Genomic DNA, 63,573 nt, shown 5'->3' with positions numbered 1-63,573 from the left:
GTTCGGTCCATGAAGTCGATCCAGAAAAGGATACCTTATCTATACCTTCAATCATTTCATCGGTATTCCATGCAGAGGCCATGGAAGGGCAAGCGATGCCAATGATGTGAACTTGAAGAACTTAAGACTCGTTTGTACAGGAAAAAAAACATTTTCATCAAAAAGAAAAGAAGAACTTGAAGGGCCAGGAGCAAAAAAAAAAAACAAAGCTTTTGTACGAAACAGTCCAGTATGAACAAGGTTGGTAGCATCATACTCCCTCCATCCTAAAAATTAGTTATTTTAGAATTCAAAATTTATCCTAAAAAACCAGTGTCTTAATCTATTTAGAAAATACATATGAATGCAAAAAATAATTAATGATAAATATGGGTAATAAAATAGAGAAATATGGTCATTTTACTTTTTATTAATTTATTCTAAAATTTTTAGAATGATTTTTTTAAGGACGGAGGGAGTATTTGAGATACGCGTCCGATCGGTTCTAGGCTGCCGTTGATGGCTCCACATTTTACTGCCAGCTATCGAGCTGTCAACTTGCGCGGTTTTTTATTTTTTTATTTTTTATTTTCGTTTTTTACAAAATATATTTTTGATTTGGAAATTTACAGAAATATATCCGGCCGCCCCGCTACCGGGCGGCCAGGTCCCGGCCGCCCGGCAGTGGGGCGGCAGGAGTATTTCTGAAAAAAATTTCGCGAAAAAAATTGTGCTAGATCCTAAGGGGCCGGTTGCCCGGCAGCGGGGCGGGCCGCCCGTCCCGTAGGGCGACCGGCCGGCCCAACGGCCTTTCCTTTCCCCGCACCACTGCCGCTCGGGCCCGCTCGTCAGCGCCCGCGACGCCGTCTTCTTCCTCCCCGCGCCGCGCGTCCACTGCCCCCGCGCCGCCCGCTGCTTCACCGCGCCGCTCGCGTACGGCCGCCAGCACGACGCTGCTCCTCCGAGCCGCGTCAATCAGCAGCACAGCGCGGCCCGACCTCCCCCGTCACTGTGCGCCACCTCGAATCTTCCCCATCCCCTGTGCAGTGGTGGAATCCGCCAGTGCCGCGTCGTCTTCCTCCCGCGCCGCCCGGGCCAAGGACGTGCGCTGGACGAGCGCATCAAGGCCGGGAGAGCTCCAGCGCGTGCACGCGGTGCACGCCGTCCGTCCTCGCGCCACTGCTTCCTCGCTCTTTCTCTCTCTGTCGGTGTGAGCCGCGTTAACACTCGTTTCACGCTCTCACCTCTGCCTCTTCCATGGCGCCTCCACTGCTCCTCTCTCTTCTCCACAGCAAGCCAGCGGCGGCAGGCAGCCATCTCCCCTCCTCCTCTGTGCTCTCTCCCGTGGCAAGCAGCAGCCCAACGCCACCCTCTCCCTCTGTTCCTTTCCCACGCCAAACAGCTGCAATCTCACCTCCCTCTCTGTTTCTTCTTCCCCACTGAGCCACCCACGGCAAGTAGCAGCAGCAGCCCCTCATCCCCTCTGCTCCTCCACCACACCACCGAGCAAGCACGAGCTGCAATCCCAGCACCAGTAGCTCTCTCCAATCAATTCCCCTCCTCTGATTTCTCTAATCTGAGCAAACAAGGAGCTAGCCCCAGCGCCTTCTTTTTCCACAACAAGCAAACACCACCCAGCAGCGCCTTCTGCCTCCTCTTTGTTTTTCTTCTCCACGCAAGAAGCAAGTAGAGCAACCGGCCGCCGCTGCTCCCTTGAACGAGTTCCGCCCACTCTAGCACTGCTCCCTTGTCTAATCAGCAAGCAAGCAAGCTGCAGCCAATGGGAGGAGGGCAGCACTACACCGCCGACCGCGAGCCGAAGGAGCTGCCGTGCCGGAAGCAGCGACACCGCTGCATCGACGACCACGCCAAGCCGGAGCAGCGTGAGGAGGACAGGACGTGGAGGAGCCACTGGGGGAGCCGCGCCGCACCAAGCTGCCACAGCCATGTCGACACCGACGCCGAGTCACCGACGGCCACGACGAGCTGAGGCACGAGCCTTGGTCACGCCGGCCACGTTCTACTCCTTCGCCCCTAGGCCGCCTCTCTGCCGGGCGGCCTGGAGGGCTGGCCCCCCGCTGCCGGGCACCTGGTCCTCTAAGGACCTCGGCATAATTTTTTGTCGATTTTTTTTGCAAATAAGCACCTGCTGCCCGGCTGCCGGGCGGCCAGGTCCCGGTCGCCCGACAGCTGGGCGGCCGGGTATATTCATGTAAATTTCGAACACGAACATATATTTTTGTAAAAAACGAAAATAAAAAAATAAAAAAAATAAAAGCAGACCGTCAACTTGCTTTCGGCCTGTTCTGGTTTCAATGCCCTGGCGGGCTTTGATAGTGAGCCCACTCATCATCTTCCGCCCACAAAAAATTCCAGATATCATATGGCTCATGATTTCTTTCCATGGCCCAGCAGCCTGCAACAAGCTCCTCTGCTCGCAAGAATTCCTATCCATCTTCCGGAAAATAGAAGCTTATACTTTTTTTTTTGAACTTAAGAGCTTATAGATCTTTTATTGTTGGAGATTCATGCATAGGAAAATGAATGGCTAGGATCTAAACGGCGAAAGCGCTGAGCGTGTGCGAAGTGGGCTGAGGAGTCGTGGGCCAAGGCAGGGGCCGGAGCATGTGCGTGTGTGAGCTAGGAGTAGACGTGGCAGCCATCAGTTGGTTGACGTGAGGGTTTGTCCCTTTCGAATCTCAAATTTTAAATGAAAATCTCTGTTAAACCATTTATCTTTTTTTTAAAAATCCATTTGAAGTATATTATTCACTGCATTTAATGCTAAAATGAAATCCAATATGTTATTATATTCTTTTATTTAACAATTCAATATTTTAATGTACTTGTTCCATATTTTCACTATATCATTTCAACATTTGTAGTATACTATTTCAATATTGGTTCCAAATAGTTGAATTAGTTTTCCCAAAGTGTTGTGTTAGCTGTTTCAAAATGTTGAATCGGTTTCAAAAAATGTTGAATACGGTATCACCAGAATTAGTGTAGAAAAAAAAAGAAATAATGAAAATAGAGGACCATGCTCATAACTCATGTGTTCATGCATAGGCCTTTGTCTGTTAGCGCAGCGAGAAAGGATAAAGGGATAGTTGGCTAGCCTGCTATTCTCTACTTCTAAGCATTCGCGCATTGCTGCTACCCGATTCGGCCACGAGCTGCCGAGCACTTTTATTGGGCTTTGTTGGGCCGCTAATTGTGTTTGAAGATACATCTCTTATCCACCTTCTGGCTTGGATCCCTCATCCGGACCGCTTTTCTGAAGGAGGATTATTTCTAGTGGAATGTATACATTCATTTTCGTCTAGGTTCTGCATAAAGGAGAAATTGTTGAGAGAATGAAAGGGCACAATTCACAAGTCACTGGACTAGCTGTAGTTACTAACGGTGACATCATCTCTTCTTCCATGGATTGGTAAACTCTCTTAGACAAGCATAGTCTTGACGCTTCTTATCCTTATGGTTACTATGTGTTCCATGCCAGATTCTGTGTCCACACTAGATTATATGTGTTCTTTAAACTAAGGTTTTTCACTATGCTTTCTATGTGTTTTAGGTTTAAAGAAGAAGGCTGTAAGCATCTAGGCCCTCAAGGTATGTTTCGGTGATTAATGACAACCTTTATTGTGACTAATGAGTTTGTGCAGCTTAATAGATCATTATCGCTCATTTGGTCATATGTCAAAAGAGGCCCCTCAATTTCGGTCATTCTAAAAGGCGATCTCGGTTTTCAACTTATATATGTCAAAGCTAAGGATCTTTCTAGTCCTAAGTGTCACAAGGTTGAGAAGGACACTTAGGTTAGTATAGGTTTTATAGTTTTGTAGTGATCAGCACTATTAAGAGGGGTTAAGGCTTAGTAACTTGAGCATGAACATGGTCATTTGAAAATGGATGCACACTATGGTCACTCAGGTTTCTAGAAGTTCAAATAAGTGGTTCTCAAACTATATCTCAAGAATATTTGGATTTCATTCAAGACTCAAATCAGAAAAGACAAAATCAGAAAAAGTCTATACACCGGTTTAACCGACGCTCTCAATTTTCTATACGTCGGTTAAACGAAGTCAGCAGAATCTGGACAAATTCAATACACCGGTTAAACCGACGTGTTTGAATTTAACGTCGGTGCATTAGTCCAGAGTTGGTTTTTCCAGGGCAATTCAAGTTCTATTCACCGGATTAACCGACGCTGTTTGAATCAAGACGTCGGTGCAATTGACCAGTGAGATGGTTTTTCAGTGGATTTCAAAAGTTGTACTCACCGGTTAAACCGACGATAGGTTTGAGTTAACGTCGGTGCAGTTGTCCAGAGACTTGGTTTTTCAGTTGATCAGTGGACAACTACACTCACCGGTTAAACCGATGATACGTCGGTCAATCTGCCCAAGTTGTAACGGCTAGTTTTCAGAAGAGGCAGTTTACATTCACCGGTTAAACCGACGATGACAAATGGAGGGACGTCGGATTAACCGGCGCTACGCAGTTTTCTGGCAGCTTTTCTCCAACGGCTCTATTTGTGTGAGCTGCCTATATATACCCCTCCAATGGGTCATTTCGCCCACTCTTGACACCAGGCAACATCCATACACTCATACTATAGTCAAGAGCCACCTTGAGCTTCATCATTCACATACTTGTGCATTCAATCAATCAAGAAGCAAGATTAAGGACTTGAGTAGAGAGAAGCTAGTGTGCATCCGTTCTTGGTGATCGGTTCTTGCTCAAGTGAAGGCCTTAGCTTGTTACTCTTGGTGATTGGCATCACCTAGGCGATCTTGGTGATCGAGGTGTTTTCTCGCGGAGCTTGCCAAGGATTGTGGGAGCCCGGAGAAGAAGATTGTACGTGGCTTGATCTCTACCACGCCGGGATGGTGAACGGAGACTCTTAGTGAGCGCCCTCGTCTCGGTGACTTGGGAGGTGACAAGACTCTTGGAGAGTGTCACAACGTGGATTAGGGGTGTGTGCCAACACATCGATACCACGGGAAAAAAATCCGGTCGTCTCTTGTTCACTCTCTTTATTCAAGCATTTTCTTTCTTGCAATTTACTCATGTGCTTGACTTAGAGATCATAACTTAGCTCTACCTTGCTAGGCTTTACTTTGTTTTTATCTCTCTTAGCTTGTGTAGGTAGTTTAGTTATCCGGTTGGTGAATTGGTGCCCTACTAGCTTTGCATAGGTTAATGTTGCTTTACTTTGTTTTAGAAATTGAAAAAGGCCCAATTCACCCCCCCTCTTGGTCCATCGATCCTTACAAAGGCACAAATGAACCTTTTTTAAGGGATAGGTGAAGGGTTTGGATTACCGCAGGTCCTTGAGGTTGAGAATTGATTTTAAAGACTCGGAAAAGTATGATGCAGAGACTGCGGGATATATTTGCAATAACATGCCTTGGTATTAGCCATTTCAATGTTTTTTTATTTTTCTTCATAATCCTATTTTGATGGAACTACCATTTGAACCTTTTCTTTGTCAGGATTTATAGCTATTTCAATGTTCTTTAGAATTTTCTTATATTATCCTTTGTGGATTGAGCTACCTTCTAAACCCTTTTTTGTTAGGATATATGATAGACCAAGATTTTATGTTTGCGAATTTCTTTTGGAACATGATGAGTTTAAAACGAAGCCTGAAGATGTTTACAAGGAGACAAGAATTGAAATTAGCAATCAATAACTCAATCATACATGATCCAATAATCATAAAATTTCTACTACATCTCAATCATATAACAATTAGCCCACCATAGAAATTTCACCATAATTGGACGATGAAAACTTTAGCTATAAATTAATTACAAAAAAATATATATCTAAAGTTACAACAAAATATTTGTATTAAAGTATAATATATAATATATTCACTGTGTAGATCTATGTTGGCTACTTATGTGGAGTTCAATAAAATTGAATTTATATTTTATGATTTTTTTGGAATTTACTATGATTTTTTTGAAGATTTAGTCAAAATAAAAATAAAAGAAAAAAAAATAAAAATTACTGCCACCTCATTCTCGATCCGCTCCGGGAGGATATGTGAACGATTTCAGGAGTTTGAGGAGGTTAGATAGACGGTGTCAATGGAGGAAAAACACGACCCCAAAATTGAGGGAAGCAAAAATGACCTTTTTCCCCCGGTTTCAACATCTTTTGTACGCGGTCGATTGAATCCATCAAGGTTGGCTATATGGGGTTTCATCTCATTCAACTGCTCCAGTGTGAACAATTGAACAAAGTTGCTGGAATTAGTGACACGTGCCGAGCTGGCTGTTTTCTCGCCGTTCTTGACTTCCTTTTTCTCCGGCAAGTTATCGAGCTCGCTTTCGACCCGTTCCGGTTTCAACGCTCTGGGCCTTGACAGCGAGCCCACTAACCGCCCCCACACAAAAGTCTAGATAAAATACGGCCCGCGCTTGCTTTCCACGGCCCAGCAGCCTTTATAAAAAGAAGAAGGCCACGGCAAAAAATAAAAATAAAAAAATAAAACGTGAACGAAAAAGAAGCTGCTCGCCTGCTCTGCCCCGCATCGTGTCAAGCCCCGAGTCCCACCTCGTCGTCTCCCACCTCGTCCTCGCCCGCTCCGCCGCGCCCGTACGACGGCGCCATGGCCGAGTACCGCCTCGGCGCCCAGCTCCACGGGCACGCCGACGACGTAAGCTGCTGCGACCCCTCTCCCCTGCCCCCCCTCCTCTCCCACCACCTGCCCCGTCTCAGTTTGCTTCCTCTCCAAGCTTGCGGCGATACCCTCGGTTTCGATCCGCCCGCTCCGGAGCCCGAACCCTCGGCCTGTGGTGGGTTCGATTCTCACTCTCGGAGGAAGCCGTGGGCTATTTGTTTTGTTGGCTCGCCGCGGGTTTGGCCAGCGATTCGATCTAGCTTCGTTGCGTCCGTGGGTTTTGGCTTGCCCTCTCTCGGTCCGTTTGGTGCGTTTCTGGGAGAGATGGATTTCGAGTGCGAGTGCATTGGCGGGATGTAATTTACTTCTGGATTCTTCGTTTAGGTTCAGTCTGTGGCAGTGGATTTAGGGAGGTTTAGCGTAGGAGTAACCTAGTGGGTTAGTTACTTGGTGGGCGATCAGTGATTAGATCGCTGTAGTTTGAGCTGCTTTTTGCTTGGCAATTGCAAGTAGGTTGGTGATTGTATGAATGCAAGTTAATTAATTTCAATGCAATTGCGCTTAGTATATATAATCGAAACAGAGAACATAAGACTTCCTTTCGTCTGCTCTAAGTTCAATTCCACCATGTTCCTGTAGTTCTGCTGATTTAAGGTCCATCCTTAAATAATCATATCTGATTATTGAACACTGTATGGTTCAATCATCTCATTGTGACCATCCTTATATTGTCAAAACATCCATTAGATATTAAATTTTTTATCGACACTTGGTTCATGGTTGTCTTGTCATGTTCATTCTTACAGGTTCGTGGCATTTGTGTATGTGGTGATGCTGGGATTGCAACATCATCAAGAGATGGGACTGTGAAATTCTGGAGACAGAACCCAGAAAAGAAGAGTGAATATGTTCTCTCTAAGACGCTTGCAGGACATTCAAGTTTTGTGGGCCCATTGGCTTGGATCCCTCCTTCGGACCGCTTTTCTGAAGGAGGAATTGTTTCTGGTGGAATGGATACATTCGTTTTCCTCTGGGATCTGCATAAAGGAGAAGTTGTTGAGAGAATGAAAGGGCACAATTCACAAGTCACTGGACTTGCTGTAGACACTAACAGTGACATCATCTCTTCTTCCATGGATTGGTAAACTCTCATAGACATGCATAGTCTTAACCTTCTTGTCCTTATGGTATCTTTTCTTCAAGTGCTTTTTGTTCTGATTTCAGTGTCTGGTTGTGTGCTATTAATTTTTTTAAGAGGTGCTGATTTTTTCATGATGTGACTGTAAACAATACTTCTCATCATGCTTGAACCTGTTATTGTATGAAATATATGAAAGTCGTATTATCAGAGCACCTTTGGTGTACTTTGTGCTTGAAATGTTTGTTCTATTGGAAGGATGCCCTAATCGATGATAGTTTTTTGTTCCTTTCATAGTGCCAATGTCCTATTTCACTGACATACACATTGTACGTGCAGTACTGTAAGACGGTGGAGAAACGGCAATGCTGTAGAGGTTTGGGAAGCGCACAAGGTTGCAGTGCAAACAGTTCTAAAGCTGCCCACAGGAGAACTCTTTACTGGTAAAGCTTCTGCTATATTTTTTTACTTCACATTTTCATTTTATTGTGTCCTATGCATAGGCCGCTTCTATCTTTTATCCTTTCGGTATGGTGTCATTTTTTTTTTGTTTATCTGGCATTTTGACAAATGATACTCTGTGAAGCACTGTAACTTCAAGACCAAAATTCTATTGGAAGTGAATTTTGCTTAGTTTGTAATCACTGTGTCTTTTGGAAAGCACTTCATTTTAAAAATCCTGGCTGCACTAACTATTTAAAACCTCTGTTTTATAGAGTAAGTAGAGATGCCATAATTTTTTCTTTGGAGTTACTGGCTCATCTAGATTTTAAACAGTGCTTGAGGCACTCTAAAAGCTAACTTGTTCTCAATGCTTACCAGAGTTTCCTTGGATGAATCCCTCATAATTTTATGGACAAAAATTTCACGTGATTGATTAATATTTTACTTATTTGTCCTTTTTTATAGGCTCAAGTGATTCCACCATTAAGCTGTGGAAAGGAAGGACCTGTATACAGACATTCTCCGGACATGCAGGTTTAATTATGTTCATTTTGCTTTATTCCTACTGCAGAAAGCACTTATTTAGTTTGTGTATGAAACAGTATCTGCCATCTTGGTGAATTGAGCTTACATTGTCCTTTATTTAAGTCTATCATGTGACTTTCAGTAAGGCACCTGTAAATTCTGGTTGCACAGTTGCACTGATGTTCTATGTTGTTCTTAGCATAAAAGATTAACATCATTTGTCAATCTAATAAATCCTACTTTTCATTATATAGCATGCAGTATTTTATTTTGTATAATCTTCTTTTTTTGTTGTTTCTTTGGCGTAATCACACAAACCTGACCTAATGTTATGTCACTTGCAGATACTGTTAGATGTTTAGCAGCAATGCCAGGTCTAGGAATTCTTTCTGCCTCGCATGACAGGTGAGTGAAGGAGAATGCCCGTAAAAGTTCCTTCTTCACCTACACGTAGATGCACCTTTTGATAAGAGAGAAGGGAAAAGTTTCTCATCAGAATGTTTCCTTGGGCTTGCTGAAAATGTTTCTGACCCAACCTTTTGTGCTTTGCCCTCTCATCTTTTTAATTTTATGCATCATTTGACTCATTTTGTTTCTTCTACTTTACTGTCTTTGGTTGCCATTTGTTGACACATGATATTTTTGTTTGTTGCAGCACTATCAAGTTATGGGCGTTGACAGGTCAGCCCCTGCTGGAGATGATTGGGCATTCTTCTCTTGTATATTCTGTGGATGCACATTCTTCAGGTCTGATTGCTAGTGGCAGTGAGGATCGCTCTTTGAAGATATGGAAAGGTGATGTAATTTTGTATTCTAAATGCATTGCCATTTCTTATGTTGAACTTGATTCTCTGAGCAACTTTATAAACCTGACTAAATCAGGGTAGAACCCATAGTACGTACTATCTTGGCTAAAGAAATGTGAAGTTATGTCTAACTCGATGTTTAAATACTTCCCCTCTTAATGTGTCCAGTATTCTGAAAACTGAAACTATACTTACCTGCTTAACTTGTGCAGTAGAAAAGGAAAATCTTATTGGTACAAATCAATAGTCCAGAAAGTGCTTCATGTACTTGGTGTCCTCTGATTTTTCAAGTGAAATATTGCAGATGGAGTTTGTGTTCAAAGCATTGAACACCCGGGCTGCATATGGGATGCTAAATTCTTGGAAAATGGAGATGTTGTAACTGCTTGTTCTGATGGTACTGTGAGGATATGGACGACCGATACTAACAGGTTCTGCAGTGATGAGGAACTTGCAGCTTATACAGATCTTATTTCTCAATACACGCTTAGCAGGTTAGCATCTCCTGTTTCATATCTTTGTTTTCTGCAAAATTTGTAATTTTTTGTAGATTAGAGTATATGTTATGTTGATACCAACCTACTTTATTCTGTGTATTGTTAGTGATACAATATTGTTTTGCTATTTTCTGAAAATTGTAACTCTAGGATTATTCACTCGTTTATTTTGACTGTGGCCTGTCTGCTCTTGCTGTTTCCTGAAATCCTGAAATTGGATTCCTGGAATGACTTCTACATAATTCCTTTTCCTTCCTTTAACAGAAAGACCGTTGGTGGACTCAAGTTGACAGATCTACCAGGGGTTGAGGCACTGCAAGTTCCAGGTTACATATCACTTTCTTATCCTGATACTGTTAACACATTTAGATAATGACCCAATGCTAAATATAGACTGCTTGGCTTCAAATGGGCCATTCCACAATCTGTGTGTATTTCAAAATACAATGCGAATGTTCTTTATTGTATTTTGGAATCTCTATCTTCTGATCTTCTGTAAATGTTTAGAACATTCTTATAGACTGTTGCCTTGATCATTGTTTAGCATGTAAAAAATACGTAGTAGTGTCAAAGGCAATATTGTGGTGTTTAAGTGAAGTAGCTCAAATTCCGTATTAATTTATTGTGTGTTTCAATATTATATCTGTGCTATACTTCAATTTTTATAATGTTTTGCTCAAGCAGGGAATTCTAATGGCCAGACATTGATTGTTAGAGAAGGGGACAATGGTGTTGCTTATTCATGGAATTCAGCAGAGTTCAAATGGGACAAAGTAAGCCCCTTTGTGCTTTAGACTTCTTACGTCTTTCCATTATATTTACCTTAGTTTTCGTTCTGATCATTTAGACATTTAATAGAATCCCCAAAGTTGAGGAATAGTGCAATATTACTGGTTTGCTACTTGATTTTGATAGAGTTGCTTAACTAGCAGGCTGCTAGATGTTTGATCCATCTCCAAGGCATAATTCAGTCTCTAGCCTATGGGCTATGGCTTAATTATAACCTAAAATATGATACAATTGATCGCTGACACTTTTGACATCATAATGCTATGCCAGAATAATGGACTTTGAGTTTCTAAATTATTTGGGGCTTGATTTATCACAAAAAGATATAGTGATAGCTGTCTTTCCTTGACCTGGCACTGCATGCTTTATTGTATAACCATTTTTTTCAGTTTACCTAAATACTTTTCCCAACCAAATTGCTAGATTGGTGAAGTAGTGGACGGACCTGGGGACGCTGCACAAGGCCAGGTTCATGATGGTGTTCGGTATGATTTTGGTAAGTTGGGTTCCATTGGATGTTTTGCACTAACCTTTGATTTTCTTATGATATTCTGAAATTTTGTTTTTTTACGATTTGGTTTTCTTATGATATTCTGTAATTTGGTTTTCTTATGATATTCTGTAATTTGGTTTTCTTACGATATTCTGAATTTTTTGCAGTTTTTAGTGTTGATATTGGAGATGGAGAACCTATACGAAAACTACCCTATAATCGTTCAGGTATCACACAAGTATTTCTATTTCTGTGATTTTCTCTGCTATTTGTTCTAGAGTAAACCAACTTGTAGATTCATATACTTGATCCTGATACAACTTGCAAGTTGCCTTTTGTAACTTCTATATCTTCATGTGTAATCTTTGAAGCTATTGGTTCTAGATACATTATGGAATCTTTCTACGTCTTACATTATGAGAGTATTTAACTTCTTATTATACTTGTGTTATGTATTTACTACACTCATGTTCATTTTTTTTTGCAGACGATCCATACGCAGTCGCAGACAAGTGGCTCCTGAAAGAAAATCTTCCCTTGACGTATCGTCAGCAGGTGGTAGAATTTATACTGCAGAATTCTGGCCAGAATAACTTTGTTCCAGATCCATCTTTTCGGGATCCCTATACTGGAGGTAAGCATGTCTTTTAGCTACTGTCATATTTGCTGTTGGTTGCTGCTGCTTGCTCCTGACAACCGAGTTTGATTATGTATCAGGTAACGCATATGTACCTGGTGGGCAACCGTCTTCATCAAATGGTATGTATTCAATCTTGATGCCTGGAAATCGATCTGGTTCTGTTCCCCCTTATGCTGTATTGTGCACATACTGAATCATACGTTATACATACTTGTTTTGCAGGTAATGCTCCAAAACAAATTTTCAAGCACATACCCAAGGTACTATTGACCTTAACAATTGCTACATTTGTTATAAACAACACTGATACTTGGACTCGAGACTCTGTTGAATGCACCTGATCGTAAAACTAAGTCGTATTGGTGAAGCTTACTTGCAAGGGCACATCAATTTATGGTACCGTTGTGCGCTTGTGCTATATTAATTGTCCCCTCTGCATCCCTTGGTTGTGGTGGATACTTATTCTCGGTTTTATATAAGGTTCCCACATACGTCAAGCGTAAAACATTATAAGTTTTCAGTACAGATGTTACAACCATGCATGTGTTACAGGAACTGAAAGATTCATAGAACTTTCAATTATGTTGATGATGTTAGTATAAAAAATTTAGAATAACTGTTGATAAAATTTTCTTGCCAAGTCAAACGAAGCCTTTTACAAAACAGTAAAAGTATAGGTCAACACTCTGTTTGAATCATCTATAAGATCTTTGTATAGTTGATGCCCTTTATTTAATTTTATTTTTACCAGAAACAAAGCAGCCATTAAACAAATATGAGTTGTATTACAGCCTTTTTACAACTTACTCAGAATTGGTTTATTCAATTTGCAGAGTGGAATGCTGTCATTTGAGACGGCTCAGTTTGACGGAATCCTAAAGAAAGTTACAGAATTCAACGCCGCACTTTCATCTGATTTGGTATCTAAAAGCTTATTTCCTGGTGTTTTTTGTTGCTTCTAAAATTTAACATCTGAATATTTCTTTTCAGATCCTAGAATATGTTGTTTTGTTATTAGATCCATGCTTTAGGTCTTGTGTTATTGAGTTTTCGCACTAATTGGCTTGTTTCTCTCTCAAGCTGCACAACTAACTTGCACTGAGAAGTAATGTATAGAAGTATGTTGAAAGGGAGAGGGCATGGGTTGCATTTTTTTAGATAATGCGAACAACACATGAGTAAATAATCTGATTGAAGGGAGCTGATTAAAGTTTGTTCCAAATCCCAAACATGCATTTGTTGTGGCAAGCTGATTAGGAAAGAAAGCTAATGTGGCTAGCGTGTGATGAAGCATGAATGTCATATCTATTCACTTTAAGTAACCAGCTAAATAGACTTAGTTACTTGCTCTTGAGTATGTTGCAGGCTAAACTAATTTTGTGAGTTTAAAACACCTTTAGGAACACATTATCTATAGTAGGTTTTTTCCCACTTGACTATGGTTCATCTAGCTCAAATCTTTTAAATTTGGCCGTGTTCTCCACGTGTTGTTTAGAATCACAATCCTTGGGGGGAAAAGTTCATCAGAGATTTAATTTATAATCATTTTCATGATTTCAAGGGGATTTCACCTGTCCATGCATATTGTTAGCATCCCATTTTGGCTTAATTTTCAACATATGTATGTTCAGGAACAGAAACAATTATCTCTATCTGAGGCTGAGATGTCAAGATTACCAGCCATAGTGAAAGTATTGAAAGAAACATCATTTTATCATACAAGCAAGCTTGCAGATGCTGACATGGCATTGTTGGTAAAAATATTGATGTCTTGGCCAGCAAAAATGATTTTTCCAGGTATATACCCTCTTTGCCCCATAAAATAAGTTAGCATAGTGATTACTTCGGTTACCCAATTGAATTTTCACTGTAATCAGAGGAAAACAAGATCTATCTATTAGAAACTCTTGCTCGACGTTTGTAGCGACATGAATGATTGTTAGAACCTGTTAGCTACATTCTGCATGGAGCTGAAAACTAGTATGTTATGTTCTTAGGTTAAATTGTTTTAAGTTTTTTTTCGATGGCAAAGGCTTCCAGTCCAACTAATAGGTGTCTGTCTATCTTGCAGTTATTGATTTTCTGAGAATGTTCGTGTTGCACCCAGATGGAGCTGCTTTAGTTCGCAAGACCATTGAAACTGGAAACGGTGGGGTTTCGGATAACACTCTTTCTGCTATCCCCCATTCTGTTACATCTGAATGATCATGCAAGCTTAAATTGTTTAATTGTCTATACATCATCTCTTTATCACTGGAAGTGACTGTTACAGACATGGAAATCAAACATTATTGTTTTGGTACTGAATGAAGCTTCGCTCCTTATGTTGTGTCAGATATACTTATGGAGACCTTCCGGAAAGCCGTAGCACCACCTGTGCAGCCAGCGAATTTGCTTACCATCCTTAAAGCTGTGACAAACTTATTTGACAGCTCATGCTTGCACCAGTGGTTGAGGATCCACTGTGCTGAGGTCAGTCCTCAAGTTAAATAATTACTTTTCGCTGGAATTCTCTTTATCCATTGTGCATGCTAGTAGCCTCTGGTTTAAATTACTTAACTCTTAAAAATGTTTTTGGTACTAAACATTGATGACCTGGTTGATTAGAGCATAACACACATTAGCCTGTTATTTAAGTTTGCTTTTGGGGACTGACAATTTTTTAATTTCAGATCATTGATTCTGTGACCAACTGCAAGTCTTCGTTTAGCAAGAATGCACACTTGGCGTATGCCACACTTTTGCTGAAGTAAGTCTCAAGTTGAACTGTACCTGGTTTATGCATTGCAAATTTGCTTTCATAGCATTAGAAAGGAACAATGGCATTTGAGAATGCTGATCTTCCCAACATTTTCTGCAGCTATGCTGTTCTTTCGATTGAATCAAAGGATGAACAGAGTCAGGCGCAAATTCTTTCTGCTGCCCTTGAAGTGAGTTTTCCACCCTACTACATCCAGCCATTGCTATTTTCAGAGAATTCCCATCTCTTACTTTCCTTACTTGAATTTACAGATCGCAGAAGATGAGGCTCAAGATTTTGACTCCAAATACCGGGCACTCGTTGCAATTGGTTCCCTTGTATCCTTTTTCAACATCACATTACTGCAGCATTTCATGCTCTGTATTTAATTCGGTAGATTTGCATTATATATTTTTTTTCTCGCTAAATTTTCCATGCTTTAGCATGTGTTGCCCTTAACCTAATTTAACCCTAGATGCAAAAGGGCCTTGTGAAGTCCCTTGCTCTCGACCTTGATGTTAAGAGCGTTGCAAGCAGCGCAAAGGCTTCAATGGACTCGAAGATTGCTGAAGTCGGAGCTGACATCGAACTGTTAACACGATGAGATGAGAAGAGGGCTGAATGCAGTTTGGGGGAAATTCCTCCTCTCACTGGAGGCGCCGTTGTGCGTGATTTAGCCATGGAACTGGGGCTCGCGTGGCAAGCCAATTCAGATGCACTCCTGGAGCTACATTTTCCTCCCGAAGACCATGGGGTTGTGATTATTGTTTCACCTTGTAACCATAACGGGACTATATGAGTGGATTTTGGGTGGTTACGTTTAGCTTTTGTAAATTGTAATGACCTTATAGTTGCCTCGATCAAAAGCTTTATGCAGGAATGTTTACGTGGACGGTGATAGCCCAATCGGCATACTTCAACAGTTTAATTAACTGTTGATTTTTTTTATCAAAACAAGTACATAGTCCAGTTCTTTCGTGAGCCTGATTATTCTGAGTGATTGCTAGTGCCCACGTACGTTTAAGATTGTTTGCTTGGTACTCGCTACTTACTGTAGTGCAGTTGGTATAATAATGACCTCGAATATTCATCGCCAGTTCGCTATCGTTTGGGAATTCAAGTAGGCAGCGTCCCATAGCTTATTTTCACCTGCTTCATGAACGAAAGTACACTTGTTGCACAAGTTGCTCTCGCAGATAGATTGGATACAGTCCTGATGTTGAAATTTACACAAAATTTCTGTTTCGTCTGTTAATCAGACGTTACGAAGAGCTGAACGGATCAGCTAAGGCATAGAAACGACGGTTCAACTTAAAAAAGGTCAAAAAAAATTCCATTGCCGGGATTTGAACCCGGGTCGCCTGGGTGAAAGCCAGGTATCCTAACCGGACTAGACGACAATGGATATGATGGCTACAATTGACAGATAATTTAATCAAAGTTTTCCTCTCTTCCGGAAGACGAATCAGACATCTGGCAAGGCCCACCATGGCCCATCTGCCTAATGCCCAAATAGTGTACGGCCCAATCACGAATAGTAAAAAAGGAGCACAACACCTAGGAGTCACATATGTGACTAGCAGACAAGCTATCATTTTTTTTTTGCGAGGAAGACAAACTATCATATAACGTGGAGCTTTTTCTTTTGTTGCAGAACAAGTTTTTGTTTGTTCTTGGAACAATTGAAAAATTATTCCAACCATAAATTTAGCTGGATCACATATGTTGCCCAGTTTGTTGGGTTGATTTTAAACCCAAAACATAAAATTCTGGACAAAGCTGCTGCTGCTGCGACACCTCTGCTCGAGGCCCAAGCAGCTCCCGGAAGATCAGCCCGGGAGCATGCAGCGGACGGAACAACAAAAGCAGCATGCAAGCTCGTCGCAACCCGTTGTCAGAGAGGGAGCGTCAGCCTGTAAGCATGTTCTAGGCTTCTTTATATATTTTCATTTGTTTTTCTTCCTAATCCTCGTAATACAATATTCAATACTTTGAAAACACTGATTCAACAGTTTAGAGAACCTAGTTCAACATTTTCTAAAAAATGTTGAAAAAGTATACGCTAATATTGAAACGGTACATCTGAAATGTTGAACTAGCCCATTGAAATGTTGAAATCATAAAATAAAAATATATAACAACATATTCGATACCATTTTATTGCATCAATTCAAACGAATACCATGGTTCAAGCGTATCTAAAATTGGATGGCTCGTTTAGAAGAAAAGATCGATTGAAGTGTTAATCTGATTTAGTTTTCCTTCACTCTTCTTGCACTCATGTTCTAACACATGGATACAAGTAACTGCGTAGGCTAAAGCCCAAGGTCGTGAACGGATCTTAGACCCTAGGTTCGACTCTCCATGAGAGTGGATTTCAGTTTGGGGTTAAAAAAATCACTCTCAAGGGTTCGAGAGTTTTCTTAACCAGTAAGCCGGTTGTTTCCTCTTAACGAAATATGGTGGCACCGTTAAACCTCAAGTTTTTGCTAAAGCCTAAGGTCTACTACTATGAGTCTACTTCTACGTACCAAGTCCAAGTGGTATAACGTGGCTCCGAGTTAGGATAATGTTATAAAAAATATTTAAAATAATCCATTAAAAATTATCCTAATTTATGATTTTATTGGTATACCATTGTTTTCACCGATGAACATCACATGTATATGTAAGTATCTAGCGCTAACATATTTTATAATGCACTGAAATTATCTTTGCAATTGGTATGTGAAGTTTGATGCCATAGTTCACTCGCCAGTGGCCACCGTACCAGTCTTTGTCCAGCTAGCCGTTGACGCCTTTCGGGATTAACACACGAACGCACTTGAACGTGCGACGCGAGGAGGAGCTCGCTGCAGCGCCTCCTGCGTAAACCGGTCGGATCGGTTATAGCGAGCGGTCAGACTGGTCACCGCCGACAAGAATGGTGACGAACCTACGAACGTTAGCCTGGGAAGACCCGTCAGGGCAGGCGCACATAGAGTTATTCTAGAATTGGCAGGCCACCTAGAACACCGTCAATTGACGTAGAGACGAAAGAGAAACATAAAGTATAGTAGATTGGAAAAGCTAGGGCAAAAGAAAATAAAAAGATAAAAGTTGTATTGATTGATCGACTGGATACCCTCAATCGGCCGTGACTTTTTATATTTATAGGATGGGGTGGACTTATCCCGTAAAGAATCTTTTTACAAATCTAAATCTACAAGAGTACTAATTCTATCCGGATTCCAGATAGACCGGTCAGACCGGTCGGTATTGTCAGACCGACTACATGGCCCAGACTGATCAGACCGCTCGCAGACACCGGTCAGACCGGTCTATTCGATCTGTGCCAATTTTAATCGTCAACACTAGCCCGTGCCTTTCGGTATGTGTTCCAACACCTCTCACCAACCCGACAGCATTCGTCACCTACTCACCTCGATGTGAGCCAGGGCCGGTCAAAAAAATTCGAAGCAGCATCGCCAGTGTCCCAAGCAAAGAAAAGCTAGTCCCATTTGGGTACACCATTTCAACCACCAACTTTTCTTGAGAGAAAGGCGACTACATGGGGGAATAAAACCCATCAACTTTATTTCGTGTCCTTCAGTCCGGCCGAGACTGGAAAAGTGTTAAACACAGCTCACAAGTCGACAGGAAAAGGAAGGGAACTCTTCTGCTGGTCAAAGAGCCTACGTGTATGAGTACCCACTCTAGTACGCTAACCCTTGGTCGTGTGCTGACGCACACTCTCCTGTAATGTGATGAAGATGGCCACAAGGCTTGAAGGCAAAATAAGTAACCTCATCACTGCATTATGCCTGGACCTGTTCAAAATTTTATTGACAACTTTAACTGAGAGAACTAAGATCATCCTACTTGTCCAAGGGGTTTTTTTTAAAAAAATTGTATTTGTACATTATCTGAGGGGGAAAAATATTTCCTCTTGTGGCTTGTGGTGGTCTGTCTAAGCACCAGTGTCAACCTTAAGGAGGATTAATGGTGATAAACTAGACCGACAAATGCTGATTTTGAACTGAGGTAGCATACATAAACTACGCATAACTATACCCAATAACTATACCTAGTGACTTGCTTAGGGACAAGCATGTTGATTTGCTCAAGGCAAAACACGATAATACGCAAGTTGTGTTTTGTTACCGTCGACAGCCATAAGGGGATAAACCATGCACGCCCAACCTTAATATCTTGCCTAGAATTCCTCAATTTTAGTGATAGGCTCCAAGTTTGAATTTTTTTTTGATGAAACAGGAGGGGTTCTCCCCTACTGATTATATATTAAAATAAAATAAAAGTGTAGCAGCATACAAGTTGCTCAAGAAACAAAGAAAGAAACCAAAAAGATCATGACAATTATACAAGTGCTTCTAGCCATGATGACATTGGCTCTTTGATACTAGATTTTGCCCTAAGTATAACTAGGGAAAATTCCTTCTGAAAATGTCTGAAACATTGGTCCTGAGTGGGCTGAATGTTACGAAAAATAAAATCATTACGCTGAATCCAGATGCACCAGCTCATAGTGATGATAATTTCCATGAAGAATGGCACCCTAAGCTGTAGCTTTAAGTTCTCCAATGTGGTGAAGGCATCATCATATCCCACCATTAACCCAATGGAAGCCCAGCAGAGTTGTGCAAAATTGCAGTAAATGAATAAGTGCTCCAATGATTCTTCCATAGACTGACTACAGCAAACACAGGAGTATGAAGGTAGGGCCATATTCTTCCTTCTCAACAGTTCTCTGGTAGAAAGCCGATCATTCAACAGTAGCCAAAAGAATACTTTGTGCTTGTTCTGACAAGCCGATTTCCAAAGCCATTTAAAAGCAGCATGTGTCACTCTATGCCCAGTAAGATGCTTGTAGGCTTTGGTGGATGAGAAATATGGGGATCCCCAAATGTAAGACTAAATATCTGGGTTAGAAGATTCCTGAATGGATGCAAGTTGTAGACCAAGTTTGAAATTGAGCAGCTCTTTTTTTTAGGGAGAGAAGACTCTTTCAATCACGAGTACACGTTGGCCAAAGAGCCAAGAATGAAAAAGAAAGCATTGGCTTGATCCTTTTTTTTTGAAGGGTGATCCTTTCTTTTTCTAAAAAGAAAGCATTGGCTTGAATTTGAAACCGAGCGGCAATAGCCCTTTCTTTTTCTTCCATGATCAAGTGTCCGAAGCCAGAAGATGGCAAACGAGCACCTACAAAAGCATGCTTTTCTCTTCTCCGAGTCTGAAGAAGTTTGGAGCATTGGGTATCCGTTTCAGTGTCCGGTTGCTAGTGTTTGGTAGTGTAGTGGACACTGTGATGGGCATTGCTGCTTCTCACAGTCACGGCTTTTCCAAGCACAAATTTTATTTCTGAAGACCCAAACACAAGTTCGAAATTCTACTCTTTTTAAATGTATCTTAATCCAATGAGTCATTTGGGACGTACAAGAAATTTCTACCTTTCCGGCAGCAGTCAAAGGCACCTCCAGATTCGAGAAACCGACCCCTGCCACGCTGCACGCGCACCACCGTGCTATCAATGGCAGGTAGCAGCCGCACGCTGACACGCGGGACCCGCGCATCAGCACGGTAAACTAGAATCTGATGATAGAGAGAAAGCTAAAAGTTGCAGTAAAAAACTTTTGCAAGCACCGGCAGCGGCGTGGCCGGTGACAGGCGAATCCTAGTTAGCTCAGGACGGACAGGGAGGCAGACGCCGTGGTTGAGATCGAGACTGAGAGGCTGAGGCATCCCGAGTACTCTGAACCCAATCAAGGGAGCAAAACGCCGGAAGCGACACGCCCCAGGCCCCCAGTACTCGTTGCTGCTGCTTCTACAGTCGCGTTTGTTTGAGCTCTTCTCCCCTGCTGCTACGATGGCGACGCAGCAGCAGGCGGACCAGTAGCTGCTGGCTGCTGGAGCGCACAACGGGGTGTGAAAACTGAAAACCAGTCACTGTGAATGTGAGGAGGAAGGAAGGGGCCAAGCAGAGAGGAGCGAAAGAAAGCTTAAAAAAGAGATCTTGAAGGGGGAGGGAAGGCCGGAGGAGGGGAGGGGCGAGGGAGGCATGATGGCAGGCGCGGTGTGCTAGCGGGCTAAAGGGAGGACACCACTGATTGCTGATGGGGAAAAGGAGATGCAGATGGAGATGGAGATGAATTGACGGGTAGCCTTTATGCTCCTCGCCTTCTCTTCTTTCTTCCGCCCGTTGCCAACTCAGGGAGTCAGGGGGTGAGGTCAGGAATGGTGTGGCTGTGACTGTGAGCGAGACATTTCCCTTCTTCCTGATTGTGGCTGACTTGTGCGGCGATGATTGAGCTGCGCTGAGCTTGGATGCGAGTGAGGTAATTCTGCTCGATTTTACTGCTTCTCGTCTTTGCTTTCTGTAGTGTTGAGGGTTCAGGTTCGAGTCAATTTCATGGGAGATTGGACATTTGTGCGTGCGTGCGTGCGTGATGTGGGAGCTGAAGAGGGATAGCATGCGCTATGTTCTTCCTTGATCCTGCTCTTGTGGATTTAGATTTTTTTTTATGTTTTCCCCGCCCCGGTGCCCCTGCTTAAGTTTGGTGGCTTTGCAACAGTGTGAATGGCGAAATGATTCTTGAGTTTGCTTGCTCAGACTCTCGGAGGTTGGAGACTCTAAGGTAAATGAGCGCCACGCTAGCTAAAGACTCATTCTTACGGAATGTGCATTTTTCTTTTTCTGTCCTCTGTTTTAGGCATGAGCTTAGGTTTGATGTTCATTGGCAAAGCTCTATTCAGTAAGTAGGAGATGAGAGTTAACTGTAATTAGCCATATCCTATTAAATAATCTTGTCGCGCGCGGGGGGGGGGGGGGGGGGGGGGGGGGTTGGATTGATAACAACTAAAGGACATGAATACTGCATGTTTTCTTGTTGCTAGGATTCTTGACCACATATCCCGATTCAGTGGTTCGCGTGGAATCTGAACTAAGTTGTTCAGTTCTTGTAACCACCATTCATAAACGACTACTAAATAGTGCCATGCTTCTTGTTTCTTAGCTGTGATTTTTGGCTAAATACTCTGATTCAGTTGTTTGTGTGAAATGTGAACTAAACAGTTCAATTATTGTGTTTCAGGTGTGAAGACAAGCACCATTCGCAAATCACAAATAAACCTCACCAAAGCTAAAAGTGTTTTAAGTTTGCCACCTCTGAAGATACAGGCTTGTTCATACATGGCAGAATTCAAGATTGGAAGACTTGATGGCCAGCCACCAAGAATCAGAAATGTCCCCATTGCCGTCACACCGGAAGGATTCTGGTGTTGCCCATCACAGGCCGCACTTCAGAAGACAGCAAGGAGCCCAAACCATCAGGACAGACCCAGAGGGGGAGCATCCCCTTCTCCATCAAAGGCGTCCTCGGTTCAGAGGGCACCGACCATTTCTTCAGAGAAGAGAGCACAGTCCACACCTACTAGGTCTAGAACCAATTCAGATGAGCAAATATGCCCTCCAGCAGATGCTATTGCTGCCCCTGATCCACCAAAGGTAGCACCTGCACCGGCACATGAGAAGCGACCAAAGCAACATAAGATTTCGGTTGGCTTTGGGCAGCTCGGTTCGAGTGATCTGAAGGTTGTGCTGTATGGCAAGGAAGGGGTTGCTGTGAAGATGATTGTTCACAAGAACATCCTTGCTGAAAACAGTACCTTTTTTGCCGATAGAATCTCGAGGCAGTCTCCGGTGTCGTGCATTGAGGTGCCGGATTGCGAGGATGTGGAGATTTATGTCGAGACTGTTGGGTTGATGTACTGTAAGGATGTCAAGCAGAGGCTGATCAGGCAAAATGTTCCACGAGTTCTGCGAATCTTGAAGGTTTTTCCTGTGATGGTTACTTGATTTGCCAATTTGTTTGTATGCTATATATAACATAATATGTCTCTTTGCATATTATTCACAAATATTGAAGCATATATGAACCATACTAGATGAAAACAACTGCTAGTTTGGACTGATATGTCACCAACTCCTCATCTAACTAGGAGTTTTTAAATTGCATCCTAATTTGGATCTGGAATTTTAAAACAATTTGTTTGTTTTGGATGGAAAAGAAAAAAGTGGCATGTTTTTCTATTTCGACAATTTAGTTTGCCACATGGCCATATGGTCATACAGTATATTATTTTGCAATATTTGGGTATTTTTCTGTATTACCTAGGTGCTTCTGCTAAAAGTTATATTTTCTTTTACAAAATTGTATTTGTATTAAAAATGTTGAACTTCAGGTGTGTTTGGAATGACCCCAAACCAGCAGAAAATATGCCCCTGTGCCAACTGAAATTCACTAATTCAAACATAGTTGAGTGAAACTCTATTCTTGCAAAATGTGAATTCTGATTAGATGCTGTTGATTATATCTTGATGTCCATTTCATCCTATTGCATTTTGGACCGCCTTTTTGTATAAATCTGACAGACATTGCATATTGATAGAAATTCTGTCGATTGACTCAATTTAGGTAGGTTGGCTGGTCTCAATTTAGGCAGGCTGCAATGCATTTTCCTTATGGAATTAATGGCAGTGAAACTAGTTCTCGGAACATAATCTGTAGCTTGACTGTCTGAAAATGGCTACTTAGAAACAATTAACCAGATTTGAAAAAGCAAATTTGACTTCTTAACTTGGAAGCAGTTCCTTTCATGATTAGTGTCTTATTTTTCATAATTTGTTTTGTTTACAGGTCGCAGAATCACTAGGCTTCAGTGCATGCATCATGTCTTGCTTAGATTATCTGGAAGCAGTTCCTTGGGTCGGCGACGAGGAAGAAAATGTCGTGACATCCATAAGACAACTGCACGATGAGGATCACAGAGCTGACCCCTTGCTGAAGAGGGTGACATCTGACATCCTAACAAATCCGCCGAACGACACTCTTGCGCATATCATTGACTTGGTGCTGAAGAGCAGCGAGGACAGAGGGCGTCGCGAGATGAAATCTCTGGTCCTGAAGCTTTTCAAGGAGAACAACAACATATGCACCACCAATGGTTCTTCAGCAGACTCCTCCTGTGTCACCACATTGTACAGTTGTTTCCAGAACTGCCTGGATTCCTTGCTGGCATTGTTTCGCCAAGCTTCCGATCCGCAGGTGCTTGCTGAACAATCTTCAGATGACAAAGAGCAGATGTTCAGAAAGATCACTCTGGAGGCTGATAACCTCCTGTGGCTAGCCGAGATCCTATCAGACAGGCACGCAGCTGAAGAGTTGACAGTCATCTGGGCCAGCCAGGCGGAGCTGGCCGAGCTGCACCCCAAGATCCCGGTGATGCACCGGCACCTGGTGAGCTGCGTCAGCGCGAGGCTGCTGGTGGCCGTCGGGAAAGGCGAGGCGCTGCCGTCGAAGGAGACCCGGCGGCGGCTGCTGGACGTGTGGCTGCAGCCTCTGATGGACGACTACAGGTGGCTGCTGCACGGGTGCCGGTGGTTCGACCGCACGGTGGTGGAGGACGGCGTCGGGCAGACCATCCTGACGCTGCCGCTGGAGGATCAGCAGGCCGTGCTGCTCGCGTGGCTGGGCAGGTTCCTGAAGGCCGGCGACGGGTGCCCAAACCTGCAGAGGGCGTTCGAGGTCTGGTGGAGGAGGACCTTCGTCAGGCCCTACGCCGAGCAGCCGGGGAGCTCATCGGGGCAGCACTGATCGGCCGATATTGCTGGGAATAACAGTGTGTAATGCTGGCTGCAACTTATAAGGTTGCAAGAAGTTAGTAAGAATGGTTTTCTTACAAGGTAGTAGGAGAGACTTGGTTTCAGTTAGGAGGAAGATGCTGGAGAAGAGAGGAGTATAGTGTAGGATCACTAGTGGTGATCTTTTTAACTGAGGTTAATCTTGTGTTGGTTGTCCTTGTGCTGTAATGCTTTGGGGGTGAGAAAACTGTCTGATTTCTTGGTACAGAAATCAATCTCCTGTGATTTTACTGCTAGTGCTTCTGAGTTGAATACTTGTGTGGTCTTCCTTGTGAACTCAGGTGAAGAAAATGTAACCTGTGACTGAGCCATGACTGCTAGTTCAAGTTGAGAGATTTCAGAATTTGACCGCCTTATCACAATGACATGTCGGGTCAATCTGAGTCATTGACATGTGGGTTAGGGGGTTAAATTCTGAAAGGCTCATGAATTCAGATGCAAATTCTGAAATTTCTCGTTCAAGTTTTCACCGAGGTGTTCTTCAAATGATGCAGATGAACCGGAGCTACGATGCAGTAGGTGTGCAGAGCTTTGATACAATGCAGTCAATCGCCTGGCGATGGTGAAGCACGCAGGGATCTCCCTATATGCATCTGAAATTTAACAAATTTCTACCAAACCGAACAGCGTGTACGTCGACTTGAATCTGGATAAGAGGAATCTTTTTCTTTGTTGAACAAATTAAAAATAAATTTGAACTGAAAAGGATTGAACACCAGCTTTATGGACTTTTCTGATCACTTCGTATACACACTCATGATGACCAAGTGATTGTATGAGGAGTTGATAATTTCAACGGTTGAGATTACCTTTGGGCGCTGCTCTGGATTTTGACCTCTCTGATTTTCTGAATCTCCTGCGAAAGTGATTCCCCATCCTCTCCCACCCACACCCCCCGCCCCCGCGTCATCTCCAGTCAGTCGCCTACTCGCCTGCTCCCGCGCGGCCGTGCTGCTCGCCGCGCGTGCTGGATCTCCGTTCCCGCGACGCCTTCCCGTTCCCCTCGCCGCCCTCGCTCTCCTGGCCTGGATCCCATGTCGGCAGAGAAGCCGGCGACCGGCCCGGAGGAAGGGAGCAGAACGCCTCTGGAGCGGGCGGCGGATGCGGCGGAGGAGCTGTACCGCCTCCGGGACACCTTCTTCCCCCAGGACCCTGCCGAGAAGGCCGCCGCACTCCGCGCCCGCGCCGACGACGCCCTCGCCCTCCTCGACGCGCTTCCGCCCGGTACGCGCCTTCCCACCTGCCGGCATCCATAATCCACTGTTTACTGCAGTTGATTCTGTTAGTAGTAGCGCACCGGGTAGTAGTGGCGCAGAGTCCGGCGCCCGCTGCCCGCCACTGATTCGAATTCGATCACCAGCGCTGGCCCCTCGATGGTAGCTGCTTAGCATTCTGCAATCTGTGTTGGTTCCCTGCCCTCAACTCGAGGGTGCTAGTACAATGGCATGGAATTTGGAAATGCCTAATTCGTTACTTGTACAGAAGCGAAGTGTGCTGTTGATCACCATGCTAGAATTCTGGATTTTTCATGTCCAGCAAACCTCACTGTTGTTGTGCTTGCCTGCTTGGAACTAGTTCAAACTATAGGATGGGCTGTGCAATGTCAGAATGGCCAGCAAACCTTACTGGATTCAATTGCTATACCTGGGAGCTAGCGTGCTACAGAAAACCGGGTGTCCCAACTCCCAACATATAGAGAAAGTAGCAAAACTAATGTTCCTCCTTTTGTTTTCCGAACATATGCATTGTATTGTATTGTGCTGATGTCCTTGGATTTTTCAGTAAATAGTAGCATCATCACCGATCCGTGTATGTAGTGTAATTGCGCCTTAACATTTCTATTTCCAAGCTCATTTGACATAACGCAAGCAGCATCAGGGTTTCTATCCCTTGCTGTATCCATGTGCTTTACCAATTTTGTTCTTGATGCGTCCTGACCTATGATGCCCTGTGCCTTAGGGAATTATTTCATGACACACTCCTAAATCATTCCCTTTTTTTGTTTCTTTTACTTTCAGAACAAAAGAAATCTCCACAACAGCGTGGTGTTTTTGAATTTTTGAGGGGAAAAATACTGGATGTCTTTCCTGACTACCATAAGGAGGCTGAAGATCATTTATCCAAAGCAGTATGTAGCAGAGACTAAACAACTCTTTGCATACACTTCCTCACATAAGAAATTAATTTTTTTTGCTTTTGGTACTTTATATATTAGGTAAAGCTGAATCCATCTCTTGTAGATGCATGGTTATGTTTGGGTAACTGCATTTGGAAGAAGGGAGATCTGCCAGCAGCAAAGAATTGCTTTTCATTAGCACTAAGCAAGGTAAATATCAACCTGGAAATAGTTCAAAGTATCCTTTTTTCTATATTTCTGAATTCTCCAGCATGTTTTTATTGTTCAGGGTTCAGATAAGAAACTACTGTGCCAGCTCTCCATGCTCGAAAGAAGTATGGCTCAAGGTGAGCATTTACCTTTGTAATATTAGTAGTTCCTCTATATCTTATTACCGATTATGTCAAATCATAAACATACTGTTGAATTAATCATGCTTTCACTTATCTTTTCTATCTAAGTGCATGGAACTTTTTGTTTTTGCTGCATCTCTGTTGCCTAATATGCTTGTGAGAGTAGTGAAGAAAACTGCTGCAGAAACAAGTTCTCATGTATACTTTAGTGCTGAGCTACTGCTATCAATAATACATCTCCAGTATTAATTTTGCACCTACCATTGTACTATAAAAGAGATCGTTTGTCTCAACTGAAGATTTCTCAGTTACTTGTCTCATTTTTCGTGCTATCATTTTCAGGTAGTGAAGACCAGGCGCTTTTAGTGGAAGAGAGCATTAAGCATGCAAAAGAAGCTGTTATGCTTGACATTAAAGATGGCAATTCATGGTGTAAGAGTTCTTTACCTTGTGTAGTTGTCAGAAGTTTTTTTTTTACATAGTTCACATTTGTCGATTAGAACATATCCATATTTGCGGTCTGTAGTATTTAACATCACTACATTCTTTCTTTTTACAACATTGCACTGTAAACTAGATGCATTGATTGTATGATTTAATTAGAGTTTCAGTTACTATGGAGTATGGATCTTGCACAATGGGATCAGTACCTGATTTGGTTCATTTTCTTGCATGATGAGGTCACTACCTGTTATGCCCCAGTTTCGAGTTGTATGGATGCATAACCAAGATCCATGATTTATTGGGTTCCATATACATGCTACCATTTGAGAGTTAAAGATACAATATGTTATCATACCCCTGAAATTTGCCAAAGTTCATTTGGCAAAGCAGTGGCACACACCGAAAGTGCAATTCAATCAGCAGCAAAAGCAAATGTTCCTCAGAAAAAGGCTCTTCTTATGTCCTTTTAACTGCAGACAATATGGGTAATGCTTATCTCACTAGCTTCTTTGTGGGAGGAGCCTGGGACCACACTAAGCTTCATCATTCAGTGAAAGCATATCAAAATGCTGTAAGTTGACATTTTGTACTTTTTGCTATTGTTCTCCGGTTAAATTATTGAGAATATGACATGTAACCTTTCTTATATTGATTTCTAGTTATTTTCTGTGTGACTCATTTCTATATATTGATATTGTTGAGTTTATTTTATGTGCAGGAGAAGGATAAAACTATGAGTTTGAATCCAGACCTCTACTATAATTGCGCCACAGTGAGTGTCCCAGATAATTCAACATCTTTTAGAGTAAATTAAATTATCTTTTTCATATTACCTTGATCACTTTCATTTTTAAGTAAGCTCAATTATATGTGGTAAGTTATTGCTTGCGTGCACTTTTCATGGTGTGGTAAGGTACCCATGCCTAGCGTGGCCTAAGGCTAATCATCGCCACACCACAATTTCATCTTGGTGTGGCAATATTGTCCTGCAGCGCCAGTCACATTGTTGTGGTGAAAAGGGTTTAGATTTGGAAACAATATACTTGTAGGTTTATTTTTAACCTTTTGTAATATTTTTAACAATTTCTAAACAGCAACTAAGTGCAATAATTATTTGCATGTGATTTTTTTTAAACCCTGGTCCTCTTAGGCCGACAAATATTTGGAGAATTATGAAAGGGCCCTTCGTGGATTCGAAGCTGCAGCTTTAAAAGATCCTGGCCTCGGTGCTGATAGAGAAGTTCAGAAGATCATCAGTCTCCTTGATAAGCTAGAGAATGCAATGAAGGTATGTAAACTATGGAAATTGCCCCAGTATATAATTATGTTATTTAGATTGCAGAGTTGACATAGCTTATCCTGCATTGCATTCACAGAATGGCTGCTACTTAATGATTATGCATATCTGTCAATACTGGAAGCTTAAATGAGATTACTCTTTTTCTGCATCTCTAGTGATGCAAACTTAACTTTTTCTGTTTCTTTAAAAGTTGAATTTCATATTTGTTTGATAACAGTGTCATATTTATATATCGTATGGCCACTTCTTGTGGTCTAGTTGGTTATCTTCTTAAGAACTTAATTTGTTCTGGTGATGAATTAATGTTGAACACTACTACATCAATGAAGTTGTTCATGGAATAAGTAATCTGTAGAGTTTTTTTTTTCTGTTAGACATGTGTCGAGATATCTTACCCATGTATTTATGACAGCTGTGCTGAATCAATTTACTATTCAGTTTGCATTTGGTTGAGTAGGTGTTTTGATGAGGATGCATTGACTAAAACAACACATCATTGTGCTACCGAAAATTATAGTTTTTTTCTATTTTATGGGAAAATTGCTAACTTATAATAATGTTCTTCCACAGGGACAATTACGATCCAAAAGATTAGCATCATTGGTGTCATCCTTGAGTAGTGTCCATTGTAACACACTGCAAATATTGAAGTTCTACATTTTCTTTTCAAAAAATACGAGTACTATTGTTAACTTCTTGTTTATGCTTTATACCTTTATAATGTCACAGTGAATTCATCTCACAAGAAAGCCACCGTAAGCATTCTATCAGAGGGTTTGAACAAAGCAATTGCTGTTTTGGGAAAAATTGTTCTTTTGATAAGACATGACAATGTTGCTCCACTGTAAGTTGAATTATACTTAATTTTCAGTAAGCTAATTATGCATGCTTTATCATCCCATGTTTTTTTTTTCATCCTGCTGATTTCTTGTCCTTAGGGCATTTGTATATTTTAAATAGCTGGAAACATTTATGTTTACACTTTAACTATGTGCGGTGCAATAACTGTTAATAATTGATAGGAAGACAAATGCAGTTCAAGGATATGATAGCTGTTAATAGAAAAAAAAAGAAATTGAAATTCTGTTCCAACATGCTTACCCCAACTTGCTTTGGACTAAAAGGCTTTTTTTTTGTTGGTCCAACATCCAAGCACCTATTTGTTAAACATGTAGTTGAGGAGGTAGTTTAAATAACATGGAAGAAAATAGAAAGTGAAATTGACTCTTGATCTAATTCTTTATTTAAAAAACTGTTACGATAATACTGTGCATGCCTCAGTTGAAGCAGTTTTTTGAGCTATAAACAGCTTAGTACATGCAGTTTACCTCCTATAAAATGTTTTTTAGCTGGGAGTTAGGGTAGCCAAATCGCAAACATAACTTGTATATTAAAATTGTAATCCAAATAATATCTAGTAGTTTGTATTTGTTCTATGGTAGGAACAGTGCCTAGCTCGTTGGTGGCCTGTGTAGGTTACTAGGTTCTCGGCTGGTCGATGTTTTTTCCGTATTTTTTCGAGATTGGGATGCTTACTCAGTTATGCATCAAGCATTTTGTAATGATTTTGAGCATTAGGCATCAGGAATTTTCGGTAAATATAAGCAATGAGATTTGTATTTGCACAAAGTATTGATGTAAACATTTACTTCATTTCAATTTTCATTACAGTTTCCCTTTTTATTTTGGAAATATTTAACCACCTTAAATTTCCTGGTCTGAATATATGATTCTTGGTTGCCGGTGGTAATGACTGGAAGCTTTGTCCTGACTGCATTTCATTTTTACAATGAATAAATTGTGTGTACCAATGGATATATCCGAAATAATAGTTGAGAATGGTTTTACTATAAGCTTCCTTTTTTTGGACTTCGGAGCTAGGGAGGAAAAGATGTGAACAGTCGATCAAATATCTTGTAATATTTTTCTATAACCTTCTTTTTATTTATTTGAGGATCTGGTTATCATAGGCTAAGTACAACATAATCATGCAGATGAGTAAAGGTGTATGCAGATATTTGTTAGTTTACGGTGTGCCTACTAGAAATGCCATTGTATCTTGATTCTTCCTCCTGATATCTCATATTGTTCGTAATGTATATTGTTATCTTTAATGTTTTTCAGGTATTATTTAACATGTGACTTGGATCAGACGTATTTTATACTTTCAGTGTATGGGCTACGGAATGATGCGGTAAGACCTCAGAACTCTGGTGAATGCACACGTAGTAAAAAAAAATGTGCGCAGTGTTCTTTGATTATCCCTATTGTTGTCTTTTGTTTAACCTTTGTTTCATCATGGCTGTGTAATGTCTGGACAAAAGCGATATAGCTTTTCAGTTAATTGTTATCAAGAACTGGTCTATTTTACTGAAATATTTAGAACTAAAGGCATATCCAGCACTATTTTCCTATGAGGTGGAAAATGAGGTGGGAGGGGGTGACTAATGACCATGATTACCATCCACCAATCAAACCTTTGCTGCAGTAAAGATGATCAGTGTGATTCAAGTTCATTTCCAGTCTAAGAATCTTTGATAATTGTCGACTTATTTGTATTGTTGAATTCTTTGTGTTGCATGATTAGTTTATGATTTAGCAAATACATTTTGAGACTATCCCAACCTTTTCTTCTATAATTGCTGTTGTACCATGCTAATTGAGGTCTTCTCTGCCACAGATTAAAGAGGGTGATCGAGTGGTATTATTCGATCCATACTACAGAATTCTTGATGCATCATGGAAAGACAAGGTACACCTTTGATAACATGATATTCTACTTCCAGTCAAACTACATCACCACACCTCAGACAAACATATTTTATCTGGGGACATTTTTCCTAACCCCATCTTAATCATGTTCCCTTGCGTATTGGCTGTAAATTTGTAAATCCTTAAGATTTTAACTTATGGACGGTATTTGCATCATGTGTATTGTCAAATAATGCCCTTGCATCTGGAATATCTAATGCTACCCTAAAGCTTTTATGGTGACAGTTGGTTATTGCCTCTAGTCACCTCGTGACCTCAATCCCTTTTTTACAGACCATTATATGAAAACAATTAATATAGTTGGCCCATGAAACTATATAAAAGAGCAATGAATGCGCTGACCATTATATAAAAGAGTGACAAGGCCCATCAGTTCATATCACTAGCCTTTTCTTTACTGTGCATAGAAACATATCATCGGATAAGAAAACTTGTAAAAATAAGAAAATTGAACTTATTAATGTAGCCATCATCTAACTCACACTTAATGCGCAACACTAAAATTTTTGGTCAGCATCAGACAAAGAAGTGTTGTTGAAACGATTGATTAAGTTGATTCTTCGTATAATATGTGCTGGAAGGAAATAATGTTATGTGAGTCGGTTTGAACAAGAGATTTGTTGTTTTCGCTATGTTACCTTGATTTGTGCATCAGTTTTTCTTTCTAATTTCTGAATGAAATGACTTGTATTATAGTGACTTATTAATTGCTGATGTACAATAATTTGTGATAATTATGTCCGTTTACTTATTCTTTTTCTTTGACGCCATGCAGCGGTACCAGTTTAAATCAATACGAGTTGACTTTCCAGAACAGATTCTAATCAACGAGAAAGCTCCAGGTCCTCATCATGTCGCACAGGCGTCGATCCATGCACATAACAAACCGTGATTCTCTCTCTTCTTCCTTGAGAATGTTGGTTTTGATACCTATATATGTTGTATTGGACACGTCTGTGTGCTGGGCGGTGGGTTGTTCCGTGCCCTGAGAGGGGGAAAACAATAGCATGAAAAATGTGTTGCTGCCGTTGCTTCGCCTCCCAAGTCCCAACTTCTGCCTCCGTCCTCCGCCCGGTATTACAATACACACAGACACAATGTCGTCGAGTGGTAGCTGCTGAACGCAACTATTTGCTTTGACACAAAGGAACATTAGCTACACTGCATCCCAAAGAACAGCAACTACACTGCATCCAGTGCTCATCAATGGCAATCGCATCGGTGTCACCGTGCTCTGAGATTAGGTGGGGGTACAAATACACTGCACTGTACATACAGTAGCTAGCTGCCTAGCTGCTGCTGTCAACAGTTTGGACCGACCAGTGTCGCCTAGTTGTGCAGCGCAGAGCTACCACCTTTTTCTGAATCTCCTGTGCAGCACTCTGCTTTGGCCTTTTTCTGAATCTCTTGTGCAAGCGCCTCAGAGGCCCTCCCTCGTCCCCAGAATTCGCATTGAATTCTGTCGCGATTCCGCCTGCAATGCACGCATTGAATCCATCCGTTGCGTCCAGGAGGTTTGGTGAGGACGCCATGAATTGCAGTGAATGAATCCCCTGGCTATGGTACGCAGGGGTCTCCCTCTGCATTGGTGCAGGGCTGCAGGCTGCCTGAGCCTGACAGGATCGGCATGGACATGGGCGACGCGTGCATGGCAGCGGCTTTTGTTGGGCAGAGGTGAGGTCTGTCTGCTGGGCTGGAAGAGGCGCCCTTCACAGCCTGTGGCTTCGTCTAAGCAGCGTTTCGAAATTGAAATTTAAACTGAAATTTAAGATGTTTCAGCTGGGCAGGCAACGGCTACAGGTACAGTACACTGTCCGAGTAGTGAGCACTGAATAGTGAATACTGTGTCTAGTAGGGAGCTGAAGGTTTTCAGCACCGTCCACAAGCAAAAAGCCATCTGCTTTACATTGTTCTTGGATGAGTGCTTCGTCTTGCGTGGTCAAATCAATGCAAGCTAGCGAACTGAAAGAGGTAGGCATGCATGTCCTGTACCATATATGATGTCAACATTTCAGTGAGCATCGACCAAAAGCAAAGGTGTTGCAGTAGATGAGTGGCTAGTGAGGATGATGACCCCCCAATGGGCCCTTTGCTCTAGTTCTATTAGTACTTGACGGCCAAGACGCCCAGTTCCAAGAGCTTTTGCTGAAAGATACATCTATGTGGGAAAGCAAAGCAACGGTGCTGATGGCTGATGAGTCGATCGTGTGGCGTGCCACTCTCTTTTGACCCTAGCTACATGCAGTTACCTCAGCGGCCCTAGCTGCCACTGCAATTCTCGCAAAGGAATCTGGCGACAGGCAAGCTTCAGTGAAATTTCACGGGTATTGATCAAATTTAGCTGCCTGTACATCGACTTGAATCTGGACAAGAGGAATCAGGCATTTTTTTGTTAAGAAAAATAAACTCCTGAATTTGAAATGAGAAGGACTTGGATCTTGATGATGCATGGCACTGCAACTTTACGCACGCTCACGAAATCGGTGCAGGTGGCTTTTGCCTACCATCCAATATGCAGTATTGAAATTTTCAGAGGTTGAGACATAGATGGTTGAGCATGGATCGATACAAGCTTGATGCAGCAACCACCAAGTTTATTCAGACGAACATGGCTAAATTAAAGGAGGCAAGCTTGCATGCATTTATTTAAACTCCTATGTACAATTTTAAATATGATTGTAGTAATCTATGACTCTATCCTGCTTATTTACATATGAGAAACATTTCCTGCTAAATTCTGCACCGACTAATGAATATGCCACATTATCTAATTAACGCCAAATAAAGTCCAAACACTACACACCAAAGAGTTGAAGCTTTTCCAGCAAACATATATGGATGGTTGCTAAAACATGACAATCTTGTATTCATTTCTTAACACCTACGCAATTTCAAGTGAGTTTGCAGTCCATTCTATCTTGCTTAGTTAATTAACTCATGCACATTTACAGCCAAATTGTGCACTGACCGACGAATAATAATGCTGCATCCAACTCCAACCTGATATATCTTCTATTAAAATTGTAGTGTATATATATGTGTCTCATCTTTTGGTGAAAAGATGATTGCAAAACCCGGCCTCTTTTCCTCGCATTGCTTCTCCTTTTCACCTTTTTCACAGTTTTTTCTTTCCTGCTGTGCGTGCTAATAAGCTGATGCCCTTTTGTTTGCCGCCCTTTTGCAGCTTGGTGATCCCCTTTTGTTTGGCTTTTGTTCCATGTCCTTTTCGTTTTGATTTTTGTTACCTTCGAGCTCTTTGATGTAGCTCTGTGTGTGTGTGTATGCACCCAAAAAGAAGAAGAAAAAAAAGTTAGGGCGCACGTATCATTGACCTTTTGTACTTTTTACGTGCATGCATGCACGCTGTGGCACGAGTCCCGGTGAAATATGTTTTGTATGTTTACCTCCTTTGTGTTTGCAGTCGAGATGCTTTCATGGCGCTCCTTCAAGCCTGCAGGCTTCTGCCTAATCCTCCTTATTTGTAAGGTTTAATTTTATTTGTAAGGTGAACTAGTTGGCTCATGAAATTAAATGTACTATAATCACACCCAAATAAATAGTCTTAGGACTACTTTGCAAGTCCGGCCTTGCTCAAGCAGTTTTAAGAAAATAATACATAATAGTGACCTGGTACTTTGTTATATAGGTAGAACAAAGTATTTTTAGGACTAATTTGCAAGTATTATATGTTCAACCTTTTAATAAGTAAAGGGATATCCCATTAGTGGATTTTTTTTCCCTCTTGTTATTGAACTCATCCGTAACAAATGCTGAACTGCCACTGCAAAGTGGGCAAAAGGCATCTCTTTTTCATTTGTCGGTTGAGGATTAAATAATAACTTGGTTCAAAAAGGATTCAAAAGAAGTGCTGCCATAGGTTACTAGCTCTACTAACTTGCTTAGATGGAATCACTGTGGACTTTGGGAGAAGACATTGGATTCTCCTGTCCTTTGACCTTGCAATAAACAAGAAGAGAACGGCGTAATAACCTAGGACGAGACCTTGGAGTGACTAAACATTGCACACTTGGACTTTGGCACATTTTTAGATAGGATAGTGAACGAGTTAAGTAACACGTCAGTTCTTCAGCATTAAATGTTACTGCGTGGGAGTTAGTCTTTCACTCTTGTTCAGAATAACAAAACTACCTCAAAGTTTAGGCAAGATGTATGTCAGATAGATTGTTCTTATGTTAGTCACTGAAATCAAGTCAGTATTTTACATCAGTCAGTTTCCTGAAAAGAAAAATAACCAATCAAAGATCATCTGACCAAGAAATTTAACAAGTCGACTCGTAGTAAATCTCCTTTAATTTCTTGTGAGATAAACATACATAGCTCAGATCTGAGAAGATCCATGTGAGATTTGCAGCGTTCGAGATTTTATAAATCGCCCAGATTCCCAAGCCTCATCAGACTGCGAGCATGTCCGGCTGTCTTGCTGTCTGTCAATCTTGTTATCTTGCTGTGGTTGTTGATGTTGGACAGATTAAATATTAGATTTCGCGTCATCTTATGATCATTAGAGCAATTAAAGGACGACACTGCGATGCCGAAGACGTAACCGGCAACGTGAATGCTAACTGGAGCTCTTGGGCTCATTCTGTCCAACTGGTCCTACCCGGTTTATCTTAGTTTTTTTTTTTCATTTTTTCAATTCGGGAAAATAATGGAGTGTGCGCACCATGTAATTTTCCTTTGAAAAAAAAGAGATGATACATAGAATAGAATCAACAAGGACTATGAAACAATTCAGGTCATGTGAGAATTTTGATTTGTGATGGACATGCATGGGTTACATGCAATTAGATTGAGATGATTAGTTTAGACTCATATCTTTGACTTGATGGTTAAACCTAATCCTGATCAGGCCAGGCTTAGTCCAAGCAAGTAACCACCAATTAGAGCAGAACAAGATTCATCTAGACCGACCTAGCACTTAAATTTTTTGTTGTGTTCTTCTCTGTGGCCTCCTCACCTTTTTCCATGCCCATGCTTCAAATGCAAAGAGCCCCACGCCTTACATACCAAATGAGACATGCAGAGGCACCCTCCCAGAACAAGGATTATTCCTGTGACAAACAAGAAGCTCCCTTAGGGCAGAGGACAAGTGACACTTGGTTGCGTTGGGGCTTCCTTTTGAGAAGGCACTAGGGAGAGTAGAGAGACATGCTAGTGGTTTTCTGCCCAAAACAAGAGGAAGCACCCAAACAGAGCAAGGTTTGTTTTCCTTGGGGCAGAGTCACAGCCCCCTTTTATCCCCACTTTCTCCACTTCTGAGGCCACTCCCTTCCATTCTTTTAGGTTTGTATGCCTCAAGAAGGTTTAAACATTCTTCGGACAAAACAGCGTGTTGTCTCTAATGGCTGATTCATCCCTTGTGTATGTGGGGCCCACCAAATTCATTATTCATATCATGTTTGGAATCCCTTTATTTATTATTTATTTATTTATTTTGTTCACTGTTCGTGATGGAGGCTTTATGCCACTAATAAGCTGCTGTTGGAGTAGGATGTTTGGGGGTACAAATATGCTTTCAAAAGGAAAAAAAAAAGGAGAGTGGCCAGTGATATACTGATCATATGCTAGTGCATACTTTTTTGCTTTAATCTGGGTGATATTAAAACTCCCCGACACTAAAAGAGAGTGTGGAAACTTTTTAAAAGGAAAAATATTGCAGTGTGCTTATGAGTACAATTTGAAAACATCATATGGATATTTTCCTAATAAAACTCCTTAAGAATATTATTGAGCTGATTTAAGAAATTTCCAGGGGTATGCTACTGCCCAGTCAAATATCTTATCATTGTGAGTTGTTGTAAATGATGCAGTACTAGCATATCTCTTGCATTCATATTGTTCACCTGCCCATCAGTGTCACGAAGATCCCCATCTGAGAGAGACCAAGTGCTCCTGTACTACAGGTATTTTGAATGAGCTCATGCTGTCACATCTGGAAACCTAGCAGATCAACTGCTGCTTACCAGTATTACCAGGATAAGCGCCGACATGATTTGAATATTCCACTTTAACTAATATTTCTGGCTTGTATTTGATGTGTCCATACAGTGATGCGTACTATTCTATGGTTGAAAACTTGAAGTCTTGCAGAAAGTTTGCTGCCAGCAAGAAAGGGGGCAAAATCTTGCAGACAGTTTGGCAGGGTAGAGAGAGTTTACGTTGGCATTTGGCAGGAAACCTTGGCTGTATTAGCAGCAGACAGTGATTTTGCATTTATCAATTGCTATAACTTTCTCACCTGTCTCAGACCACAGTACCTGAAACTATTATTCTATCAAGGTCAGTGAAGTGAGAGAGGAAAAACCGACACAGCAATAACCAAAGCAGGTTTAGAAAGTCGCAACCTTTCCCTAGTTTTCGATTCCATAGCTGTGCCGTGAATCCTCAAGCAAGATTCAAGAACTAGAGCCAGGCAGGAATAAATTTCTCTGACCTTGGCCCAAAAGGTGCAGTGGTAGCAGTTAATACGGCAAAATCTACTGCTCACAACAAGGATAAAAACAAGGCAAAAGGCTCTGCCTTTTGCAAATTCTTTTTTTTTTTGCGAGGTGTCATGGTCAATGCCTTTTTGCAGGTAGGCACACGCAGGTAGACACTACGAGGGTTGCTGTTGTGTGTGAGATTCATTGGGGGTTTCTGCAGTTGGAGGTGAAGCTAAAGGGGCTTTTCCTCTTGCAAAATGTCCATCGAGTTAGGTCTTTGACCTGGGAGTAGTTGGTGGTGGTAGATACCACATTTGGCTGCTGATGGATTAATATACACAGTGCAAGGCTTGTTGGAGTCTAGTGTGGCTTCTGCCTTCTGAAGGCACCATTCTGCTCTCTGCTTGCATCATTGGGAGCTCCCTCCCCTCTTCTTTCTCTCCCTCCCCCCCCCCCCCCCCCCCCCACCCCCCTTCCTCCCTCTCATTGCCTCTCTCTCCTCTGCTTGAGCCAGTTGTGAGCCAGGTGCCCAGGTCCAGCAAAATTGTGTGAGTTCTTTTGTTTTGTACCCTGCAATTAGCACCATTGCAGTTAACCGTAGTTTCTCGGTCTCAGTTCTTGATTAGTTTGGTTCTTCCATGTCTTCTCAGTTCTTGATTGGTTTCACACGGTGTCTGAATTCTGAAGAACGGACATGGCGGCACTGGAGAAGAAAGCGCACGCGCCCTTCCCAAGAGCAGCGAAGCCCTCCAATCCTTCAGCAAGGCTCAAGCGATCCAAGAGGTTTGATGCACAAGCATGGTTCTGCAGATTTCTTCCGTTTCATCGTCTTTCTGAAATATTCATGAGGAATTTCTTCTGTTGGTTGCGTAATGGCAGTGACTTGGAGGACAAAGATGCAAAGGGTGCTCTCCGGTCTTCACAGAAATCACCCAATAAAACTAAGCTGGTAAGTTCTTAATTTTCGAGAAAAAAACTTAATTTTCTTTGTGCTAATCTCTCCTGTATCTTTGATTTCTTTTTCTGCTTACTGAAATATGAGAAATTCCGGTGGTTTTCTCGTGTTTTTTCCAGCAAGGTAAAAATTCAAACTCTCACCAGAAATGTGAAGCCAAGAAGGGAATTCAGCCAAGGAGCGAGGCGCAGAACTCCCTGAAGAAAGAGGCAAGGACCTGAAATCTGCAACTGTTCTTCATTGGTCTTTTTGTTCTATGCTTGAACTCACGGTTCTGAAACAGAGTAGGAACCAACGAGCTGTTCTTTCCTGTACTCTTTTTTTCTTGTCCAGTGCTGAACTCGCAGAAGAACTTTTTTGGGGAAAAATATCCAAAAAGATAAATTGTGCCACAAATCCACAATATACTACAAGGATTGTAGATAACATAGTTGTTCAATGTTTTGTTTCTCGGTCTGACATGATGCGCACATGCAGATTCTGCAACTGGAGATGCACCTCAAGGATCAGCAGGTGGTGCGCGGCGCACTGGAGAAAGCGCTGGGGCCTGATCCTGCTCCTGTCACTCTCCAAAATGAGAGCCCGATGCTAAAGGTGTTCTACTGTTCTGTTTACTCTGTCCCAACTCAGGAGTCAGGAATGCCATGTTCACGAGCTCAAACTGACGTTTTCGTTCTTTCTCTGTTTTTTTTTTTCTTCAAATCAGCCGGCAACTCAGCTGATAAGGGAGGTTGCGACATTGGAGCTGGAGATCAAGCACTTGGAGCAGTACCTGCTAACACTCTACAGGAAAGCATTTGAGCAGCAGCAGCAACAGCAAGCACCCACATTGCAGTCTTCAGATGCTCACCGGGAGGCGCCGAAGCTGTCAGTGAGCTCAAGGTCTGCGCAGCTGGATGAGACGCCGAAGGCGAAGGCTCCTATCAGGAAAGGAGATGATCCGATGCTCCATTACAGCTGCCCTCCACTCAGAAAGGGGAGGAATGGCGCGGCGGATGATTCTTCGCCGTCGACGTGCCCGAGGAGGACTACAGACTTCGATCATGGCCTCCGCAGCCAGTCTGCGCTGTCGTTCCGGGGAGTGTGTTCGTCCAGGATATCACCCACAGAGGACAGTCTCGCGAGGGCTCTTCGATCGTGTCACTCTCAACCTTTCTCCTTCTTGGAGGTGATTGTTCAATCACAAAGATTGTTTTTTTTTACTTCAAGGAATGCTGAAATTTGTTCAGTTTTCTGTTACTGTAAAATTCCATAACATGCTCTACTTGTTAGAAAATGCTACTATAGTATAATTTAACATCTGCAATGTTTAATAAGATGAAGAACTCACATTTGCCAAAATTAGGTTGATTCTGTTAAATTTCAAACAAATTCTTTTTTTTGGCAACTGGATTTGAAATCAATTCTGAGTTCATTTGTTCTGGTTGTGTTGATGAACAGGAAGGGGAGACTGCAACATCAGGAGTGGTAAGCTTGGCTGACTACCTGGGTACTAACGTGGCTGACCACATCCCTGAAACTCCCAACAACCTTTCCGAGGAGATGGTCAGGTGCATGGCAGGGGTGTTCTGCAAGCTCGCCGATCCTCCTCTGGTTCACCACCGGCCGTCGTCGTCGCCTTCCTCCTCGCTCTCCTCAGCGAGTGTGGTGTCTCCACAGTACCTCGGGGACATGTGGAGCCCCAGTTGCAGCAGGGAAGCGACGCTCGACTCCCGGCTGATCAACCCCTTCCGTGTCGAGGGCCTCAAGGAGTTCAGTGGACCGTACAACTCCATGGTCGAGGTCCCGTCGATCTCCCGTGACCGGCAGAGGCTCAGAGAAGCTGAAGATCTGCTCCAAACCTACAAGTGAGTTCTTCTTACAGTTTTAGAACCTAAAAAAAAAGGATTAAATAGGTTCAGTTCTTCAGTTCAGTCATGTAACATCTGTTTAACTAAGCGTATAGCACGCACATTTGCGCGGCTAGTATTGAAAATTCAAAAATTTGCATGTCATTGTATCTTACTTAAAGATTATACTATTTTTACCATACATCATCCTGTTCATTATCGTAAATCATGTCTTATTGTTGGTTAAAATAATTCAAATATGATCTACCTATAATAACAGTTTGATTTGTTGAGTTCTAATAATATTATGCTATTTTTATTTTCATTTTATTTTGATAGATTGCTGTTAGCTTTAGTTTTTATTAGTAGTATATGTTTGTAACTGATACATAGCTAAATAATATTTTATATTTAATTTTTTCATAATGGCATTGGTGGGTGATTTTTAATTAGGCTAAATGATATTTTATATTTAATTTTTCATAATAGCATTGGTGGGTGATTTTTAATTGGCACAAGGGTATTTTAGGCTAATTATTATTATAATGGCTGGGTAATTTTTATTTTTCCTATTTTTTCCGATTAATGTGGGAATTTCTAGTCCTTGAGAGCGAACGTGAAGGCTCTGTTTGTTGGCCAAATAATAAGATAATAGAGTATATGTTTATAACTGATACATAGCTAAATAGTATTTTATATTTAATTTTTCATAATGGTATTGGTGGGTGATTTTTAATTAGGCTAAATGGTATTTTATATTTAATTTTTCATAATGACATTGGTGGGTGATTTTTAGTTAGGCACAAGAGTATTTTAGGCTAATTTTTATTATAATGGCAGTGGTGGGTAATTTTTATTTTATTATTTTTCTCTGATTAACGTGTGAATTTTTAAGCCTTTAGAGCAAGGGTATTTTAGGCTAATTTTTATTATAATGGCAGTGATGGGTAATTTTTATTTTTCTCCGATTAACGTGAGAATTTCTAGTCTTTGAGAGCGAACGTGGAAGCTCCGTTTGTTGGTCAAATATTATGATAATAGATTGCACATTTGGAGTTTCAGGTTGCTTCTTTATCGGTTGGAGACTGTTGATCTGCGGCGGATGACGAACGAGGAGAAGCTCGCTTTCTGGATCAACATACACAACGCATTGCTGATGCATGTAATGTTCATCACATTACTCTGAACCATCGGCATTCAGTACTGATAGTAATTTACTGTTCTGTCTACTCATGCCATCTCTGAATGCTAATGATCATCCATGGCACAAACTCCCCCACAGGCCTACCTCAAGTACGGCGTCCCACAGAACCATCTGAAGAAGACATCACTGCTTGTCAAGGTAAAGCACAACCTCACTGCCAGTCACTCTCCATCGATCGCCGATACCGTCTCGAAGAAGACAAACAATGCAATTCCTGACCTTAAGAACTGAGCAGCGACTGACAGAGTGTTCCCCTGCAGGCTGAATGCAAGATCGCCGGGCGCACCATCAACGCGGCGGTCATCCAGGGCCTGGTTCTCGGTTGCAGCACACACTGCCCCGGACATGTAAGTGTTCATCATCATTGGGTCAAAGAACATGCAGCGATGAGCACAACGCGAAATGTTCCTGAAAACACGATGAGAATGCATGTTGTTTGGACATCATCTGAACCCGTTTGGTCCTTTTGATGCGCGCAGTGGCTGCGGACTTTGCTGCACCCAAGGATCAAAAGCCGGGGGAGCAAAGCGGGGAGCGGCGAGTGGCAAGCCTTTGCCGTTCATCAGTCGGAGCCCCTTTTGCGCTTTGCGCTTTGCTCGGGGAGCCACTCCGATCCCGCGGTGAGAACACGCCCCCTTCTCTCTCTCTGAACCTGCTTGCCTGCCTGCCTGCCTGCCTGCTTTCGGCTGACAAAATCGAACACAAAGCCACGAAACCACGGATTAGTAGTTCAGTAATCAGTACTAGACAGTGTGTGATTCCTGGGAACTCTCAAACATAATTCAGCATGCTATGGTGGTAGCAATAGCAATCACCTACTGGATGGAGTGTATGCCATTTTTCTTAAAGAAAGAAAAGGTAGCCTGCCTAGAGATGTTTCTGAAAGTGGTAAAGCTGCATGGAGAAGTGAACTGAAACCTTCTTGCAATGGATGAACACAAACACAATGATAAAAAGGAGCTTGACAAGTATCTGCTTTTGTTTCCTTGGTATGGGCCTGTAGACTGTAGTCGAGTATGCATCCACAGTAGTAGCAGCATGCAAGAATGTTCATCAAAGTACTCGATCGAGACATCATTGCTTCTTGCCACTCTTACGGATGTTCTTTTGCTGAGCCGTGCTGCTGTTCTTCCTGTGCCTGTCCATGCAATGCAGGTCCGGGTGTATTTCCCGAAGCGGCTGTCGCAGCAGCTGGAGGCGGCGAGGGAGGAGTACATCCGGGCGACGGTGGGGGTGTGGAAGGAGCACCGGGTGCTGCTGCCCAAGCTGGTGGAGGCCTACGCCCGCGACGCCAAGCTCTCGCCGGAGCGCCTCGTCGACGCCGTGCAGCGGAGCCTCCCGGAGAGCCTGCGGACGGCGGTGCAGCGCTGCCGGGGCGGCAGGTCCGCCGCCAAGGTCGTCGAGTGGGTGCCCCACCGCCAGAGCTTCCGGTACCTGCTCGCCAGGGACCTCGCCTTCCCGCACCTCAGCTGATGTCTCTCAAGTCTCGCCGGCGTTGCTAGCTGCCGCCGCCGCTCGCTAACTGCATCGATCATTAGGTGGTGGTGATGTGTTCATAGATTTGATTCTGGCATGATTGTTTGCATCCATGATTTTGTAGGAAATGGGTATTCTCTTGTGTGTGTGACAGAGGGAAAAGCTGCGCAGTGTGTGTGATCTGCGCGCTGTAAAGGGAATTTGTAGATAGCAACACAAAAATGAAAAAAAAAGAGATGAAAATTTGCAGGGGCAAACTATGATGCTTTGAGTTCATGTTTCCTATTGTTTGCATCCATGATTTTAAGGAAGTCATGCGCAATTTTAGAATACACATGGAAGCATTTTTTTTTTTGTTTCCTATGAAGTTGGTTTGCAAGAAAATATCGCCGAAACAATTTTTGAAAACTTGCCTATCGATTACTTTCAAAAGACCTAGTAGTTTATACAAACATAAAGAGTCCTATTATGTATATAACTACTATGTATAGATTTGTCTTTAAAAAATTATTTATAATCTTGCAATTTATAGGTCTTGTAAGAGTATTGTACTATAAAATGGTCAAACAAGCGCTAAACAAACAAGTCTATTTTCGCATTTGAAGGTCTGTTTGCCTAAATCGTAGACTTTGCTGGTCAGTTAATAAGAAGGAAAAAGAGAGAAAATAAGAGACCTCAAGATCTTTATGGGCCGCCGCCCATACATGCATGATGAATTCTGTTGCCTCTGGCCCAGCTTTGCGAGTTCACAGGCCCAAAGCTAAAGAAGCCCAGAAAAACACGGGACGGGGCGGCGCTACGGATCTGACGGCTGGGATTGCGCGGGGCCCACCTTGGCCTCGGCGCAGGCGCGGAGCTGACCACCCCAGGCCACAGCACATCACCACTGGCCAGCCGCTGCTTCCAGCTGCGGTTTTGCTAGGGTTTTGTCAGTCCCTGTGTCGGCATCGGCGGACATGGAGGGGGAGGAAATTGGCCTCGTCCTCGCCCGCGCCTCGGACCTCCGCTCTAGGATATCCGCCTGCGCCGCCGCGGCTGGCCGGCCGGAGGAGCCAGTGAAGCGGCTGGGCGCGGTGGGGGATGGTGAGGAAGGCGAGGATGAGGAGGAGCAGGAGGAGGAGGTAGAGAGCCTGGTCGGCATCAGCGACGCGCTCGAGTCGCTCGAGCGGCAGCTCGCCGCCCTGCAGGTCTGTCGATTAACCAACCACTCCATTTTGTACTGCGATTGATGGCTTATATGGTAACTCCTGAGTGATTCGGTTTCGGTAGATCCCTGTTAGCTGTTCTCAAGCGAATCGTTTTTAATCATGGTTTTGGTGACTCCTGCGTTCCTCGTTGATGATTTACTAGGATTTATCATATCTCTTCTTACATTTTGATTGCTTGGTCCTGCTCTGTGACTGGGTCCGATTTAGTCCCCATTGTTGGCTTGTGGAGGGATAATCAGATTAGAAATCGCGTACTGCCTGTCGCCTCAGGATGCTGCCTGCCTGTTAACAGGGGATATGTTAGTGCAAACATAGGTAGAACCGTAGAAAGGGCTGCTCAACACAGGATAAGCTGGCGACGAACATAGGTTCAACTTGTTTCTGCTGTCACAGTGGGTCAGTGGCTTAGTGCCCTTGTAGCTTTTGGTGATGAATTCACCTAGAGAGGGGTGCTGCTGCTACAAGTTGCCATGTAGTCATCAAAATATGTCAATTCCTGGTTGTACTTAAAACTCTGAGATTCAGCATGTGTTTTTTCTCTCAAGCCTTGCTACTTGGATCATCCCTTGAGTTGTTCTCTTTCACAAATACAAAACACATTTCGGTAATATATAGAAATGGAATAGAAATGTAACGCATGCTTTAATTACTAGCATCACTTGTTGATCAATTGTTTTTTAGAGCAAGTTTATTGTTGGGCTAATTACTAGCATCACTTGTTGGTCAATTGTATTTGAAATTTAGAGCAAGTTTACTGTTGGGCTAATTACTAGCATCAATTACTGTTGATCAATTGTTTCAATGCAATGCCTTTTTTAATAACAGTGCTGCTTATCTCACCAAGCGAGTCTTTCTTTTGGGCACCCCACGCCAGTAAGTTACTGGCTGTGTGGGCTATGATTGACAGTAAGATAATTATGTTGTTGCCTGTTACTAAAAGAGTTGACAATATGCTCTCTACTCTCCTATCACATTGAACTGTTAATGTTGAGAGACTGTTTATAAATTAGCATCTATTACAACCTTAACACCTTAAATGCCGCCTTTGGTCAAATCTAATATGACTCACTATGCTGCCTCTGCCTATCTAACCAAGAGAGTTTCTTTTGAGTACCTCATGTCAGTAAGTTACAACCTGATTGGGTTATACTTGACAGCTCAATAGTTATTTTGTTGCCTGTTCCCAGAAGAGTGGACAACATGCTCTCTGCTGCTCTGTTAGGCTGAACTGTTAGTGCTGATAGATTGTTACAACCATCTTAACATCTTAAATGCAATTGCCAGGACCTCCAGCACCAGCAAAGATATGAACGGGAAACCATACTCAGCCAGATTGACCGCAGTCGGAGATCCCTGCTTAGCAAGCTCAAAGAATACAAGGGGCGGGACTGTGAGGTAATCCACGAGGCTGCTGCTTTTGCTGGCGAGAAAATTGAGCATGATGATAGCCTCATCCTGCCTCCTTACTCAAACCATGTCACCAATTCCTTCGTGCTCGACGACCTGTACCCTCTGAGCTACGTCTCAAAGCCCAAGCGCTTGCATAACGGATTGGACTCTGACAGAGCAACTCAAGACGATACAAGAACAAACGGGACAGAGAACAGAAACGCCGGCACACCGAACCGCGGTCTGCTAGGGGGGATCGGGTCCTTCATCGGGTGGATGGCTAAAACGGCGGTAATGGTGTCCGGCGCCGTGTCCATCATGAAGGCTGCTGGCTACGAGCGGGTGATCGGGACTAACAGCATCAAGCTGGACATCGCGGGGCTGTTTGGTAAAGCGGCGACGGCGACGGGCAAAGAAGAGCAGGGCACTCGTCGCTGCCCTCCAGGTAAAGTGATGGTGCTCGAGGACGGCAAGGCCCACTGCGTCGTGAAGGAGAGAGTGGAGGTCCCCTTCGGCACCGACCTGGCATCCCCGGATGCAAGCTACGGTCTGGGCTGAAACCGGGTGAATGTGAATATTAGGATGTAGCTCGCCCCCGAGAGGCGGTCTGTAGGAATTGTGTGTGTGACTTGCTTTTTGTAAAATGCGGTGACGTGGATCAGTTTTTTCTTTTTCTTTTCGGGTTTGGTGCTGAACATTGTGGTCATCAAGATGCTGAAGGTATGTACCATGTCATGCTCATGTTGGAATCGCCCCTTTGTTGTTCATAGATAAGTGCATTTGTGATGTCATTTCCATGTGCCGAGAAATTTCATGGAATACTCTGGCTGTGCTCTGTAAGCTAAAGAAGATAGGGGTACTGAATTTGCTGCTGAATGTGGGGAACAGATTCATGTTGCACTTCCAGCTGGTTGGCTGTGCTGCCGGCACCATTTGTACATCACAATTCACACGCACACGGATGGCAGCATTGGTTTTGTCAATCCAGTGAAGCGCCGGCCAGCCACCGCGCAGCAAGGAGGATGTGAATCCAGCGCGGCTCGACGGCCCTGCTGGAACAAGCATAGACGATGCTGCTGGCCGGACACCAGGCACCACCACCGGCCCGTTTAGTTCGCGAAAAAAGTTGGGTTTTGATACTGTAGCACTTTCGTTGTTATTTGTCAATTAATGTCTAATCATAGATTAATTAACGTCATTAGATTCATCTCGTGAAAATCAGTCAGACTGTATAATTAGTTATTTTTAATTATATTTAATGTTTCATGTATGTGTCGAAAAATTCGATGTAACGAGTACTGTAGGAAAATTTTTTGGGAACTAAACGGGGCATGATGCTGACCAAACTAAATGGGATCGTCAGAGACGAGGTTGCCTGCCGTCGTCGCTTGTCAGCTTTTGCTGCTGCCGTTCGTGTGAAACTACTCGATCAGGGGGTGCAGGTCAGGCGTGGCTACAGAACGGCGGCCACGGCCCACGGGCATCTACAACATCATGCCGGAATATGCTTTACATACTACAGCTGGGAAATAGCGCCCTGCTCCTTCTTCCCAGCTGTTGCTAGCAGCTACGTCGGCGGTGGTAGCTGCTGCCTCTAGGTCTAGGGTGGGACAAACGACGGACGGAGCGAGCGCGTGGTCTGCTCACCGCACCCTACATACCTCAATTCGTAGCCGCCGCGCCAACAAGGGAAAGGGGGGCCTGCTTCTTCTTCCCTGCACTGCAGCTAGTTGACAGATGCAGTACGTGCGTGCTCCACGGCCAGCCATGGACTCTCTGAATTTTCCGGCTGAACTGAACATGCAACTACTATGTGGGTGTCAGCTGTCAGAGTATGACGGTGGCACGACGGCAGAGTAAAGAATGATCGTGGACGGATTCTGCAGAGCGAGTCAATGAAAGTTGATCAGACATTCAGACCACACAAGGACTCGCCTGACCATGGACGCGCACGATTGCTTGAGCAAAGAGGACATGCGCCCGAGGAGACTCTCGCTACTCTGTTCACAGTACCTTCACAGCTCGTGTTCTTGCGCTCGATTTCGAGCAATAGGAGTACCGATCGATCGGTTTGTTCCTCTCTGCTTGCAGGTAGCACTAGCGGGCTACCGATGTGACGATCTTCATCACTTGCTGGCCACCGGTGGACGTACGTGCGTGCGCGTGGTCCGCTCGCCGCGCTGCGCCGCTCTCTAAAAGTAAACTCTAGGGCTCTAGCCCATGGTGATCGATCGGGCTGACTCCATTCACGCGCGCCAAGGACGATCGACTAGCGTCTAGTACTAGGTCTCCAGGATGGGCGGCCGCAACGGCATCGCAGCCTCGCAGGCGACAGTCCACACGTGTGCCCGCGGGCCGTCCGTCGTCCGCCCACGGCACGGATCCTAGCAGCTCTCGTCCGCTCCGCTCTTGTGTGTGCACGCTCGCTGCCTGTAAAGGAAGCAGGGCAAAGCAGGGGGAAAAAAGCAGCTAGGCTACCTAGCGCCTCGGCCTGGCGTTCGTGCGCGAACCAACGCCCGCCGTGTGCGGACAAGCCAGTGGCCCAGCGGGCGGGGGCGTACGCAGCTCACCGGGCCGGGAGAGAGGCAGAGAGCGAGACGCCGACTGCCGAGACAGCAAGCAAGTGAGCTGGACACCATTTCTGTGTGCTAGCTCTTTCGTGGACGACGGCTCAGGAGTCAGGACGAGACGCCGACGACACTGGCCGTTTCCTCTCGGCTGCAGGCGGAGCCCAGCTGCGGCTCCAGCTCCGCCGCGAGACCAACCACGTCTCTGAAATCTACGCCTGCTTATTATGCGTTTGTTATACAAATACGTTTATGGATCCCGTCAGGTGATGTACGTACCAGATGCATACATGATGATACTTCTGGCCGTCGAACCCAAGCACGCACTTAAGCTAGCAGCCACTTCTACTAAATTTGGTTGTGACTGTGACTCTCTATGAGGAGCAGAATGCGGCTACAGCTGCAAGCGGCGGGGGCATTGCTAAAACAAAACTTATCTTGCTTGTAACCGACCTCAACGTCGTTTTGGTTTCCGGCGGGGGCACTGTAGCTCTCGTCATGCGGCGCTGCTGAAATTTCCCAATGGCGATGTGTTGACGCAGGATTGACCAACACACAAGCGCTAGAACGTGCAGGATCGCAACCGGACGAAGTGCCCCGGCGACCGGTGAGACCGGTCGCGCCAACCTGTCAGACTGGTTGGGCGCAGAGAGCTTCACGAAGACCTAGAACCTCAAACTCAGGAGGGATTCCGTCGGAGCTCGAAGATCTAGGATTGTCTTGAGGTCGGCAGGCCACCCAAGACGTCTTTGAATGCCGTCGAGACGAGCAAAGAACAGCACGAGATTCGAAAAGTTAGGGTTTGGAGAAAAATAAGAAAAATGTAAATTTATTGGTTCGATTGGGTAGATGGATCTCAATCGGCCGTGGTCTTTATATTTATAGGCCGGGGAGGATGTACCCCTTCCAAATCGGATTACAAACGAACTCTACAAACCAAATCTAACCTGATTCGGATTACACATGACCAGACCGCTCTGACCGGTCGGCCCGACCGGTCAGACCGGTCTGTCAGACCGGTCTGTCAGACCGGTCTGTCAGACCCGGGGCAGTGGGACTGCTTATAGGCATAGAATGTTCTAGAGTAAGAGATAGCTCATGGATGTATCTTATCTCTATTGTAACTGCCCAAATAGGCGTAGAACTAGCCGCAATATAAAAAAAACTACGCGACCGTGTTGTAGTAGGATTCCAACTGTACTCGGTTAGAACTTTTCATGTAAACCTGTCCCCTCGGATATATATAAGGGCGGGCAGGTACTCCTCAAAACAACACCTAATTCAATACAAACCACCACATAGGACGTAGGGTATTACGCAACTCGCGGCCCGAACCTATCTAAATCTTTGTGTTCCTTGCACCATCGAGTTTCAGAGCCGTCGATCCCTACCTACAGACCTTACTGCTAAGGGTATCCCTGAGCAGGCTTGGCGGAAAACACCGACACGGCCGGCCTTCGGCATTGCCAATTTTGGCTGCCAACATATGCCCCCCTGCTTTTTAGTGAGCTATGCAAACTAAAAAGCAAGTACTAGAAACTAGCCTAGTTATATAGATTTGCATAGAAAGTACAACGCTAAAAATAATGCTAAGAACGATATTCTATACCGGCCGTCTTCGTCTTCAAGCGTCTTGCCACACGCTGGGGTAGTATTTCTTCAAGTATCTTCCATTAAGTGCCCGTGGAAGACGCTCTTCTTGCATCGTCTCCACCATATAAGAATTCCCGAAGATAACTTTGACAATCTTGAACGGTCCTTCCCAACTTGGCGACCACTTGCCGAACTTATTACTCTTTGTCCCAAGAGGTAATATTGTCTTCCAAACCAGTTTGACAACTTAAAAAGATTTTGCTCTTACCTTCTTATTGTAAGCTCTAGCTACCCGAAGGTTGTCCTTCTCAATTTCCTTCAAGGCTTGCATCCGCTTGTCGCTTATTTCATCAATATTGTCCATCATCAAGTCATAATAATCAACAGCGGAAATGTCATTTTGTTTAGCCAATCTATAAGCGTCCAGATTCTCCTCAACAGACAAAACGGCCTATTGACCATACACAAGCTCAAAAGGAGTAACTTTAGTAGCATCATGTTTAGATATACGATGAGCCCACAATGCCTCAGATAATACCTCGTGTCAGCTCCTGGGATTTTCTTCTATCTTCTTCTTGATGAGTTTTATCAAGATCTTATTACTAGACTCGGTCTGACCATTAGCCTGAGCATAGTACGGAGATGAATTGAGTATCTTAATCTTGTAAGATTCGACAAAATTACATACCTCTTTTGAAATAAAAGATGACCCTTGATCTGTCGTCAAAGTTTGAGGAATACCGAATCTATGAATAATATGCTCTGTAATAAACTCAATTACATCCCGGTGTGTCATATTCTTCAAAGGAACCGCTTCAGTCCACTTAGTAAAGTAATCCGTAGCAACCAACACGAAACGATATCCCTTTGAAGAAGGGGGATTAATCTGACCAATGAAATCCAACCCCCAACCTCTGAATAGCCATGGCTTGGTAATAGGATGCAATAACACAGCAGGCACCAATTGAACATTACCAAATATCCAAATCGCTGACATTCTTCACACCCCTTATAATATCTGAAACAATCTGCCATCATAGTTGGCCAATAGAAACCGGCCCTCATAAGTAACCACTTCATTTTAGGAGCCGATTGATGTGTACCACAGATGCCTTCATGAACTTCTCCCATAGCAACACGGGCCTGATTAGAATCTAAGCACTTGAGAAGTACATCTTCGGCGGTCCGACGATAAAGCTCATCGTCGATCAAAATATATTTAAATGCTAAACGCCGAATATTTCTCTCCGCACCATGACCAGGATCCTTTAAATACGTCACAATAGGCACCCTCCAATCAGCAACCTCGGCCTTCCCTTTGGAATTGGAAGTGGCGGCTAACTCGCTGTTTTTAGCAGGGCGACCGGTCAGACCGGTCTCTGGACCGGTCAGACCGGTCGAGGCGTCCGGTCTGACCGGTTCGTCTAGAACCAGTAATTCGGCTATTGCTCGCATCGGCTTTCTCATGTTAAAATATTTTTTAATAACATCATAGCCAGATGCTTGCTCAGCCAGAAAATTTGCCTTCTTATTACTATCTCTTGGAATATGTCGAATTACAAATTCATCAAAGCAAGAGACAATATCAAGACATTTATCAAGATATACATTTAAAGATCCGTTGTAGCATTGGCATACCTTGGAAACTTGCTGGACCACCAGAAGTGAATCACAATAAGCTTCCACATGTTTAACGCCCATTGATTCCAAGAATTCCAAGCCAAATAGAAGTGCTTCATATTCAACTTGGTTATTCGTGCGCTCTTCTTCCAACCGGTTTGAGAACTCAAAAATATTACAATTCGGGGAAATTAGAACATCACCAATCCTTTGTCCATCATCACAAGCCGATCCATCAAAGAACAACTTCCATGGTGTGCAAGTAATATAGCCGACTTCCAAATCATGCTCATCATTAATCCGATGTTCAATAATGAAATCCGCTACAATTTGGCCTTTAATAGCTCTCAAAGGCTCATAAGCCAAATCATATTCAACAAGCGCATAAGCCTACTTTCCGATTCTACCACTTAAAATCGGCTTTTGTAGCATATGCTTAATAACATCGGCTTGACAAGTAACTATGCAAGTACTTGATAAAAGATAATGCCTCAATTTGGTACAAACATAATATAATGATAAGCATAATTTCTCAATAAATGTATACCTTGTTTCCGCATCAATAAGTCGTCGGCCAACATATGTGATAATATACTCCTTTCCTTCGGTTTCTTGAGTCAAAACAGCACCAATTACTTTGTCTTCCGCAGCCACATAAAGTCTAAAAGGAATACCTCTCTTAGGCGCCTTGAGAACTGGTGGTGAAGACAAATACTTCTTGACCTTCTCAAAAGCTTCTTGCTTTTCTGCCCCCCCAAGTAAACTCAGCTTCATTCTTTAACCGAAGAATAGGAGTAAAAGCATCAATCTTTCCAGACAAATTAGAAATAAATTTTCTCAAATAATTCACTTTGCCCAGAAAACGAACTCAGCTTCATTCTTGCAACCAGGAGCCTTCACTTTCTTCCTGGCTTCAATTCTCTTTGGATCAATCTCTATGCCCTTCTCATGAATAATGAAGCCTAAGAATTTTCCAGCCGATACACCAAAAGCACACTTGAGCGGGTTCATCTTCAATCCATACTGACGCATTCACTCAAGAGCAAGTCTTAAATCAGCCAAATGATGACTCAAGCCGGCCGATTTAATCACAATATCATCAATATAGACCTCCAATATAATGTCAATCAAATCATGGAAGATCAAATTCATAGCCCTTTGATAAGTAGCACTAGCATTCTTCAAACCAAAAGTCATGACAACCCACTCAAATAAACCAACAAAACCAGGACATCTAAAGGCCATTTTAGACGTATCTTCTTCGGTCATAAATATTTGATTATAACCCGCATTACCATCAAGAAAACTGATAACACGATGTCCAGAAGCCTCAATAATCAACATATCGGCTATAGGCATAGGATATTCATCTTTAGGAGTAGCTTTATTAAGATCTCTAAAATCAATGCAAACTCTAATCTTGCTCGAATCTTTCTTTTCAACGGGCACAATATTAGAGATCCACTCCGCATAACGACAAGACCGAATAAACTCAGCATCTAATTTCTTCTTTTATTCGATCATACATAACAGGATTAAAGCGCCTAGAAGGTTGCTTATAAGGTCTAAAACCGGCCTTAATTGGCAGCCGATGCTCAACCAAATCGCGACTCAAACCAGGCATCTCAGAGTATTCCCATACAAAACAATCGACATATTCTTTTAATAACTTTATTAAATTGGCTTTACAATCATCCGATAAGTTCGCATTTACAAAAGTCGGCCTAAGAATAGAACCATCTCCAATATCTACCTTTTCTAAAAGATCAGCCGACGTAAAACATTGGCCTAACTTATCTAAGTCGTCCAGATCTTCAATAGCCTCGCACATATCGTTCGCCTTGTCCCGATAGTGCTCAATGCGCTGCTGCAGCCAGTCTGCGCTGGACTGGTCTGACCGGTCTGGTGCACCGGTCTGACCGGTCGGTTTTGGCCGGTCTGACTGGTCAGAGGAAGCGGTCTGACCGGTCGGCTTTATGTTGTTGCCCTGCTTCATCATAGAAGTGTAGCTGATTCTCCATCGGCTTTAGGACTGCAGAGACAAAATCCTCCTTGGTGCAACTGATCAGGTCATAATCGATCAAGTCCAGGCCCGATAAGCACTTGATGTTGTCATGCGCACCAACGAACTCGGAATCGGCGGTACCAATGAAGGAAGAGGCATCACCATGCACAATCTCAACTTCATCGCCGATCCACTGAATAAGAAACTGGTGCAAGGAAGATGGTACACATTAATTGGCATAAATCCAATCACGTCCAAGTATGAGGTTGAAGTTACCTTGCACCTCAGAGACAAAGAATGCCATAGCAACCGTCTTGCTCCCAACGGTCAACTCCATTGAAGCAATCCCCTTGGCACCAATGGGATCATCTCCTCCGATGCCGCTGACCGTCATGTTTGTCTTGATGAGTTCTTCATCCATCCCGCCGAGATTCTTGTATATTGAATAGGGCATCAAGTTCACAATTGCCCCACTATCCACGAGCATACGAGAAACTGGCTTTCCGTTGATGTGCCTCCACATGTAGAGAGCATTCAAGTGGTTATCCGAATCTTTGGGCTTTTGAAATATAGCTTCGCGGGGCCCAAAGTCCAGATGTGCCGTCTCCTCCTCCGGAATCGCCCAATAATCATCAGAAAAGCGCACAACATTGGTCTCCATGTTTGTGCGTTCCGGAGAAGACTCGTAATCCACCAATTCCTCGTCCTCTGCTGCTGGAGGAGTTGCTGGAACCTCTGACGCGCCAGGAGCCGAAGTGGAAACAGTCTCTTCGGCCTTCTGCGCAGGTTCAGGGTAGACTGGTCTGACCGGTTGCTCTGAGCGGTCAGACCAGTCTGGGACACCGGTCTGATTGGTCGGTTGGAGCGGTCCGACCGGACCTGTGGGCTGATCAACTGTCTTGACCCGCCACATCTGGCCCTGAGGGAACCTTGGTCTGCACTCATCAAATATTTCGTCCCTCAACTTCTCCACCTCCTTTTCCTTCTGTTCTTGGCAGCGAAGACGTTGCAACCTCCTCTTCTGAGTATGTGTCAACCCCGGTGGGCACCACCTAGGCTGAAATTACTTCTCCTTGTCTTGGTCCTTGAGGTTGCTGCTGCTGGCCTCATGATCGTTGGCCAACACAAGCTTCTGAGAAATATTCACCGGTTTCTTGACGATCACCGGCCCCTCTTGTGTATCTTGAGCTTTGCCTTTTTCATCTTCAACTTGCACAACCTTAGCGGCTGGAGCCTTCTCTAAATCAACTTGCATTAGCACTACTAGTTCGTCCTTCTTTTCTTTGACGCGATATTCTTGGCGCACTGGACGAACATGGGCCGACCTCTACTGAGACCGGTCTGCTGAGACCGGTCTGACTGGTCCGGGGTTCTGCCCCTGACCAGATTGGTGCTGACCCAATCGGTCGTGAACCGGCTGCCTCAACCTGTCAAATACAGGTCCTCTGGAGCTTTCCTCCCCTTGGAAGTGCGGTGGATACGGCATCAGATAGCATTGCATCCAAAATCCCCTATTTTCCCATGCGGTAAACTGAGAATCCGATGTTGGTGGAGCCCATGGCATTGTAGCGTACATCGGCTGTGTCTGCTGAGGAGGGAACAAGGTAACCACATCATCCCTGCGCTTGCTTGATTCTCACCTAGGAGATGAAGGTGCGCCTTGATGCGGAGGTGACCTTGATCTCTTTTCTAGGGGCCGATCGTTTCGAACGGCTTTTGAGTACTTGTTCAACAATTGTCTAAAGGTGGGCTTCTGATTTGCAACCCTGCCCTGCACCTTTGGCTGATTAGTCTTCCATGTACCCACTTCCGGACGCTTCGGCTTGAATGTCCGGGGCTGACCACCAGGGCAGTCTGACCGGCCGTCAGGACCGGTCTGACCGGTCTCGGCTGAGCAGCAGACTTGTCACCTGAAGAAGAATCCTCTTGCCCCCCGAGCGTGCGAGGCTTAAGAATGATCCTCAGATTCTTCTTCTCATCAGGAGTCTTCTACTGAATCACCTCCCTGGCTAGAATCTTGTTATCCACAGTCAACGGCCTATCATCACCAATGATCACACTCTTGCCCTTTGCTCCTTCGGCTTTATCCGGCCGAATCAGCACCTTTGCGTTGTTGAGATCAATGGTATGAACTGGGAACGGAACTTTATCTATCTTCATCTCCGAAAAGGTCAATCGTCCTTCATTTATGGCTGATTGTAACTGTCGACGAAACACATTACAATCATTAGTCGCATAAGATGAAGAATTATGGAATTTACAATAAGCACGCCGCTTTAGCTCCTCAACCGGCGGTATAACATGAGTAATCTTTAAATGCTCAAGTCGTAATACTTCATCAAAAATACGATCGCACTTGAACACATCGAAAATAAATTTCATCTCCTCTTGCCGATTCTTTTGAGTCGGCTTGAGAGATGTACAAGTGGATGGTTTGGCTGAGGCAGGCCAAACAAATTCAGCAGCATACACCTCTTTCTCCTCATCGTCCGATGAATCGGAATCATATTCAACAATATGTGTGTTGGAACAATGGGACTTGTATGTGTCTTTTTCCTTTTTAAATTTAGTTTCTTGGCTCAAAACCTTAGCCTGAAGCTGATTTATAGAATAAAAATCTGAACCATCAAGTTTCTCTCTATAGCTAGAACGTAAACCCGCAAGAGCCAAATCAACCAAATCTTTTTTTAGAATGTGACTAATTAAAGCATCGGTTCTTAATATCTTTAAACTTCTTAAAGTATTCTTGGATAGATTCATCTCTACCCTGTCTAACCGATGTCAAATCCGTCAACTTACTTTCGTTATCTCCGCTATAAAAGTGATCATGAAATTTCTGCTCTAATTCGTTCCAAGAACGAATCGAGTTAGGAGCTAATGAAGAAAACCACGAGAAAGCCGTTCCAGTCAAAGATAAAGAAAACATACGAACGCGCAAAGACTTGCTAGAACCGACTTCTCCAAGTTGCATGGTATATTGGCTAATATGCTCCCAAGTGGATCGGTTATCCGCACCGCTAAACTTGACAAAATCGGGAACACGCCAACCAGTGGGGTAAGGAATCAAATCAAAAGCATCAGCATACAGCTTACGATATAGCCGACTCCTACCCGCAACAAAACCAAGTTTTTCTTTAAACATGTCAGCCAGATCTTCTTTCATCCTAGCAAGATCGGCCTCATAGTTACCCGTAGATGTTTGGCCGAAATGATGTGTCATAGGATCAGTAGTGGACATCGTTTGTGCGGCATACTAGGGATTGGCCCTAAGCCAATCATCCCAAACATCCTTAGACAACGGTGGGGGAAAAGGTGGTTCACCGTATGACTTCATCGTATACGGCGGCACAAAATCCGCCAACTCTCACTCCAGGCTATAATCAGCCGAAGCAGGAGGAGGCGTGACTTGTGACTGTGACGCAAAACCGAGCACCATGGCATCGGTCTGACCGGTCTGAGTATCGGTCTGGTCTGACCGGTCCGCCCGCCGGTGCACCGATATGACCGGTTGGTGCGACCGGTCTGACCGGTTCGGCCCTGGATGGCTGAACTGAGCCCGGCGGGGGCGTCTGTCCCGCGAAGTAATTCGGCGGCATACCATACTGATAATTCTCTGCTGGTGCGGCCGAAAGACTAGGGTTAAGGGTAAAATTAGAATATTCATTGATAGATTTTTTACCCTTGTTTTGCATACTCAAGTCCAAAAGTATATCTTGTGTGAGCTTTTGGGACTTTTCGAATCTACTCAAAAAAACATCGGCAAACTGCCTAATAGAATCGAAGGTAAAACTTACATCGCTTGGAGTGGAAGCAGATAAAGCAACAGCTGTAGCCGTAGTAGATGGGTTCGGCGGCGGTGTGAACGTAGGCATCTTGAATTCCTCCTTCTTGAACACGCCTTGCCGAGTCTTTCCGAAGCATGCAAGCAATCTATTCTTGGCATCCTCCTGTTCCTTCTGGAACGCAGCCTCGAATTGCTTGCGCGTCTCCTCAGGTATGTCTTCATACTTGATGTCGATGGGAGTCGAATCTACCTTGGAGGGGTCAACCTTTTCACCGGCCATAGCGTCCGATGAACTCAGATCTTTCCCCAGTGGAGTCGCCAAAAAGTATGTTGACGCAGGATTAGCCAACACACAAGCGCTAGAACTCGTAGGATCGCAACGATCGCAACCGGACGAAGTGCCCCGGCGACCAGTCAGATCGGTCGAGCCAAACAGTCAGACCGGTTGGGCGCAGAGAGCTTCGCGAAGACCTAGAACCTCAAGCTCGGGAGGGACCCCGTCGGAGCTCGAAGATCTAGGGTTATCTTGAGGTCGGCAAGCTACCCAAGACGTTCTTGAACGCCGTCGAGACAAGCAAAGAACAACACGAGGTTGGAATAGCTAGGGTTTGGAGAAAAAAATAAGAAAATTATAAATTTATTGGTTCGATTGGGTAGATGGACCTCATGCGGCTATGGCCTTTATATTTATAGGCCGAGGAGGACGTACCCCTTCCAAATCAGATTACAAACGAACTCTACAAACCAAATCTAAACTAATTCGGATTACACAGAATCAGACCGGTTGGCCCGACCGGTCGGTCTTCGACATTGCTAATTTTGGCTGCCAACACAATGGCACTGGCAATGGCGGCCAACCAGAACGACCTCTGCAGCAGCCTCAGCAATTTTTCAGGTTCCAAGTTTGCACAAGAATTTCAAGACACATTTGTACTACTGTTTTTTTTTTTTGAAGCAAAACAACAGGTGCCGGGAAATTCTCTATTCACACAGTTCGTGGTTGCAACCAACCAAGCAACCTCCTGAATTTCGTTCGAGAACCAACTCATCTCAGCCAAAATTCCTACGAATTACGAATGCTCATCGAGCCGCATCCCGAATTCCTCCCGTCCCGTCCATCCGCATCCGGTCACAAATTCAGGCGGGACGCGGCGCACCGGCCCATCTGCGCTTGGCTATTTCGCCGTCGTCGTCGTCCTCTGCTTCCATCCAGAGCGTTCGCAACAGCAGGTCGGAGCCCGGCGAATCGGCCAATTAGAATGGGCAGACGGCAGGGTTGCAGTCTCGTTTCGATTCGTCGTCCAGCGATCATCGGATGACGCCGTCCGGTTCCCGGTCCCTACTCACTGGCCATCTCGCACTCGGGGATCGCCGTGAGGTCAGAGGCGAACCGCTCGAGCCGCCTCCCGGGGCGGGACGCGGCCGGGCGCCGCTTCCGCTGCGGCGCCGCCTTGTAGTTCAAGGACAGGGTGCGCTCAGCCCCCTCCTGCTCCTGCTCGTGCTCCTCCTCCGGCGGCGCGAAGAAGACGAGGGGCGCGACGGCGCCGCGGCTCCGCCTCCCGGGCGCGCCCGCGGCGGCGGCCCTGGAGAGCGCGTCGGACGCCCGGACGGCGAGCGCGGCGACCTCCTCGCGGGCGAGCCCGCGGCGGCGCGCGGCGGCCGGGAGCACGAAGTAGATCTGCCCCGCGCGGAGCGGCTCCGCCGCGCCCACGGCCGCCACGGGGCCCTCGAACCCCATCAGGTCCGCGTCGCACAGGACCCACCCGCCGTCGCCGGCGCCGGCGCCGGAGGAGGCGTCCTCGAGCACCCGCGCCGCCGTGGCCGGGCGCGGGTACTCCCGCAGCTCCCCGGACGGCAGCAGCACCAGCGCCGTGTCCCTGGGCGCCGCCGCCGCCGCCGCGGCCTCGCCCGCCGCCCCTCTCGACAGGCACAGCCCCATTGGCGGTGATTGATTGGTCTCGGCGCGGCGGTCGGTACGCGATCCGGTTCGGTTCCTAGGAGAGCGCTCGTTCGTGTGGTGGTGTCGCTGCCGCCGGCCGGGTGGTCTCAAGGAAGGAGGAGGGGAATAAGGCGAGATGGTGATGGCGGTGGAGGCAGGGCCGGGCGATTTTATAGGCGTGGCGTGGGGTGGGGAGGAGGAGACGGGGGTCTTGTCGTGTACTGGTAGCGGAGGAGGAGTGCTGAGCAGCTGGGCTTGGCTTGGGGAGGAGGAAGGGGGAGCAAGCTTGACAGGCTGGCGTGTCGCTGGGGCTGGCCTGCGTGGACTCCAGGATCTTTTTCCCGGACCCGGTCACGGTTATTTGTTATTATTTTATTTGTTTGTTTATTACTGCTCGACCGCTACGGAGGAGCGTCCGTCGTAGCAGGACTGCAGGAGGCAGCTGAGCTGAGCGGGCCGGGTGCCGTGCCGTGGTGGATAGGATGCGTACGAGGGCGTATGGGCTCGGCAGTATTGTACGTACAGAGACGGTCGGGCCGGCCGGGCGTATACGGCCGTATACGTACGCAGCCCAGCACAGCAGAAGGACGCGTACGTCGTACGTGTAACCGGCCGCGTCGATCGATTACTACTATACCGACACGACACCAATGCAATGCGCCTTGTTCGCAGGGGCGGACCTGGTATTGATGCCCCCGTATTCTCAGGAATACTCTGCTGCCCGGAAAATAAATTAAATATAAGTATATATGTATAGGTAATATGGTATGTATACTCAGTATGCTTGAACTAAAATATTTTATTTAGGCCAATGTAGCTGGCTATTTTTTAGGGAATACCCTACTTAGAAATTCTAGATCCGCCACTGCTTGTTCGGATGGGTGATTCTGGCTGGGCTTAAGCCCAGCCGACCATCTAGCCGTTCGGCGGTAGCTCTTTTTCTCAGTCACCTGTGCTGTTCCTATCTGAGATTACCAGCCGTGGCTTGTTGGCTGGCTGGCCTGCCGTGGCTCCAGCCCAGCCAAACCTTGCCAGCCGAACAGACTGATGCAGTGTAAATTGATCAGTGGAAAATGCATGCAACTTGCTCCGGCGGCTACGTGTCCGGGTAGAACACGCGTGCGTGCGGGCAGCACCTAGCTAGTTGCACTGCACGCTCAGCTCATCAGGCTGCTAGCTAGCGGCCACTACTGGTTGACTCGCAAAATTAAATATCAAGGTTTCTTTTACTTTTCATGTAAAATATAAACAATTTAATTTCCTGGGGGCAGCCAATGCAAGTCAACTTGTGCCAAGCTGCTGCTCTGCTATAGCCTACAGCAGCTAGCTTGGTGATCAAGGATCGGGCCTTCTTGAGAAACAGAAAAGGCTTAGCTACTAGTGCGTAGAAACAGCGGGCGTGCCGCTGGGCAGCAACCCAGCAAAAGGGCAGGCCGACGTACGTACGCGAATGGTTTCCTGTCCGCAGAAACTCGGCGTCGTACGTTCAGCGCTATCGTTATTCTTTCTTTCTAGCTTTAGCTAGTAGATGCATGCTCTGTAGTAGTTGATGGAATTTTAGGTTTGGCCAAGAAAAATTTGAGAAATTTAAACAAATTTTAAAGGTACGTATATGTGCATGAGAAATTGAGCTAGCGGAGCACACTTAATCTCTTGCTAGTTGAAGTGGGGGACCCATATAAATATGGAGGTTGCCTCAATCTCTCTAAGCCATGTGTTGGAGGAGAAGTAAAACTCCACATGCTCGCCTCGTCGGGCGTGCTGGAGAAAAACGCACAATGTCTGCGTGAATGATCCGGACCTATCAGTACGTACTACAGTTTTTAATTATGTTTTCTGAAATCATGATTATGTTGATCGTATATAGTATGTTGAAGTATTGCATGTTAGGTTTTATTCTCGTTATGTTTGATCTAGTTTAGAACTCAAGTTTACGATTGTCTATTTTTCCAACTGTAGTAACTTCAGTTTGTCTGTTTCCTCTTAGAGAGAAGCTAGATGAAAGGGGCAAAAAAAAAAGAAGCCTTGGATAGGTTTGTTCCCTCGGGAAGAGGGAGCGAGTCGCGACGAGCTGGGAGCCAGTACGGGGGTGGCGAGTAGGGTTGGCAACGGGCATGAACCTGTCGGATTTTGCTAACCCAAACCCGTGCCCGCGAAGATGAAATACGCCCGCTAAATAACCCGTGATCCGTCACGGGCACAGGTTTTTGCCCAAACCCGTGCCCGCTCGGGTCACGGGCGATCCGCGGGTCACCTGTGCCCGACAACAGTGGACTCACCACTGACTTGACAATAACAGGCGGCAGTACACATTCACAAAATATCAAGCTCCCGCATAAGCAAAATAATATGCAGGTAATCTCATAACAGACAGAGAGAGAGTGCCGAAGGGTTCTTTCTTTCTTGGTGATTCTTATTTTTTTGAGCAAATAGCTAAGGTAATTTGGAAGAACGCATGAGTGAGATCGGGGGGACGCAGCCGCTGCGAGGAGATCAGGGGTGGCCGCTGGCCGGTGAGAGAGAGAGAGAGCTGGCTGGACGGGCGGGAGCCGCGGCACGTGCGGTGCAGAAGCTTTTCGTTGCAGCAGGAGAGCAGCGCCATTGACTGGCTGCGGGCAAGCGGGCGGGCAGAGATCTGGGAGGGAGACGGGGAGAGGGTAGGCGGAGGTCGGGGCTGCGGCCTGCGGGACGATGCGCCGCCGCTGCTAGTGGATGAATCGGGAGGGGATGGGTGAGGGTAAGAAAGGGTTAGGGGTTTGGAGTGCACTAGTTTTGTACGCAACGCTAAATGGGCCAGACTAATTTAGGGTGTGATGGGCTTATATGGGCTGCCTTTGTATATATTGGGCCGGGTTGAAAAAACCCACGAGTTTACGGGTTCGGGTATTCTAGTCCCGGACCCGTGCCCGCAAACCCGATGGGTCTGGCCTCTCACCCATTAACAAACCCACGGGTTGAAAAATTGATCCAGACCCGTACCCTAATGGAGTAAAAACTCATCGGGTTTCGGATTTCGGGTACCCATTGACATCCCTAGTGGCGAGATGCCGCCATCCCCGTGCATGCTTGCTGCATGGGCGTGTCACGACGAGAGAGACGGGGGGCAGGGCGCACTACTCGGCTCCACGTCGACGGCGACCCTGTGCATGCATGCATCCCCCTCCTTCGCGCGGGGGCGGGGGCCGGGAGACCTGCTAGCTGCTGCTGGTGGACGCGCGGCGGGGCGCGTGAGGACCGTCGTCCCAGCAGGGTCGTCGTCGTGCCGTGCCTGCCTAGAAATCAGCGGCCGGGCTCCGTGCTTCAGGGCGAGAAACATGCATCGACCACCTTGAGCGACTTTTCTGCATGCCAAGACTGGTGGCCGGGTTGCTCGCTAGATGCAGGGCATTCGGCGCTGCTAGCGCGTCCATCCATCAGGATAAATTCAGGATATCGTTTCTGTTGCTAGTCACTTTGGACTTGTCGGATACTACTCTAACTCTAGTACTATTCTCTGCTCTGCATGCATCATGCATGCCGGCCGGCCGCGGTACTGGATAACACTGCGACTCCGCGACGACGACGCACGGTCCGTCACGACCCTCGATGAAATCTGTCGTCTCCCGGCCCGTAGAGAGCAGCGCACCACCAACGGCGACGGCGAGCAACGGCGTGCCCATGATGTACGTGTCCTGCATGCTCTGGTTCATCAGCAGCAGTGTCTATCTCGTCGTCAACCCTAGCTTTTCCAACAGAACGTGCATACATCATGACAAGAACGACGCATGGTTCCGTCCGGTGCGCAAAATATACATGCTCCGGTCCTGAGATTTCGGGGGCTCGGGGCGAAATTTATACTAGGGGGCCTTTAGTAATAATAAATAATATATGAACAAATAGTACTACATAATATTAATATCGAGCAATCTATATATCTTGTCTCAAAAGTTTTTTCTAATATTTTTAGATGCGAAGTCGGTGACGATAGTATCAATATCAATTTTATCCAATAATTTTTTGAGATATTGTGGACCTCATAAAATTCCACGGACACTATAGCCAAAGCCAACTCACCCGGCTCAAAAGTTTCCTCTAACATTTTTAGATGCGAAGTCGGGGAAGATAGTATCAAAAAAGTTCATGCCACGTATTGGGAGTGGTATGACCATTAAAAGTTCATGCCACGTAAGAATATTTGTTGGTATGGTAGAG

General features: G+C 44.5%; 6 protein-coding genes and 1 non-coding gene across 8 annotated transcripts; 5 read left to right on the top strand and 2 right to left on the bottom strand.

The window, feature by feature from the left end:
* The first annotated feature begins 6,461 nt into the window (after nt 1-6,461).
* On the top strand, nt 6,462-15,669 carry LOC120659295 (phospholipase A-2-activating protein-like). Its single transcript, XM_039937374.1, has 22 exons — nt 6,462-6,652; nt 7,423-7,757; nt 8,094-8,197; nt 8,664-8,732; nt 9,068-9,128; nt 9,379-9,518; nt 9,834-10,023; nt 10,291-10,352; nt 10,711-10,799; nt 11,239-11,311; nt 11,476-11,535; nt 11,796-11,942; nt 12,026-12,067; nt 12,171-12,208; nt 12,782-12,868; nt 13,580-13,745; nt 14,020-14,097; nt 14,284-14,420; nt 14,621-14,697; nt 14,809-14,878; nt 14,961-15,026; nt 15,164-15,669. Exons 1-22 carry the CDS (start codon nt 6,605-6,607, stop codon nt 15,290-15,292), a joined length of 2,268 nt encoding a protein of 755 aa, XP_039793308.1. The 5' UTR covers nt 6,462-6,604; the 3' UTR covers nt 15,293-15,669.
* Nucleotides 15,670-16,019: 350 nt separating this feature from the next.
* TRNAE-UUC lies at nt 16,020-16,093 on the bottom strand. Its single transcript has one exon. It is a non-coding gene; the product is annotated as a tRNA-Glu (tRNA).
* A 4,244-nt stretch (nt 16,094-20,337) lies between these two features.
* Nucleotides 20,338-24,696, top strand: LOC120659293 (BTB/POZ domain-containing protein At3g50780-like). 2 transcript variants are annotated; one of them, XM_039937372.1, is made up of 4 exons: nt 20,388-21,020; nt 21,258-21,320; nt 21,777-22,516; nt 23,382-24,696. In XM_039937372.1, exons 3-4 carry the CDS (start codon nt 21,875-21,877, stop codon nt 24,336-24,338), a joined length of 1,599 nt encoding a protein of 532 aa, XP_039793306.1. In that variant the 5' UTR covers nt 20,388-21,020; nt 21,258-21,320; nt 21,777-21,874; the 3' UTR covers nt 24,339-24,696. The 2 variants fall into 2 exon arrangements, with proteins under 2 accessions (XP_039793305.1, XP_039793306.1); XM_039937371.1 differs by lacking the exon at nt 21,258-21,320 and having other exon boundaries at nt 20,338-21,020.
* A 524-nt stretch (nt 24,697-25,220) lies between these two features.
* Nucleotides 25,221-32,736, top strand: LOC120659294 (tetratricopeptide repeat protein 5-like). Its single transcript, XM_039937373.1, has 13 exons — nt 25,221-25,609; nt 26,404-26,513; nt 26,601-26,711; nt 26,791-26,848; nt 27,197-27,286; nt 27,775-27,869; nt 28,017-28,070; nt 28,449-28,586; nt 29,169-29,226; nt 29,328-29,442; nt 30,723-30,792; nt 31,279-31,350; nt 32,146-32,736. Exons 1-13 carry the CDS (start codon nt 25,420-25,422, stop codon nt 32,260-32,262), a joined length of 1,278 nt encoding a protein of 425 aa, XP_039793307.1. The 5' UTR covers nt 25,221-25,419; the 3' UTR covers nt 32,263-32,736.
* Nucleotides 32,737-38,271: 5,535 nt separating this feature from the next.
* LOC120659292 lies at nt 38,272-43,553 on the top strand. Its single transcript, XM_039937370.1, has 12 exons — nt 38,272-38,361; nt 38,464-38,596; nt 38,693-38,762; nt 38,888-38,977; nt 39,246-39,362; nt 39,475-39,936; nt 40,209-40,615; nt 41,660-41,759; nt 41,880-41,939; nt 42,062-42,148; nt 42,281-42,421; nt 42,957-43,553. The coding sequence occupies exons 2-12, from the start codon at nt 38,508-38,510 to the stop codon at nt 43,272-43,274; spliced, it is 1,941 nt and encodes a 646-aa protein (XP_039793304.1). The 5' UTR covers nt 38,272-38,361; nt 38,464-38,507; the 3' UTR covers nt 43,275-43,553.
* Nucleotides 43,554-44,152: 599 nt separating this feature from the next.
* On the top strand, nt 44,153-46,676 carry LOC120659291 (plastid division protein PDV2). The gene is made up of 2 exons (XM_039937369.1): nt 44,153-44,464; nt 45,770-46,676. The coding sequence occupies exons 1-2, from the start codon at nt 44,234-44,236 to the stop codon at nt 46,430-46,432; spliced, it is 894 nt and encodes a 297-aa protein (XP_039793303.1). The 5' UTR covers nt 44,153-44,233; the 3' UTR covers nt 46,433-46,676.
* An 11,608-nt stretch (nt 46,677-58,284) lies between these two features.
* LOC120659290 lies at nt 58,285-59,593 on the bottom strand. Its single transcript, XM_039937367.1, has one exon. The coding sequence runs from the start codon at nt 59,380-59,382 to the stop codon at nt 58,783-58,785; it is 600 nt and encodes a 199-aa protein (XP_039793301.1). The 5' UTR covers nt 59,383-59,593; the 3' UTR covers nt 58,285-58,782.
* Between the last annotated feature and the right edge of the window lie 3,980 nt (nt 59,594-63,573).

Source organism: Panicum virgatum, chromosome 2N, assembly GCF_016808335.1.
Source record: "Panicum virgatum strain AP13 chromosome 2N, P.virgatum_v5, whole genome shotgun sequence".
In the NCBI taxonomy this organism is placed as follows: domain Eukaryota; kingdom Viridiplantae; phylum Streptophyta; class Magnoliopsida; order Poales; family Poaceae; genus Panicum; species Panicum virgatum.
This window is presented reverse-complemented; position numbering and strand designations above follow the sequence as displayed.

Coding starts and splice junctions, on each gene's coding strand:
- LOC120659294 (XM_039937373.1), top strand. CDS start 25,420: ATGTCGGCAGAGAAGCCGGCGACCGGCCCGGAGGAAGGGAGCAGAACG. Junction 26,514..26,600: donor AAGATCATTTATCCAAAGCA/GTATGTAGCAGA, acceptor TTTATATATTAG/GTAAAGCTGAATCCATCTCT. Junction 29,227..29,327: donor ATCCTTGAGTAGTGTCCATT/GTAACACACTGC, acceptor ATAATGTCACAG/TGAATTCATCTCACAAGAAA.
- LOC120659292 (XM_039937370.1), top strand. CDS start 38,508: ATGGCGGCACTGGAGAAGAAAGCGCACGCGCCCTTCCCAAGAGCAGCG. Junction 39,937..40,208: donor AACCTTTCTCCTTCTTGGAG/GTGATTGTTCAA, acceptor GTTGATGAACAG/GAAGGGGAGACTGCAACATC. Junction 40,616..41,659: donor GATCTGCTCCAAACCTACAA/GTGAGTTCTTCT, acceptor TTGGAGTTTCAG/GTTGCTTCTTTATCGGTTGG.
- LOC120659291 (XM_039937369.1), top strand. CDS start 44,234: ATGGAGGGGGAGGAAATTGGCCTCGTCCTCGCCCGCGCCTCGGACCTC. Junction 44,465..45,769: donor GGCAGCTCGCCGCCCTGCAG/GTCTGTCGATTA, acceptor TGCAATTGCCAG/GACCTCCAGCACCAGCAAAG.
- LOC120659293 (XM_039937371.1), top strand. CDS start 21,875: ATGGCAGAATTCAAGATTGGAAGACTTGATGGCCAGCCACCAAGAATC. Junction 22,517..23,381: donor GAGTTCTGCGAATCTTGAAG/GTTTTTCCTGTG, acceptor TTTTGTTTACAG/GTCGCAGAATCACTAGGCTT.
- LOC120659290 (XM_039937367.1), bottom strand. CDS start 59,382: ATGGGGCTGTGCCTGTCGAGAGGGGCGGCGGGCGAGGCCGCGGCGGCG.
- LOC120659295 (XM_039937374.1), top strand. CDS start 6,605: ATGGCCGAGTACCGCCTCGGCGCCCAGCTCCACGGGCACGCCGACGAC. Junction 11,312..11,475: donor TGGTGTTCGGTATGATTTTG/GTAAGTTGGGTT, acceptor AATTTTTTGCAG/TTTTTAGTGTTGATATTGGA. Junction 14,698..14,808: donor TATGCCACACTTTTGCTGAA/GTAAGTCTCAAG, acceptor CATTTTCTGCAG/CTATGCTGTTCTTTCGATTG.